Source organism: Triticum aestivum, chromosome 4D, assembly GCF_018294505.1.
Source record: "Triticum aestivum cultivar Chinese Spring chromosome 4D, IWGSC CS RefSeq v2.1, whole genome shotgun sequence".
Lineage (NCBI taxonomy): Eukaryota > Viridiplantae > Streptophyta > Magnoliopsida > Poales > Poaceae > Triticum > Triticum aestivum.
The window spans coordinates 502,124,809-502,195,358 of record NC_057805.1 but is presented as its reverse complement, the minus strand read 5'-3'; the positions used below and the strand labels follow the sequence as shown (position 1 = coordinate 502,195,358).

General features: G+C 48.1%; 4 protein-coding genes and 2 pseudogenes across 10 annotated transcripts; 4 read left to right on the top strand and 2 right to left on the bottom strand.

Moving 5' to 3' along the window:
• The first annotated feature begins 7,122 nt into the window (after window positions 1-7,122).
• LOC123100612 (xyloglucan endotransglucosylase/hydrolase protein 31-like) lies at window positions 7,123-8,186 on the top strand (annotated as a pseudogene).
• Window positions 8,187-21,741: 13,555 nt separating this feature from the next.
• On the top strand, window positions 21,742-26,136 carry LOC123099049 (protein-ribulosamine 3-kinase, chloroplastic). Of its 3 annotated transcripts, none has more exons than XM_044521168.1 (9): window positions 21,742-21,868; window positions 23,648-23,801; window positions 23,917-24,007; window positions 24,380-24,454; window positions 24,561-24,649; window positions 24,817-24,935; window positions 25,088-25,228; window positions 25,441-25,517; window positions 25,780-26,136. In XM_044521168.1, the coding sequence occupies exons 1-9, from the start codon at window positions 21,742-21,744 to the stop codon at window positions 25,924-25,926; spliced, it is 1,020 nt and encodes a 339-aa protein (XP_044377103.1). In that variant the 3' UTR covers window positions 25,927-26,136. The 3 variants fall into 3 exon arrangements, with proteins under 3 accessions (XP_044377103.1, XP_044377102.1, XP_044377101.1); XM_044521167.1 differs by lacking the exon at window positions 21,742-21,868 and adding an exon at window positions 23,030-23,311; XM_044521166.1 differs by lacking the exon at window positions 21,742-21,868 and adding an exon at window positions 23,030-23,311 and having other exon boundaries at window positions 24,380-24,493.
• On the bottom strand, window positions 26,091-28,673 carry LOC123099048 (pentatricopeptide repeat-containing protein At5g66520). 4 transcript variants are annotated; one of them, XM_044521162.1, is made up of 3 exons: window positions 26,860-28,673; window positions 26,544-26,688; window positions 26,091-26,406 (listed from the first exon to the last, which is right to left on the bottom strand). In XM_044521162.1, the coding sequence occupies exon 1, from the start codon at window positions 28,591-28,593 to the stop codon at window positions 26,875-26,877; it is 1,719 nt and encodes a 572-aa protein (XP_044377097.1). In that variant the 5' UTR covers window positions 28,594-28,673; the 3' UTR covers window positions 26,091-26,406; window positions 26,544-26,688; window positions 26,860-26,874. The 4 variants fall into 4 exon arrangements, with proteins under 4 accessions (XP_044377097.1, XP_044377099.1, XP_044377098.1 ...); XM_044521164.1 differs by having other exon boundaries at window positions 26,138-26,406; window positions 26,544-26,604; XM_044521163.1 differs by having other exon boundaries at window positions 26,153-26,357.
• A 2,130-nt stretch (window positions 28,674-30,803) lies between these two features.
• On the top strand, window positions 30,804-31,746 carry LOC123100611 (dehydration-responsive element-binding protein 1F-like). Its single transcript, XM_044522510.1, has one exon. The coding sequence runs from the start codon at window positions 31,013-31,015 to the stop codon at window positions 31,547-31,549; it is 537 nt and encodes a 178-aa protein (XP_044378445.1). The 5' UTR covers window positions 30,804-31,012; the 3' UTR covers window positions 31,550-31,746.
• Window positions 31,747-40,635: 8,889 nt separating this feature from the next.
• On the top strand, window positions 40,636-45,176 carry LOC123099047 (uncharacterized). 2 transcript variants are annotated; one of them, XM_044521159.1, is made up of 3 exons: window positions 40,636-41,523; window positions 43,365-43,545; window positions 44,241-45,176. In XM_044521159.1, exons 1-3 carry the CDS (start codon window positions 40,993-40,995, stop codon window positions 44,894-44,896), a joined length of 1,368 nt encoding a protein of 455 aa, XP_044377094.1. In that variant the 5' UTR covers window positions 40,636-40,992; the 3' UTR covers window positions 44,897-45,176. The 2 variants fall into 2 exon arrangements, with proteins under 2 accessions (XP_044377094.1, XP_044377096.1); XM_044521161.1 differs by having other exon boundaries at window positions 40,662-41,523; window positions 43,365-43,536.
• Window positions 45,177-46,225: 1,049 nt separating this feature from the next.
• LOC123100610 (probable low-specificity L-threonine aldolase 2) lies at window positions 46,226-48,811 on the bottom strand (annotated as a pseudogene).
• Between the last annotated feature and the right edge of the window lie 21,739 nt (window positions 48,812-70,550).

Below are 70,550 nucleotides of genomic sequence, written 5' to 3'. Positions count from 1 at the left end.
TGTACCCATATGATCTCAGCAGTCGCATCAGCAACAGCTTTGTACTCAGCCTCAGTACTACTGCGAGACACTGTTGCTTGCTTGCGAGCATTCCAGGCGATCAAGTTAGGACCCAGAAATACCGCATAACCCCCCGTGGATCGCCTGTCATCTGGACTACCAGCCCAATCTGCATCAGAGAAAGCCGAGAGCTCATACGACGGTGCAGACTGAAGAAGCAAACCATAGGAGGCGGTAAGACTGACATAGCGCAAAATACGCTTCACAGCTGACCAGTGAGACGTCCTGGGTGCATCCAGAAACTGACAGACACGGTTGACTGCATAGGAGATATCAGGCCTGGTAATAGTAAGGTATTGCAGACCACCAACGATACTGCGATACTCAGTAGCATCATCAGACGAGAGAGAGTCACCATCAAGAGCAGACAACCAATCAGTGGCAGACATCAAAGTGTTAACATGTTTGCATTTGAGCATTCCAGCACGACGCAACAAGTCCAAGGAGTACTTTTTCTGAGTGAGAGTCAAACCAGCAGAGGACCGTGAAACCTCAAGACCAAGGAAAAAATGAAGAGCACCTAAATCCTTGACAGCAAAATCATCACGGAGAGCAATCACAAGGCGATCAGCAGCAGCAGCAGAGGAACTGATGAGGATGATATCATCAACATAAACCAAAGATACATCGTAACCTCAGGGCGCTGGAGGAGAAACAGTGACGTATCAGCAGTGGAGGGAGTAAACCCAAGAGCCCGAAGAACAGATCCAAGGCGAGCATGCCATGCACGAGGAGCCTGTTTGAGTCCATACAGTGCCTTAACCAGACGACAGAGATGATGAGGTCGTGTCGGATCAACAAAACCAGGTGGCTGACGCATATAAACCTCCTCCTCCAGAATGCCATGTAGGAAAGCGTTCTGCACATCAAGCTGACGAAGGAACCATCCACGAGTAACCGCAAGAGACAGTAGTAATCGAATGGTAGTAGGCTTGATGACTGGACTGAAAGTGTCTTCATAATCAAGACCATACCTCTGTTTGAAGCCCTTGGCAACTAACCGTGCCTTGTAGCGTTCAATGGAGCCATCAGCATGTCGCTTGACTTTGAAAACCCACTTGGAATCAATGACATTGACACCAGACACTGGAGGAACAAGACGCCAAATATCATTCTTTTGGAGGGCCTGAAACTCTTGTTCCATTGCATCACGCCAATGAGGAATACTCAGTGCAGCCTGAAAGTGACGAGGCTCTGCAGTGGGATCGGCAGCAGTGTGAGCCATACACGCAGCAAGCCACGCAACCGTCCCATCTGTGCGCTCCTTCGGACAAAAGACACCGGACTGGCTCCGTGTGCGAGGACGAAGCGTGACAGCAGGTTCTGCTGGCACAGTCGGTGCAGCAGAGGATATGGACGGCCGGCGCCGAGTCGGGCGAGCCGGGCTCACTGGTGACCGAAACAGGGCTGGTCGGCGACCCGGGCGCCAGAGCAGACCTGGCAGGAGCAGGTAACTGGACCTCCGGACCAGTGGCAGCAGTAGCCGGCCCGGGCGAGAGGCCCGCCAGTGGCCCGGGCGAACCACGCGAGGCTGGCGCTGGGGAGGCCTGCGAGCCGGGCAAAGCTGGCGCTGGCGAGGCCGCTGGTGCTGACGAGGCCAGTGAGCCAGGCGAGGCTGGCGCTGGCGAGCCCAGCGCCCGTGAGGCAGGCGGGGGAGCCTCCACAGGCGAGACGGGGACAGGTTGGCGGGTGCCGCCTGTCATGCATGGCGCATGCACGTCCCGATCAGGAAGCTCATCGGTGACCTGTTCATCAAGTAGCTCGAGCCGGGCACCGCGTCCAATACCTGCAGCATGATTAGGAAGCAACGCAGGGGCATATGCAACATCCACAAATTGAGCAGGCGTAGGTGTGGACACGGGCACCGGTGGTGTAGAAGTGGTAAAGTTAGTCGGAAGTGCACGAAAAGGGAAAACATTTTCATCAAACACAACGTCACGAGAGATGTAGACGCGGTTGGTAGGAACATGCAAGCACTTGTACCCTTTGTGAAGAGAACTATACCCGAGAAAAACACACTTCTTAGACCGAAACTCTAGCTTGCGCTTGTTGTATGGACGTAAGTGAGGCCAACATGCACAACCGAACACTTTGAAGAATGTGTAGTCTGGAATCTCATTAAGCAGAAGTTTAAGAGGTGTTTGCATTTTCAGAAGTCTCGAGGGAAGCCTGTTTATGAGAAAACAAGTTGTGGAGCAAGCATCACTCCAGAACCGAAACGGGATGGAGGCATGAGCGAGCAAGGTTAGACCAGTTTCAACAAGGTGACGATGCTTACGCTCGGCAGTACCATTCTGCTGATGTGTATGAGGACATGACACGCGGTGCAAAATCCCAAGTTTGTTAAAATACGAGTTGAGGTTGTGGTATTTACCCCCAGTCGGATTGGACATGGATGATTTTCTGCTTAAGAAGACGCTCAACGTGTGCTTGAAACTGAATGAAGACATCGAACACATCAGACTTACGTTTAATAAGATATAACCAAGTAAAACGGCTGTAAGCATCAATGAAACTGACATAATAATTGTGACCGCTAACAGATGTCTGGGCATGACCCCATACATCAGAAAACACAAGCTCAAGAGGATGTTTCACAACACGACTAGACTCTGAAAAAGCAAGTTGATGACTCTTGCCCTGCTGACAGGCATCACAAATAGTTTCAACAGTTTTATTGAACACAACTGGTAGATCATGACGATGCAAAACATGTTGAACTATGGGAGCCGCCGGGTGACCAAGGCGCGCATGCCAGTGTGTAGGCGACACACGAACACCACTGAACACCTGAGGGGAGGACGGCATGGAAGGTGGGCGCGGCGCATCAAGTGCATACAGGCCATGGCGAAGACGACCGCTAAGTAGAACGGCCCTCGTGTCCCGATCCTTGATAAAGAAACGAAAAGGGTGAAACTCAGCAAGGACATTATTATCACGAGTAAGTTGAGGAATGGACAACAAACTACGCGTAGCAGAAGGAACACGAAGGACATTAGATAGATGCAATGTGCGAAAATTGTGTGCAAGGAGAGAGGCCTGACCAACATGGGAGATGCGCATACCTGCTCCACTGGCGGTGTGCACCTGATCATGACCACGATATGGCTCCTGAGTAGAGAGCTTACCCATCTCACCGGTGAGGTGGTTGGTAGCTCCAGTGTCCATGTACCATGTAGGATCAACGAGTAAGACGGAGTACGGCCATGATCATGACTCGTCACGGCAGCGGCGGCCTGCTTGTCGTTCCCTTTGCCATTGTTGCCGAGGCCCAGAAAATCTTGCTTGTAGCGACGATGGCAGCGAGAGGCAATGTGGCGCTCAAGGCCACACAACTGGCAGGCCTGTTGGGCACCACAAGAAGAACAACACGCCACCGGCCGGTTACCACCTGTGATGGTCGGAGCACTACCCCGCGAGGCCGGTTGTGAAGGCAGCGCCGGTCTGCCTCCTGAAGATGATGACCGTTGGGGCTTGCCACGAGTTGCGGCATTGGCGGAGGCGAAACTGGGGGAGGCTCGGCGCGCCTTAATGCGCTGCTCACGGCCAAGCAGACGTGCATAGAGCTCACGAGGTGGAAGCGGGTCATCGCGGCCATGAACATTCTCGATGAGATTGTCATAATCATCATCAAGCCCTTTAAGCACGAAGGTGGTGAACTCCTCATCCTGCAGCGACTGGCCAACTGAGGCCAACGTGTCGGCGAGACCCCGCATCTTGTTGAAGTAGTCGGTGATGTTGAGGTCACCAAGCTTCGTCTCACCCAGCTCGGTGCGTATAGAGTGAGCACGCGCCTGAGACTGAGAGGCAAAACTGGTGTGAAGCGCCGCCCACGCCTCCCGGGACATAGCGGCGAAGATGACCAGCGACGAGACGCTCGAGGTGAGCGAGGACTGGATGGCGGAGAGGATGGCCTGATCCTGAGCCACCCAGGTGTGGTACGCCGGGTGGTGAGGGGGCGGACACGGGATGGATCCATCAATGTAGCCCTCCAGATAGCGACTCCGCAGAAGAGGGAGCACCTGGGCACGCCAGGACAGGTAGTTGTCCGGCGCGAGCTTCACCGGCAGCAGATGCGAGAAGTAGAACGGCGCAGGCACCGTGGCCGAATCAGCATGGGCGTGCGGCGATGCATACAGGCCCATCGACGAGGCCGCCCCAGGATGTACTGGATACGCCGAGTAGGGTGGGTAGGATCCGGAGGAAACCGCCCGGGAGCGCCGTAGTGTGTCGCGGGGGTGCCGTAGTAGGGTGCCGCGGGGACACCGTAGTTTGCCGCAGCTGAAGCCACGTGCGGCGAGGCAGCGGCAGCTCCGTGCGGGTGCGGGGAGGACGCCAGGTAGGGTTGAGGCGGCGCGGGCGCCGAGTAGGGTTGGGGCGGCGCGGGCGCCGAGTAGGGCAGCGGCGGCGGAGCGCCGTAGTAGTGATGAGGCGGCGACGGCGCTCCATAGGGTTGGGGCGGCGCCGGCCAAGACGACGGCGGCGGTGGCCCACCATAGATCGCAGGAACGCCGCCCGCAGGAGGAGCAGCGCCAGAGGGAGCACCGATCGGAGTGGCGCCGCAGTCTCCCGATCCGATCGGGGAGCGAGGCGACGACGAGGCACCGTAGGCCATCGCGAGAGGCTGCGAGGCAAGGAACGGTGAGGCAGTGGCGAGGGCCGACACCGCAGCGGCGGCGGGAGGAATCGAGGTTGGCGCGACGGCGGCGGTGGCGGCGGCAGCGGAAGACATCGTAACCTAATCTGATACCATGTAAGACATATGATTTGGGAACTGCTCGACACCCCTAACCCGGGGTGTGGCTATCTCATTATATAGAGGTACCCAAGGGGTACAATACAATATACAGAGGCTACGTATATACAGTCTAACATGGAGCGTCTGGGGCGGCGCGGGACGACCAGATCGCAAAGAGGCATCGGGCTAACGCGGGGTCTGACAGCACGGCGGGCGAGCATCTTGGCGGCGGCGTGTTGCGGCGCCGGCGACGCGGGCGGCAGCTGCGGCTTGGGTGCGACTCCATGGCGAGGTGGTGGCTGCGTGGTCTTCAGATCGGATGGTCACGGGCGCCGCCATGTTCAGGCCGGATCCATCTGGATCTTGTGCTTGGATGTTATCAGCCGGCGCAGGTGGTGGTCTACGCCGGTGGCCTCGTCGGATCGTTGGATTCGGCGCTTGGAGATCTACGGCGGTTGTCCTTCTTGATCCTCCTTCCTGGTGGTTTGAGCCCCATGGCACTTGCATCTCTGCTGGTCTCGGTTCGTCTCGCTGTCGGATCCGGAACAGTCGGAGGTTTGGTGGTATAGGTTGGGGACCGGAGGAAACTTTGGCCGGCTGGTCTGGCCGTGCATCGGCGGCGTCCCTGGACACCGTTACCCTCCCTGGAGGCGCAGCCGAGGTCCCTCCTATCCACATCCGAATCCCTCCCGAACGAAAGTCCAAAATTCAGTCTGGATTGGGCGGCGGGGGCGCCCTGCGTGTCGTAACCTCCATGGAGGCGCCGTCTTGGGAGGCTGAGATGGTCGGGCGAGAGATGCTATGGGTGGTGGGCGCCACGTGGCTCCAGCAGCGGCGACGGTGTGAGCTCTGGGGGAAACCCTAGATCTGGGTCTACATGGATTCTACCTGGTCCGGATTCATAGTGGGATTTGGATCGACATGCTTCCGTAGGGTCGTGAAGTCGTAGGATTCTAGCAGTCGAGTCAGGATTCTAACTAGGATTCTAACTACCTTGGTTACACCTAGGGCTAAGCTAGCTTCAGTGATGCACTATGATGATTTTCTATACTTTATAAGAATGAATTGAAAGGGTTGTTGTTACTAGGCCTAGGGATATAACCCTAACTGCTCTAGGCTTGTCTTCGTCACTGTACGCTGGTAGTTCATTGTCCCCCTACTCCTCCACCGAAAGGTGAGGAGGCCGCGCTGTACTGGATGGAGCTCTAGGTTTTCTTTTTCGTTTTTGATCTTTAGTAGGGTTACGCGGCATCACTGATCTAGCAACTAAAGTTTACGTAAGCCTCCCTATCTCCCATGTGTTGGATGTGGTGGCGGCGATGGCTTGTTGGTGTAGATTCATGTCAGCCTATTTGGTAGGTGAGGTTAAGGTTTGTCGTTCGTGGTGGCGCCCATACCTTTCCTTTGCAGTTTGGTCATTGCCCTCCTCTATGTCACATACTCACATTGTTGCGGTTTCTGGTGCCACGTAAGGCCTTTGAATTTGAAGGTTTGGATAGAAAAATAACCCCTCTTCGGCTCGGAAGATCGCTTTGCTTATCGCTACTAGCTTCCACATTGGTTCTGTGGATCTTTCAGCGGCGACGGCTTCAATAGTTTTTTTCTCTAGGGTCTATCTAGGGTATATCTAGATGTGATCTAGTTATGCACATCTAAGTGACTTAATCAAACATAAAAAGGAAAAAAACATACACCCATCCGAAGCTTCGCGTAAAATCCATGACATAGGACTTAGATGTGCAATATTTAGGGCACATCTAGATGTGATTTAGCAAAATGAATATTTGCATAATATCAATGGCATAGGACTTAGATGTGCAATACTTTGGGCACATCTAGTTTTATTTATCAAAATTTTCTTATTTATTTTTCACCTTACATAAAATGTTTTTTATTTTTTCATCTGCAATGATCCATCCGGAAAGGGTGTGATTAGGTCTCAAGTGAATAGTATATGAGAAGAAAAATGAAAAAAAACCGAAAAAAATATATACGAATCTCCGTGCAAGATAAAAAGAATATAGCATCGAGATTGAGACATAACGAAGTCTCAGTCGACTGGGACTTACCAAACTGATCTAGAAATGTTAAAATGTTCTTTCATGGACAAAATTGTGATCCAGCCTTTCTTGGTTGTCATGTGTAATCAAGATAATATTTCTTACATGGTGTTCATGTTGCTCCTGCAGCAAATGGTTCTCATGTTGTTTGTTCTCACTCAGCAAGTTGGCTCATTATTGCACATACATGATTCTTCATGTTATACTCCTGCAGCTGCAGAGCTGGAGAGCACGTTGCCGGAGCGGCGCTGTCCGGCACATCAAAACCGCACCACCTCGCTCCCACTCCTCCGCGCTCTACTATCCACCACCATGGCGTCCGACTCCGAGTCCAGCGACGTCGCGCCGGACGACCAGCACGAGCACCTGCGCCCCGAGGGCACGGAGCCGCTGGCGAGCATCGCGGTGGACTACATCCCGGACGCCTGCCGCCACGCGCCGGCGTCGGGCGAGATCCACGTCACGTACGACCAACGCGGCGGGGCGCGCTGGCGGTCCCGCAGCCGCTTCCTCCCGGGCGGCGCCGTGGCAGCCGCGGTCCGCGCCCCGGCCGGGGACACTGCGGGGCTCAACTACAACCTCTACCTCTCCTCCCTAGAGGGCTCCGGCGACATGGACGAGATCGACTTCGAGTTCCTCGGCAACGACAAGCGCGCCGTGCAGACCAACTTCTTCGTCGCGGGCTGCGGCGGCAGGGAGGCGATCCACGACCTCCCCTTCGACTCCTCCGATGGCTTCCACCACTACGCCGTCGCCTGGGGCGCCGAGGCCATCGAGTGGCGCGTCGACGGGGAGGTGCTCCGGAGGGAGGAGCGGCGCGACGGGGAGCCCTGGCCGGAGAAGCCCATGTTCCTGTACGCATCCTTCTGGGACGCGAGCGGCGTCGACGAGGGGCGGTGGACCGGCACGTACCACGGCCGTGACGCGCCCTACGTCTGCAGCTACAGAGATGTCAGGGTGCCCGTTGCGCTCTCAGCGGAGGAGGAAGAGGAAGAAGAGTGACAGGATGATGCGGACGCCGGAGATGAGGCTGATGCGGACGCCGCCACCTGCGGCGCTGCGGAGGAGCATGATGTGGATGCCGGAGCTGGTGAAGATTGGATCTCGGCGTTGTTCCGTCTCTGATCGTGCCACGAGCCATGTGGAATTACTCATGGCACGGCTTGGTCACGAATGTGGTTTGGTTCAAGTGTTGCAATAAAAGATGCATGAATTATTTGCTGTGAAGGAAAAACAATGACAATACACACAGTTTATTTGAATAACTACTGTATATTTTAATGTTGCATGTGTATACATAATATAAATAGAGTGAAGCCATAACGTTATTAGAAAATATACATGGACACATACATATGGTTCACATGATATTCTTCCTGTTCATGGTACCTTCATTCCCCCCTCTTTGAATGGGATCTGCTTGTGTTGATGCTGACGCCTTTCGCTGCACATGAAAGTAGATACTCATCTTGTGCATAGTTCAAAAACGCCTTGTCGGCCTTGTCAGCAATATTGCACAATCAAGCAATTTTTTTATAAATTTAATTTCTTCATACATGCATCATCCCAAAGTGTTTTTTCGGGCTTGCCGGCCATACTCCACAATTGAGAAACATGCAATTACTTCATTTATCATAACAACATCCACGTACAATATATGAGCACTCTCATTATGTACACAAGTGTTGCATAACAACGCTATATAACATTTATAGTGCACTAGTACTATATGCGACCAAGAAGTTTTTTTTCTTCAAAAAGGCCTAAGGCCATACATTAAGTGTCACAGGACCTTACGAACACACCATTACAAAACAAAAATAGAAAAACATTCAAAATCTTTGGGGTCTTGAAGTCTTCTAGCTCCTGCATCCACTGATGGTGAGCTATGAGCATAGCTCGATGCCGCCTCTGGGCCTTTGTTCACAGAGAAAACTTTTTAAAATCGAGGAGCTTGTAAAAGCAGTGGCCAGGAAGTCATTGCTGCATATCAGGAGACGCCTGCAGCTGTGATGTGTGAAGCAAATCACCGCCTCATAGGAGAAACATCGATAGGGGCTTGTAGAAACTCCCAAGGCCACACAGATCACGAAAGCCGGTTGACTCCAGAAGGATCCCAGAAGACCTGCTGAAGACACAGCTCCACATGCCCTCCGCCATAAAAAAAAACAACGAGACAGGGATTGGATGGGGAGAAGATTATTCCTACCCTGGGGCAATGCGACCGCTTCACCGCAACAAACGAAAGACGAAGACTCTTTAAAGAAAACATGGAAAAACACCGATACCGATGTACGACATGTGTGGGTCTGATGCGAACTCGCTCATCTGACAAAGGCCTCCGATTGAGCACACATCTCCTTCGTCGTCCCACAACAACCCTCCACGCCTCTACAACACCCCCGATCTTGACCTTCAGCTTAGAGAAGGGAAAATAGTGATGCAAATTAACATTTTCTTTGTTCTGGATAAATGGCACATCGGGAGCTCCTCCTCATCGCTTATAACCCAAGTTAGGTTGCTGGCGCTCACGCACGCTATATGGGCCGCAACCCACTTGACCGCTGACCATTGAACATTGACTTTTGGAAAAATCCTCATGAAGTTGAAAAAAAATCATGGATTTGAAAAAATCTTTGTGAATTTAAAAATGTTCATGAATTTCAAAAAGATACCACGGATTTGAACACTAATCTTGAATTTGAAAATGTTCATGAAATTGGCAAAAACTCATGAATTTGAAAAAAGTTTGTGATTTTCAAAAAAATCACGAAATTCTAAGTAGAAAGTTAAAAAAGAAGCAGAAAAAGGAAAAAACATCTCTACTCTTATAAAAAACCGAGTTGGTGATGATGGTGTGCCTGCCATCTTGTAATATAGACTGTCCGATCTATATCTGACGGATAGAAAGCAAACTATGACAATTTTACAAAAGATACCCACACCTCTCTCCATATTTACAGATAAGGCCTTGCCTCGTTCATCCTTATCTCCCACAACCTCATTGCTGAGCAATTAAAAAAGGAAGTCTCTGGAACAATCTAGCATGGTGGCCGCCGCCGCCTGCCAGCGCCGTCCATCCCCATGCCTCCGCCCAGTCCGACCACCAGTCACCACCACGCCCCACTCCTCCTCACCTTATCTCTCATCTTTCATTTTTTCAATGAAATTCTCGAGATGCCATTTTTCCGATAAAATTCTCGAGATATCATTAGTTTTTACACATGGGATTACTCCTGCATGGGTCAATCACAACAGGTGTTTTGTAAAAAATGCATCTTGATGTTCCGTGCAATGCACGGACATCTTGCTAGTAAAGAAGTCAGGCCTGGGTAGCACCCGTTTCGTCACTCCTAGTCCTAGCCAGTAGTCACTAGCAACCGCGATGGCGATGAGGGCGGCAGCCAATAGGATTTAGTCGGGCGTCCGTCCGTGCTCGGAGAAGAAGGCAGGTGCTTGCAATGGCGGCAAACGTGGCGCTGCTCTATGTTGGAAATATGAGCAATTTACCAAATGATTTTATTAACAGAAATACTAGATAAAGCATGACTAATATAGCCGCGATAAAGCAAGTCATGCAATCTGACGGAGAGAAAGTAAATAGTATCTGCATATATGAACTTGAACTAAACACATATAGAACAGACACTAGATGAAGTTGCATATATGAAGTAGAACCTATCATATGTAGGGCGGAAACTAGAGCAAAGAACTGTGTCATGACATCTAACAGGCTGCGGCGGGAGGTGAAGCAACGGAGCTCATTCCCGCAACCCGCGTCGTGACGAGGCGGGCGGCGGAGGAGGAGCGCGCGTGGATGTCCCTCTTGTTCCCATGCTCATACAAGTGGGGAAAGAACCTCCCTTATAAAGAGGTCCAACTCCCTCTAAACTAGCAATGTGGGACTAAACTTTAGTAGTATCCCTTGCCTTGCACGAATGGGCTAAGTGGGCCTCTAGGATTTATTAGGAATTTCTGAGATTGTTATTGGGCTAGGCCCATAAATAGATAAAATTCCAGCACTCTAGGCCTCCTCGCCTTCCACCTCCGCCTCCTCCATCCTCCGTCCTAGCCCCTGACCTCGCCGCTCCGCCTGCCCCTGCAGAGCAGCCTCCAGGCTATCTGTCGGTAACAAGTCCTCCTCCACTTCTCTCAAAACTCAATCCTGCAAGCTTTTTTCACCTTGCTGCCGTACAAACAGTGCCGAAACTCAGTTTCGCCGCCCTCCATGCTGCGTTGATGATCTTCGGCAGCACGCCGAGGGCAAGCCATAGATAGGCCCGATGTGAAATGTTGGCAGTAGAAATTTGGATAGGATTTGAGGTGTTGTGGCAGCCATGGCCTGCAATAGCTGTGATTATGTGGGTATCAACTTCAATTTCCACGCCCAATTCATGGCGTTGCTGTGGGTGTGGATGCTATACACCAGTAGAAAACAGGGCTTTGGTCACAGGGCAGTATTCACATTAGTCCCGGTTCGTGCGGCTAAGGCAATAGTCCCGGTTCACCTGGGCCCTTTAGTCCCGGTTGGTGCCACGAACCGGGACTAAAGGGTGCGATGCCTTTAGTCCCGTTTGGTGCCACCAACCGGTACTAATGGGCTTTGAGGCATTAGTACCGGTTCATGGCACGAACCGGTACTAAAGGTCCCATTTTCAAACTCTACCCCCCCACCACCACCACCCCCCCCCCCCCCCCCCCCCCCGTGGACCGCCTTTTCAGTTTTAGAAAAAACAAAAGAAAATGATGGAAATGTCAAAAAAATAAAATAAGTTTCCCATGTGATATGTGGTCTAGTTGTTGGGAAAATTAACAAATATGAATTTCGACTTTATTTGCAAAATCTCTCTGGAATTTCTTAAAATGGGCATAACTTTTGCATACGAACTCGGATGAAAAAGTTTTTTATATGAAAAATCATCTACTCGAAAAGTTACATCTGAATTTAACGAGGGGAACCCCGTTAAACATTTTCAAAATCCTCAAAAACCTAACAGAAAAAAGTTACGGGGCTTTTAAGATCTGGAGAGGCAAAAAATGCAAAAAAATTCAAACTGTGGTCAAACTAATTATTCTAGAATATTAGTGTTACTAAATAATTATTTCAGTTTTTTTGAATTTTGGTCAAATCTAGTCAAACTGTGGTCAAACAGTGGTCAAACAATGGTCAAACTAATTATTCTAGAATATTAGTGTTACTAAATAATTATTTCAGTTTTTTTGAATTTTGGTCAAATCTGGTCAAACTGTGGTCAAACAGTGGTCAAACAATGGTTAAACTAATTATTCCAGAAATATTAGTGTTACTAAATAATTATTGTTTTTTAAAACAATAGTTTCAAACTCAAACAGTGAAATGTGTCACTTCATGCTCAAGCTAAATTCCTGAGGGTTAATAGGATTGACATCTTACTATTGTCAGGAAAACAACATGTGCAGACTTGGAAACGAGGGAGAATAGAACCCGGAAGTTAAGCGTGCTCAGCCTGGAGTAGTGAGAGGATGGGTGACCGTCCAGGAAGTTAGATGATTTGGAATGATGAGGGGTGATTAGAGATTAGAGGATAAATTGAGCAGTGATGAGGGGTGGTGATTAGAGATTAGAGGTTAAAATAATTCAGAAATTTAAAAATTAAAAAAATAAAAAAATTCGCAAAAAGAATTTTCAAAAAAAAATCATAAATTTTCAAAAAGAACCGGGACTAAAGGTGGAGCTCCACGTGGCCGCGGCCTTTAGTCCCGGTTCGTATAAGAACCGGGACTAAAGGGGGAGGCATTAGTAACGACCCTTTAGTCCCGGTTCAAAAACCGGGACTAAAGGCCCTTACCAACCGGGACAAAAGCCCCCTTTTCTACTAGTGATATCCTATATATTTTATGTGTTATTCTGAGCTTCCGACCCTGTCCCGTGTAATTGGGCAGTGGCTGCCATGAGCAATGACCTAATCAAGGAGTGGATCCTCACCGAGGGGAAGGCCATGCAGATCACAGGGACCAGCTCCATTGGGGGTACAAAGATACTATGAACTATCTTTATTTTCACACTTAGCTATATGTAAGTTGCCTGAAAATTAATTTTGGGTCAGTCGATTTGTTTGGCCATTGAGTTTTTGCTTTAAGACTCGTACTGTTCTGTGAGCTGGCTTAGGTTTTGTTTTTGGACTGACCATATATTTGAGTCAGTTAACTTTCTACTAGGCTAAAGCCCACGTACGCTGCTAAGACCTCCTCTCCTCCCTTTTGGTTTGCTTTAAAAGAAATATATTTTTATGTTTTTCTCCTTTTGTTTTTGTTATTCTTTATTAGTTGGATTTTTACTTTTTTCTTTTGTAGGTATTTTTGGGTGTCGGGTGAATGTAAATACATACATACAAATACTATACAATATGTGTGAACATTACACTATCATATGATTGTTGTTTGTATACTACAAAAGTGCAATTTTAGTGCAAGTGTGCAAGTTTTTTTCATCACATTTTCATTTTCATTATTTTAAAGAGTAATTGCAATGTCACTAATTCATTGTTCTTATAAAACTTTATTATTCAGATTTTGATTTAGTTATTATATCATTTCGGGTAATATCGATGCCATTGATTTATTCTTTCTTATGATATTTTTTATGAAAATTTCAACTTTATATGCTTACTCTTGCATATTTTTAAAAAGTGCAATTTTTTTTATATTGTGTGCATTTTTTTCATTGTTTGTTTTAGATGTTTTAGAAAATTTCTTTTTCTTAAAGGATAATGCCAATGTCATCAATTCATTCTTTCATAGAAAACCTCATTGTTTTGACTTTGTTTTAGTTTGATTTCATTTTCTTTCTTCTTAAAGGGTAATACCAAGCCATTAATTCATTCTCTTTTAGAAAACTTCATTATTTTGAGTATGTTTCAGTCTTCATTTCTTTTTGTTTTCTAAAGGGTTATACCATGGCACTAATTCATTCTTTCTTAGAAAATTTCATTATTTTGATTTAGATTTAGTTATTGTTTCAATTTATGTCTTCTTTAATAGTAATATAAATGCCACTAATTCATTCGTTCTTATCAAACAACTTTTTTCTACGAAATTTCACTATTATATGCTTATTTTTGCATATTAGAGAAAAGTGCAATTTATGTGTAAATTGTGTGCAAAATTTGACATTGTTTATTTTTTCATTTTATTTTCTTAAAGGTTTATATGAATGCCACTAATTCATTCTTTCATAGAAAACTTCATTATTTTAGTTTTTATATGTCTATATTTGCATATTACAAATAAGCGCAATTTTTGTGTAAATTGTGTGCAAATTATGTCTTCATTTGATTTAAGATTTTATATTTCTCTCTTTTGAAGGTTAATACCAAGTCACTAATTCATTCCTTCTTAGAAAACTTACTTTTTTTGTAAAAATTTCACTATTATCTTGATCCTTTGCTTTCTGTTGAGATTTACGCACAAGGATGACTCATGCGAGACCTTCTCCAGGGTCATTTGCTTTATTTTTTCTGTAGCAAGTGGTGGGACATAGCTAGTTTGTTCTGCCCACATGTAAACTGTGAAATTTCCACTATTACATGCTTATTCTTGTGTATTATAAAAATGCACAAATCCTGTGTAGATTGCGTGCAAATTTTGTCATTTTTTTTCATATTTTTTCTTTTTATAAAGGGAAATATCAATGCCATTAATTCATTCTTCCTTAGAAAAGTTCATGTTCTATTGATTTTTAAGATGACACCACCACAAGTATTAGAATTTTAGGTGACTGGCAATTTTTCTTCTTTTGGTTATTGGGCTGACAACCCACAATAATTTATACCATGGTAATAAAGAAATTTGTGATATTATAGAAATATTAATATCATAAACTCACCTAGCTTACCTTGGGCCCGCCATGTGCCGCTAGCCTCAGTGCACGAGATGAGTTGCAACCTAGCCTTGGCCAAGTCCACGTGCCGCACTTGGTCAGCTGGGAGCAAAAAAAAAATTTCAAAACGGAGGCAAAAGTTTTGCCTCATCGATTAATTAAGAAGAACAGAATTGACCAGTTAATTTACGGAAAACCAGGCGAAAACCAATACAGATAAAGCACGGACTAACTACTCACATGGTAATAAACCCCACAACCGCACATGCGACTCCCGCCAGACTCTTCGAATATACAACATCCACGAACCCCGACATTGCTACTACACCAAGAGGCCCCCAACAAGAACACCTCAACACAATGCATCAAACACCTTTCAACCCACAATGAGAACCCAATCCAAGAGGACATGCTGAGAGAGAGTAGGTCATCCATCAAGCACCCAGAGACGCCTTGCTTGTGGCGCCACTCTTTCCTTTGCCCGCCTTCTTTTGTTTACCCCTTATTGGCGTCCCCGTCAAGAGGCAAGCAATCGACCTGCCCAAACCAGGTCTAGCAACCTCCACACTAGCGAGCAAATCACAAAGTTCCTTCGCGAAGAGAGCATCTGGCTTTGGAGTAGGTGCCAACACACTTGCCTCAATGGTCATGTCAACATGCATCACCTGCTCAATGGTCGCGGATGAGGGAAGGGTAGCAACATCCAAAACTCCGCGCTCCATGACACCGAGAGGTAGACTGGCTGACGCCAGACACCCAGTGGACTTAGACGAGCAAGAGATTGCAAGGTCTAAATCACCACACTCCTCGGCATCAAGTTTCTGGCTAGACTCCCGGGGTGATGCTGGCGGTAAAGCCACAATCGAGACCTCAGGGGTGTCTACCTTCAGTTGTTCGACGGACCGAGGTAGAACCGGACCCCCACACAGGTCTCGAAGCTCAGGCATGATCTGCAGCACCGGAGTCACAACCACATCATTGCCCAATCCCCCAAAGGTTGACGACGGCGAGTTGGTTCTAGAACGAGGGGAGAAACGACCATGAAGCTCAGCTCCCCTCTCGATCTCGAAGCTGTCATCAGGCACAACTAGAGGGCGCAACACATGAGCGTTCTGCAACACAGGCGGTGCTAGCGAGAGCGCGCCCAGTGTAGCCTCAGCTCGCATAATGAAGCTCTCCATCCGCAACATCCAACCTTGCATGGAGTCAATGACATCACGCAGAGGCTGGACCGTCTCCTCAACCCGGAAGGAAGCCATACCAAGGAGCTCAGAGCGCAGCAACTCGGCCTGCCTCTCCAAGGCAGGCTGCACTGGGAAATCCGCCGAGGACACGGAGCCAACAGGAGAAGCAACGATTGATGCCCAAGAATCACGACCAAACGTCTTCGAGAGGGACGAGGCTTCTTTCTGGTGCTTGCGAGGAGCTGGAGCTTGTTGCTGCCGGACTGGGAGGCGAGGCAATGGTGACAGAGTAGGACTTCCCAAAAAGCTGAGGGGACGCCAGGCATTGCGGCACTCACGTGCCCGATGACCATTCTCAAGGCACCGAGAACACCTAAAAGGATCTCGACACTCCGCTGCGCGGTGTCCGGGAAGGAGGCATCTGTAACATCTTCCATGAAGCCAAGCAGGGACAGGATGAGGAGCCAATGTAGGGGCTAGTGACGCTGGACGTTGCACGTTGCCCCGTGACAACACCTTCTGCCAACCTCCACACGAATCCGCATCATATGCCACGCCCGGCCGAGCAGCCGGAATTGAGGATTTGGTAGCAGGCGGCGGCGTCTGCCGGGCCAGCACCTCGTCCTCCTCATCTTCTTCGTCGTCGGTAAGAGAGCTCCACAAAACAGGTTGTGCCTTGTCCAGACCCAGCACAAGCTGGGAGCAAATTTGTTTATAGAAAACAAAAGGCTGGGAGGAAATCGACTGAACCAGTTTATGGTCAGTCGACTGACTCAGTTTCAGTTTCTATTTTTAGTCAACTTATCTGTAGTCGGTCCCTTATTTTCACTACCTGGAACCTTGCCTACAACCGCCTTTTCTTCTTCACTGTATTTTGTTACTTCATGCCCCTTTATTACAGGTTGGTTCGTTACCAACCGGCGGTTCTTTTATCATCATGGAGTTTTTATTCAATTTGGTCGTTCTAGGGGTGACCACGTAACCTTGTCCTGAAACACCTTTCATTCAAAGAAAAATGTAACTTGTACCTTTTTTCGCAAGCTTTTATTTAAATCATTCATCATTAACAAACAACTTATTGTCAGTCAGCTCTAGGGAGGAAGCTAGCTGAAATGCATAAAGCTGCAAAATCTGACAAGGGATATGGTTTCTATGTGGAAAATACTATTAGAAGGTACAATTAAGCGCTTGGTATTCTAAAGCCGAGCTTATCCCTTTTATCAAGAGTACAAGAATGACTCTCAGAGAGCATCTATAAGTTGCGTGATGCATAAAACAGTACTACAAGATAATCATACCTGACGTTCATGACTGAAACTGCACTACACCATACATTGCAGAACTAGATACTTTGTTCTGATATTTGATCGGTATACATATTCCTATTCCAATTATATTCAGCTGAAGGTCGTTGGTTGCTTCTCATCTAGCAACTAATAGTTAGCATCTTAGCACAGAGATTGTGCACTATCTTTATTTTTCACTACCTGCACCTGCCTACAGCCGCCATTCTTCTTCACTGTATTTCTTACTCTGTGCCCCTTTAATGACAGGTTGGTTCGTTACCAACTGGTGGTTCTTTTATCATAATGGAGTATATTCAATTTGGTCGTTCTAGGGAAGACCAGGTAACCTTGTCCCGAAACCCCTTTCGTTCAAAGAAAAAGGTAACTTGTACCTTTTGTTGCAGGCTTTTATTTAAATCATTCATCGTTAACAAACAGCTTATTGTTAGTCAGCTCTAGGGAGAAAGCTCGCTGAAATGCATAAAGCTGCAAAATCTGACAAGGAAATACTATTGGAAGGTAAAATTAAGCGTTCGGTATTCTAAAACTGAACTTATCCCTTTTATCAAGAGGAGATGAGTGTCTCAGTGACATTTGACTTTGAAGTCCACCTCCAGTAGTGTGGCTTGCAATTCATGCTTTCTTTGAAATATTGTTCTTTTTAATCCACCAATGTTCCTGATGTAGTACTCCAAAAATTAACATCTGGACTGCTGACTGGATTGAGTTTGGCTCAAAGCATAGACTGGGATACAAGTTAAAGTTGATATCAGAACGGTTCGGAGATACAGCAATATATACGAGAAAGGTACATATATAGGAGAAAGGAGGAGAATATGGAACTTGACCTATACAGGTAGATCAACAAAAGCACGCAGTTAGTAGTCGTTGTCCATGGGGAACGCGTACGACGGGTCCTCGCCGCTGTCGGCCGCCACGAAGCCGCCTCCAGTGTAGAAGTCAGTGAAGTCGATGCCGGTTTCCGGCACAAAGACTTCGTCCTGGGTGATGTCGTAGAGCGGCCCGTCGACGGACATGCTGTTGCTGCTGCCCACCTGGCCTTCCCTGTCCAGAAGCTGCAGTCGCAGCCTCTTGACCTCCGTGCCTTTTTCCTCGCTCTCGTTGTTGCCTAGGAGAGGGCACAACACCTCTGGTGCAGGAGGTGCGCATGCCCCCGCAGGAACAACACGTGGGCGTACTCCCATCTATTCTGATCCACCTTCCGGAATCCCTGGGGAGTGGTACATATTAACTACAGTAGAGTGGTAGTGCCACAGTTAGACAAGTGGTAGCAGTTGCGGTATTACGTGCACATACGTAGGTATTGAGCTGCGGAACGAAGTTAGAGAATTTGCAGTGCTTGAAGTGCGCGGGAAGCAGCGTGCCCGAGAAGACCAAGCGGTCGGCCACGACGAAGCCGTTGCCGCCTCTTCCCCATGCGATCACGTCGTCAGTCGCCGGGTCCTCCACCATCCCGTAAGTCTTGGCCACGAACGGCATCACCCCCGCCGGACCACCACTCCCCGGGTACTCCTTGGCCATGCCACAACCGTTGCTCATCATCACGAGCACACTACAACAATATATAAAATACTTTAGCCTTTTCCTCTCTCTTTGCTAATAGTGAAGGGGGTGAGGAATGTGTGGGAGCTCAGAATATGGAATGATGAATGGGAGAATGAAGGAGTCTCGTGCCTATCATGCCTATAAATACTATAGAGGTGTTAGACGTCGCCACGTCAGACGCGAGGTACCAAGTAAAAAGTAATTGCATGCAGCTACAAGACCTTAAAAAACAAGACCAATCATAGATACACCTTGAAGCTAATTTTCAAGACCCCGATACGAATCTAATGTCAGATTTTTAAACATGGCAAATTGAATATATTTTTCACCAGATTTGGTTCAAGCGCCCCAATAGTAATAAAGGAAAGATTCACGAATTATTTGCAGTGAACAAAGACGGAATCCAATTTGGCTCCTGGGAGCACGTGCTCCTACGCGTAGAAAATGATTTTTGAAATGTCAAAAAATCCTAACAAATCTTTTATGTATTCATAGTCATGTCCATATCCTCCCTGCAAAGACTTAGACAAAAAGGTTAAACATTTTGGCCTGTGCAAAACCTAAATAAATTGAACACCAAATGTTACCCCAAAATGTCATTCCATATTATTTTTTTCACCAATGAAACACTACTGCTCTGTTTTGCATGAAAATTGTCAAGCATGCTTGCGACAGTAACACGAACATCCACAAAAAAAAACAGATTTTTTTAACATTTTACGACTTTTTTTTAGGTACTGTTCATCCGGAGCATATGCTTCCGGGAGCCAAAACGCCATCCCCCAACAAAGATCCCTTCTTTCTTGTTGGCTACTAGGAATGTGTCAAGTGAAGTTTCAGCATTCTTCGGCGAAATGAAATTTGAAGGGGATGAAGAATGCTGAGTATGGCTATTGAACGATCCAATCTGTATGGCCTAAAAATTCCATTGTGTCATTTGGTTGCAGTAATAAACAGTAAACAGTTTTTTTTAGCAACAACAGTTAAAAGTTTTTTTTCTAGTGTACAACATTAAACAATTTCTTTTTTGAGGGGGACAACAATAAACAGTTAAACACAACAGAGTGACGCATAGCTCGAAGAAGAAAGCGCTCGCGTCGCTCTCCAGGGAGCGGCTCGGGCGAAACCTACCGCGGTGCTGCCGCCGCCGCCGCCCCCCCCCCCCCCCCCCCCCCGCCGTCGTCGGGCGACGCCGCCGGGCAAAGCCTATGCGGCAGCTGGCGGTGGCGGGACTCACTCCGTCGCGCTTGGCGGCTGACCCACCCTGTACGGCGTGGTGTGTGACGCGAGGCTGGGTGCCGGGGAGGCGGTCCCCGGGCTCTCACTCGGGCGGTGGTATATAGGATGTAGTGTGGCGCCGATGCTCGGACGACGCGGGGTGGTGGGCGCGCGGGCGCGGTGGTGCCCAAGCGGCGCGGATCAGGCGCTTCTAGCTCGGAGGTGATGGGCGCTTGGGCGGCTGCGGCGCGCGTCCTCGGCTATGGGAGACTCGGCCCTTCTACCTGCGTTGCACGAGTCTGGTGGCGACCTCCCGATGACCTCGTCCTGGCGGCCCGTGTGGTGCCTCTCCGATCTGGCCACGCGGCACCGGCGGCCGATGTCGGGGATGCAGCGGGATTCGGATCTGGCGTCCCGATCCAGCGAGATGGAGTGGGGTGGCGGCCCCTCCTCCCTACGCGGGCTGGTTGTAGATTGGCGGTGCGGCAGGTGCTGCCTCTCCTTCGTGCGGTGCTTGTGGACGGGCGCCAATTCTGGCTCGTTGGCGTGTCGGCGATGACATGGATGGCTCTGACGTGGTGGTGGCGCTGCCACGACGCCGACAGCGTGCGGGCTAGCAGAGGTGCTTTGCGTGGTGTTGGGCGATGCTCCAGGCGAAAGCTTGTCCGGTTTTTGTCGGCCGACGGCGTCGGCGTTCGTGAACATTGTTTCACCTCCTTGGAGGCACCGCCGTGGAGTCCATCCCCTGCACACCCTTGGATCCGGTTCTTCGGGTGAAAGCCTAAGGCCCGGTCAGGTTGGGCGATGGCGTCGGCATCGTCGCTTCCCTTTTTGGGGCGTCATCTTGAAGAGCTTTGGATCCCGTTCGTGTACTCCATGGGCTGGACACTCGCGGCATTGCGGTCGGCAGGTGTCTGTCCGGCGATGTGGTAGTTCTGTGCGGCTTCTTGTGTGGCAACGATGGCGGCTTCGGGTGGAGTTGGTTTGCAGATGGGTCTTGTAGTGGATCAATCTCTTCTGGCGTGTTCGAGGGGTCGTCGTGCCTCACTTTATCTTTGTAAAGTCGGAGCTGCTGAGGAGGGGCCCTTGCGGTGACGATGACATGAGACGGTGGTCGGTTCTGGCGCTGGCTTGCCGCAAGCCCAACGCTTTTCTTCTGCAATGCTCGTCGACAAAGTCGGAGCTGCCTGGTCGCCGACGTGTGCGGTTGACTGTTTGGCATCGGCCGACGCAGGCCTCTGCGCTTGTTTGTGGTGAGAGCTACATTGATGGACGTCGATGGTGGAGTCAGAGTCGCACTCGCGGAGGAGTGATGACGATGACACTGGGATGCAACCTCGACGACGCTTTTCTCCTCAATAGAGTGTGTGTGTTCTTGTCTGGGTTGTCAGGTCTCCCTGTGTGCCTATCTTTTGCGGGCATGATGTGATGATTTTCGCCCGGTTTTTCGTAAATTAACCAGGCAACTCTCTTCGACCTTTTTTTAATGTATCGGGTCCTAAGGACCGCGTTTCAAAAAAATAGCTCGGAGAAGGGAAAATAGCACATCAGGCCTCGAATCTGAGAAAAGCCCATAGTTCTCGGGGAAATGTGACTCATCCGCTTGTCGACACCAGGCCCATCAGGCCCTGGGCAGCACCCGTTTCGTCACTCCTAGCCCCTCAAAAAAACTCCTAGTCCTAGCCAGTAACCACGACGTTGGCGACGGCGGGCGGCAGCCAATAGGATTCCGTCGGGCGTCCGTCCGAGCTCGGACAAGAAGGCGAGTGCGATGGCAGCAAACGTGGCGCTGCTCTCCGCCTCTTCGCCCTCCACCTCCGCCTCCTCCATCCTCCGTCGCCGCCCCCTGCCTTGCAGCTCCGCCTTCCCCCGTCGAGCAGCCTCCAGGCTATCCGTCGGTAACAAGTCCTCCACCGCAATCTCTCAAAACACAATCCAACATTTTTTCACCTCGCCGCCGTACGATCTGCACAGAAGCTTAGTTTTGTCGTGCTCCTGGCTGTGCTGATGGTCTTCGGCAGCTCGGCGAGGGCAGGCCATGGCGCTCGGCGTGGACGATCGGTGCAACAAGCCATGTGGAAAGAGGTGATCTTTCTCACCAGGTTTGGTTCAAGTGCTGCATTAGTAATAAAAGAAAGATTCATGAATTATTTGTAGTGAACAAAGACGGAAATCCAATTTGGCTCCTGGGAGCACGTGCTCCTACACGTGGAAAATGGTTTTTGAAATGTCCAAAAATCCCTAACAAATGTTTGATGTATTCATAGTCACATCCAAATGCTCCCTGCAAAGTTTTAGGCAAAAAGGTTAAACATTTTGGCCTGTGCAAAAAATAAATATATTGATCACCAAATGTTACTCCAGAATGTCATTCCAAAATCGTTTTTTCACCGACGAAATACTGCTCCATTTTGCATGGGAATTGTCAAGCATGCTTGCGACACTAACACGAATATCAAAAAATCCGAAGAAAAAAATTAAGACATTTTACGACTTTTTTTAGGTACTATTCATCCGGGAGCAAATGCTTCCGGGAGCCAAAATGCCATCCCCAAACAAAGATGTTTTCTTTCTTGTTGGCTACTAGGAATGTGCCAAGTGAAGTTTCAGCATTCTTCGGCGAAATGAAATTTGAAGGAGATGAAGAATGTTGAGTATGGCTATTGAACGATCCAATCTGCATGGCCTAATAATTCCACTGTGTAATTCGGCTGCTTCTCCAAGGTGAAAATTAGGACATGTTAGCTCTAGTCAGCTGACAGAGCCAACAGATAAACTCATGATCTGTTGAACACAAAACAACAGTAAAAAGTTTTTTTTTTTAGAATCAGCAACAGTAAACAGTAAACAATTTTTTTTAGCAACAACAGTTAAAAGTTTTTTTAGTGTGAAACAGTAAACAGTTATTTTTTTTAGCACTCAACAGTAAACAGTTAAACACCACAGAGTGACGCATAGCTCAAAGAAGGGAAAATAGCACATCAGACCTCGAATCTGAGAAAAGCCCATACTTCTCGGGGAAATGTGACCCATCCGCTTGTCGACACCAGGCCCATCAGGCCCTGGGCAGCACCCGTTTCGTCACTCCTTGTCCTAGCCGCCACGGACCCCTCAACAACAAAAAAACCAGTAGCCACGGCGATGGCGACGGCGGGCGGCAGCCAATAGCATTTCGCCGGGCGTCCGTCCGTGCTCGGAGAAGAAGGCGAGCGCGATGGCAGCAAACGTGGCGCTGCTCTCCGCCTCTTCGCCCTCCACCTCCGCCTCCTCCATCCTCCGTCGCCACCCCCCGCCTCGCCGCTCCGCCTGCCCCCGGAGAGCAGCCTCCAGGCTATCCGTCGGCAAGTCCTCCTCCACTCCTCCTCAAAACTCAATCCTAAATTCTTCTTCTTCCACTCCGCTGCACGACCTGTGCTGAAGCTTAATTTGGCCGTGCTCCTGGCTGTGTTGACATGGCGAGGGCAAACCCGATATGAAATGTTGTCCGTAGAATTCGGATAGGGTTTGAGGTGATGTGGCAGCCATGGCCTGCAATACTTGTGATTATGGCCTTATGGGGGCACCGGCTTCAATTTCCACGCCCAATTCATGGCATTGCCATGGCCGAGGCTGTGGATGCTACTATATGTTTTATGTGTCATTCTGAATCTCTGATCCTGTCTCGTGGAATTGGGCAGTGGCTGCGATGAGCGACGACCCGATCAAGGAGTGGATCCTCACCGAGGGGAAGGCCACCCAGATCACAGGGACCAGCTCCATTGGGGGTGGCTGCATCAACGCCGCCCAGCGCTACGACACCGATGCTGGCTCCTTTTTTGTGAAGACCAACAGGTGTGCTAATACAAATTTATGTTCGAAACTAACTCACCAGTCAACATGTCATGGACTAGTTCAAGTAGTCATGTTGGTGGCAACAATGGAATGGAAACATATTCTTGTATGCCAGGCGCATCGGTCCAGCCATGTTTGAAGGGGAGGCTCTGGGCTTGAAGGCAATGTATGACACCAAGTCAATCCGTGTTCCTTTGCCATACAAGGTGAGTGTGTAGTGACTAATGACTCAGATGCAAGAACATGTATAAGTGGCGTGATGCATAAAACAGTACAAGAAAATCATAACTAATGTTCATGACTGAAACTGCACTACACCATACATCCCAGAACTCGACACTTATACTGATATTTGATTGGTATACATATTCTTGTTTCAGTTATATTCATCTGAAGGTCGTTGGTTGTTTCTTATCTAGCAACTAATAGTATTTTCTTGTTGCGGGAATCTAGAACTAATAGTTAGCATCTTAGCACAGAGATACTGTGAACTATCTTTATTTTCACTACCTGGCACCTGCCTACAACCGCATTTTCTTCTTCACTGTATTTCTTACTCTGTACCCCTTTTATTTCAGGTTGGCTCGTTACCAACTGGTGGTTCTTTTATCATCATGGAGTTTATTCAGTTTGGTCGTTCTAGGGGTGACCAGGTAACCTTGTCCCGAAACCCCTTTCGTTCAAAGAAAAAGGTAACTTGTACCTTTTGATGCAAGGTTATATTTAAATTATTCATGTTAACAAACAGCTTATTTTCAGTCAGCTCTAGGGAGAAAGCTTGCTGAAATGCATAAATCTGCAAAATCTGACAAGGGCTATGGCTTCTATGTTGAAAATACTATTGGAAGGTAAATTAAGCACTCGGTATTCTGAAACTGAACTTATCCCTTTTATCACGAGTAGATGGAAGTCTCAGTGACATTTGACTTTGAAGTCCACCTCCAGTCGTGTGGCTTGCAACTCATGTTTGCTTTGAAATACTGTTCTTTTTAATCCACCAATTTTCCTGATGTAGCACTCCGCAAATTAACACTTGGACTGCTGACTGGATTGAGTTTTACTCGAAGCATAGACTGGGATACCAGTTGAAGTTGATATCGCAGCGGTTCGGAGATTCAGCCATATATGAAAAGGGTACATAGGAGAAAGGAGGAGAATCTGGAACTTGACCATTATGTTCCCATTTCTTCTGATGGACACATTATTAACTGAGTGCTAGTCATTTTTCTCTTGATCGCAAGTTTGTAATAGTTCATAACTTTTTCATATAAGTTCCTCTTGTGCAGGTCAGCGATTGATTGAGAAAATGCATCTATTGTTTGACGGTGCTGTTATTGAGCCATGCCTGCTTCATGGAGATTTATGGAGTGGAAATATAAGCGCTGATGCTAATGGAGATCCTGTAATACTGGATCCAGCATGCTACTGTATGTAAAAATCACTATTTTGTTGCCCTAATTTCCAGAATCACAATCATTATATATGCAATATGTTGATTCATTTTTATAAGGAAAGTGTCGATCAAGGCAAACACTAAGTGGTTATTAATTTGTTTGGAATCACTGAATTTCTTGCACAGTTTTGTTAGAACTCATAGATAATCGCTGAAGAAATGTCACTGATTGTTCTTTAACTGCAGATGGACATAATGAAGCAGAGTTTGGGATGTCATGGTGTGCTGGATTCAGAGGGGATTTCTACAGCTCCTATTTCGAGGTATCCGATGCTCATTTTGTTCCACTACATGTTTAGTGATAAAATGAGATAGTACAATTTGTGTATCACTACCATAAAACGAAGTCCCTCACCTCCGGCTGTACTTGTTGAGTTCATCTGTATATTTTCCAATACATCCCGCTGAGTGCTTGACCGCTTGTCTTTCTCTCTTCCTATTTAAGTTACATCTTGTGCCGGATGGGCCTCTCAATTTACTGTCCTGATGGAAAAGTTAAATGTAACATACGGAACTGTTATTCAGGTGATGCCGAAGCAGCCAGGCTTTGAGAAGAGGAGGGACCTGTATCTCCTATACCACTACCTGAATCACTACAACCTTTTCGGCTCTGGGTACCGCTCCTCAGCTATGTCCATAATCGACGACTACCTGCGGATGCTGAAGGCGTAGCCTCGTCTTCTCTGAGAACAAGGATTTTCCAACCTCTGCTTCTCAGTGAATTCTGCTAACAAAGCAATGCATGTATAAATGGCATGTTCTATGTGTACCCCTTGATATGTTGTGGATCACAGTGAAATCTTTACATTCTGTTGTAAAATCATTATCAACTAAAACTTCCTTATATGGTTACATCTGTAAATACATATCAGTAATAATCCATCTCACTGTGTTTCTGGCGCACAAATGGGTATGACACAAAAATAGTGCATCCCTCCCTCCCCTTTCATCTTTCCTGTGGTGGACTGCAGACGCGGCCATTCCATAGATTCAGCTCCACGGATTCCATAGTTTCAGCTCCGCGGAGGTAGAGTGTTCAGGGCAGCTCCACACGCTTCGACCGTGGAGTTGGGAGCTGGAGCCTTCCCCAACAGGCCCTCAGACTGTAATGAGGACAGAAGTGAAATATGCATACTCTTGTGAAGGAATCTTCTGTTACAGCAGCAAACAAGGAAGAGAATCATGTTTTTTGTGAAAAAACTCATCCACATCAGAGCTTCTTTTCTCTTGAACTCCAGAACCAAGTAAAGAGAAGGGGTATATGATGAGAGGAAGAGTTGAAGACTTACGTTAGGTGAACAGCTTGCGCCAGTGGGATCATAATCTTAGCCAGTATCTTGGTCAATTAGTCTGCAGTGACGTATAAATCATGTGAACAAGCAAGTACTGCATGGCCAGCTGAGACACTTTTCTTGAAGTACATGATCATGCCATCTGCATTTCATTCGTGAAAACAGTCTTAATTCAACCAAGGGATCTTATGATCATGAATAGGACGAAGGTTGCTTCTATGTTTATATAGTTCTATCCACTGGTTGAATGAAAGTAGTGATTCCTAATACAAAAAGGCAATGAATTGATTGCATATTTCCTAGAGAAACTTACCATTCAGATTTTGTCCTACCAATAGTCCAAGCAGGAACAGGAACCGTTCTTGAAGTGGTGGAATCGGTTTCGATCCCTGACAACTATGACCCGATCGTAGACCTCTGAGACTATCTTCATGACAGAGTGACAATCCTCGCAGATTCTCAGGTTCTTCACTATACGGATGACATCCCCTCTTGTCGTGCTTATGAGTCCCAAGGCAAGCGCGAGTTTCTCGCTGTGCTGCGAGATGCAAACTTCTTTGTCCTCCTCATCAACGTCAAAGGTGACTTCTTTAGTTAAAGGCTTGTAGCCCTTGAGGCTTAAGGTCTTGCAAATCTCATCAAGCATTGCATATATTCGATCAGACTGAGGATGTGAACGGTCCCCGGACAAGAACTCGTAAACCACACCATTCAGCTCAACAATGCTGGATCCTGGAGGCTTGTATATCTTGTGTTCTTTCATCGAGCTCCTTACCCCTTGTACAAGGTCCCATTTCCCAGCAGCAGCATAGACATTAGATAAGAACACGCATGCCCCAGCATGATGAGGATCCAACTTGAGTATCTCCATGGCAGCCATCTCCCCCATGTCGACATTCTTGTGAACCCTACAGGCGACCAAGAGAGCACCCCATAGGACAACATCAGCCTGGAACGGGACAACCTTAATGAGAGCCAATGCCTCCTCCAGCTGCCCTGCTCGACCGAGGAGATCGACGACACAGCCGTAATGCTCTATGGTGGGCTGTACATGATATTTGACAGGCATACAGTCCAGGAACCTCTTGCCCTCATCCACCATGCCAGCATGGGCGCATGCGCTCAGCACGGCGGTCATGGTGATGGAATCTGGGTCCACCCCTGTGTTCTTCATCTCAGCGAACAAGGCCAGCGCGTCCCTGGGGAGCCCGTTGATGGCCAGCCCGGCGATCATGACACTCCACGTCCGGACATCCTTGTCGAGCGTCTCGCGGAACACGGACCACGCGCTCTCCACATCTCCGCACCTCATGTACATGTTGAGCAGAGCGGTGCCGAGATTCCTGGTGGTGCTCCGGCGGGTCCTTGCATAGGAAGCATGCGCCCAGCGGCCGGTGTCGAGCGCGCCGAGATGCGCGCAGGCGGAGACGAGGGCGAGCAGGGTGACCTCGTCGGCAGCGGGCATCTGGCGCGAGAGGCGTAGCACGTGGGCGTAGAAGCCCTGGGAGAGGTGGGCGTGGAGGAGCGAGTTCCAGAGAGGCAGGTCCCTTTGGCCGGGGGGACTTGCGTCGAACACCTGGCGTGCGGCACGCAGGTCCCCGGCGGCCGCGTAAAAGGAGAGGAGTGACGCGCCGATGAAGCGGTCGCGGGAGTCGAGACCACGGCGGAAGAGGGAGGCGTGGACGGCGGTGCCCGCTGCGGCTGCTGCGGTGGGTGAACCGGCGGGGAGGAGGCGGGCGCAGGCGGCGAGAAGCGGCGGATAGGTGTAGTTGTTGGGGTTGGAGAGGGGGCAGAGAAGCATGGAGCGGTAGAGAGCGACGGCGAGGTGGGGGCGGGGGCCGTGCGCGAGGGAGCGGATGGTGGTGTTGTAGGAGAAGGTGGAAGGGTGGGCTCGGAGGAGGGAGAGCGCGTAGGGGAGGGAGGAGTTGGCGGCCGACGCGGCGAGCGGGGCGGCGGCTGAGGGGTCGGCGTCGAGCGCGCCGGAGCGGAGGAGGCGGGCGTGGAGAGCCCTGTTCGGGAGTGTGCCTGCGGTGGTCGGCGGCGGCATCGGCGGCGGAGGTGGACCTCCGGGGACGGCTGATGCAATGATGTGGGTACCGCTCCATCAGCTGCTTGCGGATGCTGCAGGCGTAGCCATGTCTACTGTCAGAACACAGCCTGAATTCCCTTTTTTTAACACGGCCTGATTTCTGAAAACGAAGCAATGCACGTTTACCCTCCGTCCCAAAATAAGTAACTTAACCTTAGTATAATTTTATACTAAATTGAGACACTTATTTTGGGATGGAGGGAATGCTTTTATATGTTTTATGTGATATTGTTGTAAATATTCTTTGCAACTTTCCTACAACATTGTATATCAATTGAAAGGTCGAGCTGCCCCGTGTCATCTTTGGTGACTCCGGTAGCGCAAGGTGACCAGAACGGCCACCAGCTCCCTCCTCCCCTCCCCTCCCCTCGGCGCCACCAGAGGGCACCGTTGACAAAAGCCGCCCAGCAGCGGTGGGGCAATGCTTGTTTCGGGCAAGGAGATGAGTCACGTTGTTTCTGTCTCCGACTAGGTCCTAACAAGCCCTGCCCCATACGGGGATGACGCTTGCCTCAAGCTCGGGCGTTGTCTAATCTCTAGGAGGTCAAAAATCCCCCCTCCTCTTCATCCGCACCAACGAACCCTCTTCCTCACCTCTAGAGGCGACGCCGCGGCCGGTCCAACATCCTTGGCTTGATCTCAGGGATGCCTTGTGTTCTGGCCACCCCTCAACTCGAGAAGAGTATCGATTGGATCAAGAATCAAATCTCTATTCCTATCTTTTATCCAACTTGAATGATTAAAGGTAAAGTCATGACATGGAATATTCCCGAAAGAAAAGCAAAACAGTGATTCTCGAAAGCTTAGATGAAGGGAGAGCCCCAATGAAAGCAGATAAAGAAATCTCTTCTTTTCTGGATCCCATCTCCTCTCAATTTACTGTCAGCGGAAGCAAAAAATCAAAGATTGATTTGCGTGATTGGACAAACAATAGTGGTTAGGAAATGAACCGAACCCGACAGAAAAGAAATCTTGAACTGAACAAAGCGCGGTAGTCGAAGAATAGGTTTCTCTCGGGCGAAATTAATTGAAACATACTCCCTCCGTCCCGAATTACTTGTCAGCGACAAGTAAATACATCATTTTCGCGACAAGTAATTCGGACGAATTACTTGTCGCGGAAATGATGTATTACGTCTAGATACATTCATTTCCGCGACGAGTAATTCGGGATAGAGTGAGCACTTTTTATTTCAGTTGCCTCGGGAATAGCAACCGAGCATAAAAACAGTATGTGTATCTCTCTCCCCCTTCATCCCTTTCATCTTCCCTTTTGTCCCTCCTCCAAGAAAAGGCGGCTAGGGTTTTCTGCCTCCCGTCGGCGGCGCCACCGATCTTCCACGTCTCCTGTGGCCTTAGGACGATGGGTGCGCGGTGGATCCCGGCCCTTGTCGGAGGGAGGGCTCCGTTTTCAGGTGCTTCCTCAAGTTTTGCTAGGGTTCGTGTCCTGCTCAAGAAGACGAGACGGCGGCGGCTTCTTGAAGATGGAATAAGGTTCTCCTCGTCTAGCCCCCGTCCCAATGGTGTGTCTACCATCGCCGGAGGGCGTGTGGAGATGTGTCTCCGGCGGATCTCGTGAGATTTCGTCGGTGGTTGTTTTTGGTGGATCCGCTCGGATCCGGTCTTTATTCGTCTTTGTTCATGTGTCTTCAGGTTGGATCCCTCCGATCTAAAATTCTCTTCATCGGCGGCGGTTGCTATTCTAGGGTGTTGGTCATGTGGGACCTTAGCACGACGACTTCCCGACTGTCTACTATAACAAGCTGTGCCCGGCTCCGGTGAGGGAGGGGCGATGACGACGGCGCGCCTTCGGCTCGCTTCAGTGCTTGTAGTCGTCACTAGGTGGTTAATGAATCTGGATGTAATTTTTATTATTTCTGGTGTTCGTTGTACTGTCATGATTAAAGATGAATACATCGACAGTTTCCGTAAAAAAAAAATCCCTTTCATCTTCCCTGTGGTGGATTATGGTCATGCATGATACTGTCGTCGGTCGGGGATCCGGTAGAACGAGTCAACCTGACAGTGATCCTCTGACCCAGTAAACTATCCCCAGTCAACCGGAGTGACACTGACAGATCAACACGTGTGCTCACCGGCTATTCTCAACAGACCTGTAAAGGCGACGCACTAATGACATTCTTAACAACCTAGGACGGCCCCGACGTGGCGGCTCGCCATTCGACCACCCGCCAAGAAAGATCATCTGAACTTTTGGCTCTCTCGTGCTCCCCAGCTAAGCTAATCCCTAGCCAAGGAAGCAACCCGGAGAGACGCGTCCCAGAAATTCTTTCCAGTTTCTCACCGCCATTGGCACCGGCCTCCCCTGTGCTTTTAAACCCTCGCCGTGATCCCAGTAGCATCATGACAAGTGCGGATGGAGGAGGAGCGGGAGGAGGCGGGCGTGGCGCTGACGGGGAGGCGGGCGCGGGCGGACACGAGGCACCCGGTGTACCGGGGCATCCGGTTCAGGGGCGGCAAGTGGGTGTCGGAGATCCGGGAGCCGGGCAAGGCCAGCAGGATCTGGCTGGGCACGTACCGGACGCCCGAGATGGCCGCCGCCGCCTACGACGTCGCCGCATTGGCGCTGCGGGGCGCCCGGGCCGCCGGCCCCGCGCTCAACTTCCCCGGCGAGGCGCTGTCGCGGCCCGCGCCGGCGTCGTGCGCGCCTGACGACATACGGGCGGCCGCGGCCGCGGCCGCGGCGATGGTTGTCGATGCCGGCGGCCCCGGGTCCGGGAGCTGCGGCGCGGGTGAACAGGGCCGCGTCGTGGACGAGGACGACGTCTTCGAGATGCCGCGGCTGCTGGCGAGCATGGCGGAGGGGCTGATGATGAGCCCGCCGAGGCTGGGCGCGGCGACGGCGGTGGACGACGACCACGATGGCGGCATGAGCCTGTGGGAACACTCTTGAGATTCTCTTCTCCTGTGTAGCTGGTGTGTTGCACTTGCACTAGTACGAAACTTGAACGGGCAGACATACACACGAGTGCAGAGCTGTGCGAACTTTGCGGTTCCCCTTATGGATACGTGGCATGTTGATCTCGTCATATTGGTCATTCGTCCAGTCCAAGATAAAATGTTTTTTTTCGAAAGTACGCCTTGGCGTACCATAGCTTTATAGAAGGCTGAATTTGAGTTACAAGAAACTACACTCGCTGCGGACAACGAGCATAGCACAACACCACACCCAAACACAACACCGCATGGCAAGCTACAACACAAAGGGCTTATCCTAATCGAAACTCAACACCGCGTCTCAACCGACGTCGGACATCTCCGAAGAACACCAACTTCCGCAAAGCTTCACTTGTCGACGCACCATCCACTCTTATCGCCTAAGAGGAAGTGGCAAGTGGGTGGTAGGACTCGATCCGATCTGAGAAAGACGCCGTCTTGGACACACCGACAACGGGCGTACATAGCGCCGCAAAGGATCAAGGAGGACAGCGGCAAACACCGGAGGAGAGCGACGAGGAGCCGGCCATGTCTCCAAACACAATGCTCCCAGCAGAGGAACGTCGTCGAAGACGCCGCCATTGTGCCGATCCAACCGAATCGAGGCTTTCGCCCGGAGACAACCACAACTCCGGGCGAGTGAGGGAGGTGACGAGCACGCCACGACGACGCCTCCAAGGAGGGGAATGGCATCCGCGGGTGCCATCGCCGCCGGCCCGACGGAAGCCGTGCAAGATTTTCATCCGCGCGTCACACCTCACTACACCATCTAGAATTGGGCAACACCGTCCCAGAAGCTTCACACCGCCGCCACCGCAGCACTTAGCCAACGTAGCCGCCAAGCCGAGGGCCATCGACCGGACGCACAAAAAGAAGAACACCAGCCACGCCATCAACGCCCCGCCTGGACAGGAACCCCAGCCTCACCGCACCTCCGGCAAGTCCAGGCCGCCCGCAACAGCCATCACCCACTCCAAGGAACAGCCTTGCGACGACTGGACCCGCATCTCGACAAAGCCATGCTGCACCATCGGAGGAGCATCCCTGCTCATCACGCCGAACAGAAGTGGTCGGCCGCTCGCTGCTCGCCAAGACTCCATCTTGGCCGAGCCTCACGGCGCCAACTCCACCCAACTGGCCGCGGACTCGCGCTTTTGCCACCGAACGGCGCCGCAACCGGCCAACCGCACCTTTGCCTCGCTGCCGACTCCTACCAGGCCCGCCGCACCGCCATGTCTCCTGCTGAGCTCCGGCCACCACCCCCATCTCCGGCCAGCGCAGATCTGACCGGGCCGAACCCGCCATGAAGCGAACGCCGCGCTGCCACCAGCACGCGCGCTCCACCGCGACACACCTGCACCGGCCAGCAGCAGCGCCGCCACACACCATCGCCTGCCAGCGCGTCCTACCCGACGCTCCGGCCACCGAGGTCCGCCGTTGACTGAAGAAGAGCCCCCCGCGGCCTTGCTCCAGGGAGGCGAGGGAAGATCCCGCCGCCGCCGGCACCACGCGGGCTTTGCCCGGCGGCGGGAGGGGAGGAGATGGGATCTGGGGGAGGCGGCTAGGGTTCTTGCGCCCGGGCCGCCCGCGGGGGGACGACACGGGGCCAGGGGGAGGAGAGAGTCTATGATGTAATTGTCCAAGATAAAATGTCATCAGTGAGAAATACACAAACTAACAAGGGAACCGTTCCCTAGAAAACAAAATATTCAAATCACGATATAATACAAAGTTCTTAACCCGAACAACCACACCCTAACACACGCATAAACAACCAGAATAACAAAGAGCACCCTAAAACAACCAGCAAAACATGAAGACCTCCGGAGCTCTGTGTCATCATCCCTAAACCTTGCGAGGAGACCCCTTGCAACACATTAATCTGCATCCAGACCCAAGCAGGTCCTCATCTTCAACCACAACAAAATCATCGCCATGCTGCTCCCCCATTTCTTCGCTCTGACGCCAAAAAGACAAGGACACACATGTGCATCCAACACGCCTGCACTAGCCTTCGCCATCTGTGGCTTTGAGTACCGCTATATGTGCCCCTTCCAAATGGAAGAGAACTAGTATCCGGTTCCGGCGCCGCGGCCGGGCCAACCGCCCGGGTAAAGCAGGACATCCCTCCAACAACAACACAAAGAAGGATGAAGAAACACAACAGAAAATCATACTGACGAGGAAGAAGAATCTTCGTCTCCACCCAACCACCACCCATCTGAGGACCAAACTGGCCAGTGCCGGTCGACCTCCAAACACCATAGCCCGCGACCTCAACGAGATCCGGGGATCCCCCACTCCACTGGTTCCTAGATGAAGGCTAGAGCCCCGTCTGACCGCGAACGGAGCCCGTAGAAACTTATTCAGTCGTGCCGCCGCCGTGACGGCCTCGGTAGCGACTATCTCAACCCTAACCCTACTGAGAACACACCGGACGCACAGATCTGAGGTTCCCCCTCCCTCCCACCGCCGGAGTGGTGGCGAAGGGAGGGAGAACCAACGACGGCGCCGACGACGCACAAAGGGATCCGCTGTTCTTGAGATCGCCTCGCTAACCACCCCCGAACTGGTTGGTTTGTTAACTTTTCGCCATCTCTCTAGATTACAACCTTGTCCAAACATGAAAAGATCACAGCCTGCTCACTAATACATTACTCCCTCCGATCCAAATTAATTGGCGTTTCTTTAGTACAACTTTAGGGAGTACGTGCTTTTGTTTGGGTTGGGCCGGTTTCAGTTCCGTCAAATCCGATGTGGTGCTTCACATTACCCCAAAGCAGCCCATATCAACTGTTATGGAATAACGCAACTCATCTTGCTCCCTCTTTATTCTACGATCATCCCGATCCTTTTCTCCACCACAAACCTCAAGGGGCAGCACCCGATATCCTTTCGCCGTCGTGGCGCCGACGATCTTTCTTTTCCGCCACAAGCAGGCGCTGCTCTGTTTTTTTCTTCGTTGCAAGCCATTCTCAAGAGATAACTCAACAATCAAATGGGAAACAAGTTACTATCCCTATGTACTCTACAAAATGTTTTACCACTAGAACAAAATCAAAGTGATTGATAGAACAACAAACTATAAAAATAAATTCAAACAGTTCAAGAATGATCCCGTGAATGGTTTTACAGAAAGTTATAAATAGGAAAGTGAACATCAATACAATGACATGAAAAAACAATTTTTCTCATTAGGCATTACCAGCCGATAATGACCCCTGGTTATTGTGCGAGCCAAAAGGGGTGAAGTGGTATGCTAGTCCAATCTTCACTACAAAAAACACCTCCCTTGCTAGTTACCCAAAATTTCAGAGAAATCATACCAACGAGATGGAAACGATGGCGGTAGCGACAACAACAAAGTAATCAAAATTTGTGAAGCTACGCACGTGCAGGTCTGAAGACCAGCTAGTGTAGCGGAGAAGACCATCGCATTTCTATCCTAAAGTGGTCTCGTAAAGTTCCAAGTTCCTGAAAGAGTTGGCCAGTTCTGCGAGCAAAAGCAATGTCATCAATTCGGACAGAGCCGGTCGATTGAGGTTTACACTATACTATTCACTCCGTCTTCAAACACTACTCGTGCTCAAAGAAACTCACATGAAATGTTTCGAGGCAGTTAGCCCATTTACGATGTGTGGTTATCTATCCGATGTTGGGCTTGTTAACGTCCCTGTCACAACCCCACGTGATGTTGTACATACCTCTATATGTACCTCTGATCTTACACTATTTATGTTCTTGGTTGTACTTTGAATAGTAAAAAAAAGTATGTATCAAGAGGATGGAGCTATCATTGAGATTCTTCATGGAATAATACAACAACAACATTGTGGGGGTTCCATGTGTATCTAAATGAGGTTGAGAAGCAAAATGCTCCCTGGTTCACATTCCAAGATGAAAAAGATTCGCATGTTGAAGAAAATGACAAGAAAGAATAACTTTAGATAACTGGTTGATCTGTAGGACTCCCCGGGCATTGCTCCAACAGGCCTTGGGAAGGACATGGCTACCACCCCCCCCCCCCCCCCCCGGCGCGTCGGCTAGTGGTAATGTGATGGGTTGGCTGGTGCTACAAGTTAACCGGATAAAAATAATATAAAAGTGCTCATCCTGCGTTAAAAAATGTTCATAAAATGTAAAACTTGCTCGTTTGCTTTTGAATGGTTGTATCATTAAATAAATATTCACACGTTTTCAAATGCCATTTTTGAAAAATATTGATGTAAATCTAGAAAAATGTTCGGGTGATTTGTAAAAACAATGTTCATACCATTCAAAAAAAATTTGTTCATGTGTTTAAAAATATGTTTAATACTAATATTTTAATAATGTTCAGGAAATGTAGAAAATCGTTCGCACACATTTAGAAAAAGGTTCGTTATAAAAATTCTTGGTGTCATTTAGAAAAAAAAAGTCTATTACTTATCAAATGTTTGCACATTTTTAAATTATTTGAAATGTGGGTTTCAAGATGTTCATTGTGTATTAAAAAATGTTTAATGTGCATTTTACAAGTGTTCAACATGTATTCAGATAAATGTTCAACACGTATCTAATTAATGTTCAACTTATATACCTAAAATTCTCAACATGTAATTTCAAAAAATCCACATGTATTTGAAAAAATACAAAAAAAGTAGAAGTAAAAAATCAGAATAGAGCCAGTGATCAAACTGGCAGGAAGAAACCAGCAGGTGCGTTGGACCCTCGGCCCATCCATTGACATGCCAAACCTCCTGTACTGCACCTATACTCTGCTCTGTTCACTTCACCGCGTTGGACCCTCGGCGGAGCAGCTGGCACTGGCCGAGAGTCAGATCACGTAGTACGACGGAGCAGCTGGCATCGGCACGCGACGGGCGCGTGATGCGCGCGCGCACGATCACGTACGAACGAACCAGCGAGCGTGCCGCGCTCCCAGATCCGGCGCGGCAAGTAGGCTCGCTGTAACAAACAGCCCGGCTGGCCCTGGCATCAAGATGAAGGCGGCGCAGTTAACCACCCTGCCTCCCGCGGCGTGGCTGTACGGGCACCCCCGGTGACCCGGCAGGCAGCAGTTTGCACCTCTTTATGCCCCATCTCATCTCTCGTGTCGCCACGCCGGCCGCCGCGTGTAGTGTAGATCCAGCCAGCGCGCCACGCCCATGTGTGCCACAGTGCCAGTACGCTACGTACGCATAATCAACCGGTGAACGAGTAGTTGACCTGGGAACTAAGCTTGATTACTCAACTCATTCCCACATCTGACAGGGATGATCAAACAGGCAAGGGGCATCTGACTCGACGATTAAATGGCACAGCTGGAGCCAGCTTCATCAAACTTCCACTGTGCTGCTCTAGTGCAGGCACCAGTACTGCTATTCATCAGTATAGTATTTGTGTCAACACAAGTACTACTTACTTGCAGTACGTATCTATTACTCCATGATCATGAGACTACCGGTGTAATCCCCTGCCATACAGGTGTGCAATCCGTACGTGCAGTCGTGTATAGTACGTATATTTTACGCGTCTCGAACCCCTGGAAGAAATCGAATCTCACGGCGACAGATCTAGCTCGACGGCGGAGACATCGCCGAAGCTATAATCAAGGTACTCGCTGTACTTACTGCAATGGCAACGCCTCCGTCCGGTCGATTTTACTCACGGAGGGAGACAAGCTGGCGTGCTTGCAGCGACCGTGCTTTCACTGCCTCACACGTACGTACCACCAAAGTTAAAAGCCAGAGAAACTATACCGCGTACGTACGTACGTACGTACACAACCGAGTAAAGTGCATGAGCTGTCAAATTCCCGAGGTGTACATTGCAACGTGGTGTGCTTGACTATCGTGGCAAGCATGGGAGGCGAATGATAAGTATATTTCGTGGGTCGTCGTCGATAAAAGGTGACCACGTACGTACTAGTACGTGCTACAGCTCGAGGGAGAAAACAGCAAACACGCATGATTGCCAAATACGTACCACTAATTGTACGCAGCGGCATGGCCGCCTAGCCATGGGATCTCTAGAGTAGCATGTGCTCGTCATCGTCAGCGAATTAGTTAAGGTCACATTTATACCTTGGAATATTAAAGATAATGATGGGAGTGATTTAATCCGTGGATGGGGACTCAGACTTTATGGGCATGCGTAGGTATATAGGACTGGTAGTACGATGGGAAATTATCAGTGATCGTCGATGCACACAATCATACCCCCCTTTTCTAAAAAGCAATTTGCCGGAGAGGTAGTACAAACAGTGATGCAGAGGCCGGCATACTCTCCTTTTCCAAAAAGAAAAAACAAAAAAACTGTATAGCGTGGTCTGGACTTATGACTTGTTAAAGTAGTAGATGAAGATATATTAGGAATTTCAACAAAGTTGCATGCGTTGGTGAATGATCAATTTTTGTATTGCACCGGAGTATTCTAGTAATGGGGACCCAGCCTCTTTCTGTTCACCTAAACACGATTTATACTACTCCTAGATAAAATGTCAGCAAACGTTTGGGTGCAGAGTGAGGTGGCGAACTGCTGCAATGTCTGAATTTGTGGGAGTACATTAGTCTAACACATCCTGGTCTTGGTTTAGAAAAGATTTTTTTTCCATTTTCACAACTGATCCGCAGGTAAAACCTACTCCATATACTGGAGTAATATATACTCCCTCTGTTCCTAAATATAAGCCTTTTTAGAGTTTTAATATAGACCACACACAAAGCAAAATGAGTGACTCTATACTCTAAAATGCCTCTATATACATTCGTATGTAGTTCATATTGAAATATCTAAAACAGCTTATTTATATTTAGAAACGGAGGGAGAGTACGTATCAAATATTTGTTGCGTGCATTCATAAAGACAAATATGTGTGTGTGTGTGTGAGTATCAATATTTGTACTGTGTTAGAAAAAAAGTTTGTTTGCCTAACCTTGACTGCGTACAACTGTCGTAGCCCACGGTTCAGTATTGATCATTGGTTGCAGATATCAGTATTAAAGCATTCTCAACGCCGACTCTCAAACCGCCCGTATACGTCCGGATTGCATTGCCTGACCGCGGAAGCCATCCCAATGTGGTCCTGTATGGGTTTGCGGCGCGGTCCGGACATGTTTCCCCCGAAAATTAGAGACAAAGTGGGAGGGGGTTTTGCGGGAGTCCGACAGCAGCCACATAGACTCCGACATACCCGGCCCACCCAATCACCCCTCCCGGTCCCATTTCTTTCCACTACGCCCCTTCTTCCCCTTGTTTTCGCATCCGCACCCTCCACCTCCGTCACCACCGTTGTACATCTCCGGCCGCCACAGAAGCATTGCCGGACGTCCGCAACTATCATTGACGCGCCCGCTCGCCTTTACAACGGCGTTGTCCACCCTGAAGCCGTTTGTACCCAGGTACACTCCGCCCCTGTCGACGACCTCCATGATGGACACCACGCGCCGGCAGGTGTTCAGTCAAATGCCATTGGGTTTATTTCCAAACGTTATGTTGTTTTTTAGAGTTGAAGGATGGGGAGCTACTCGACCATGAAGGATGAATTGTTCTGCGATGCGGGGTTGGCCGTATTCGTAGAGAGCAGAGGGGGGACCTTCTGGTAGCATGTGCATGAATCTTTCATGCACAAAAGCACATTGCACCCTACGACATGTACATCATTCAAGAACGCAATGTGAGGTCGTTATCGTGTCGCTGGTACAATATCCAGACCAGCGTCACCAAGTTTTGTCAAGTGGTTCGTCAGCTGGAGGCAAGGTGGTCATTGCATGCAGCAGAGGATGAGATCGTAAGTTTTGCTTCTTCTTGCTCAACTTGTTTAAATCATTCATCCACTCAATGTTGGTCTGCACATTATGTAGCCCGCACGCGCTGCCGTGATGTATCACATGACACAGGACGGCCATTACGTACACACACTGTTGATGAAGCTGAAGGGGGAGTATGTGTGGGATGACATGATCCGTTGATGAAAAACTTGTTGCACATGTGGTTAATCTAGTCGAATTAGAGATATTGTTGTACCAGACTTAAGTTGGTTGATATGTATGAATGATTTGTTCTATTTTCTATCCAAACTTTGATGAATATCGACCGGTTAGCATGAATTTCGTTTGGTTAGTTCAAATACGAGTTGAAATGTATGCTGGCAACGTTGGATTCCTCCTGCATCCGTGTCCGCGGACTGCCCCCCCCCTCCGCAGACGGATGTGGGAGGAAATTTACGGGCTGCCGTTGAAGATGCCCTAAATCGACAAAGGATCTGGCTAGGTCTCAGTCAATTGAGATTTCACAAAGTCTCAGTCAAGTGACATAACATGTAAGACAGGAAATAGAAAAAACTGAAGAATTCTTTTGCAAATATCTCGATGTAAAATCTCACAAATATAGCATCGACTGAGATCTAAGTCTCAGTCGATTGAGATGTAGCAAGACTGGTCGACAAAACATGTCCTTATAATTCATACAGCCCGACTATAGATTTTCTAATTATACAATTATTATTTCCATGTAGGAGTAAATTTGAATAGACATCTACTCCCTCCGTCCGGAAATACTTGTCATCAAAATGGATAAAAGGGGATGTATCTAGACGTATTTTATTTCTGGATACATCTTTTTTGTTCATTTTGATGACAAATATTTTGGGACGGAAAGAGTACTACGTCTGTAGTATTTCAGTCATGTAATGAAGAAGCTAATGTGTTTGTTTACTCTTAGAAGCTAATAAAAATGCAAAAAATTTGCACGGATCGCAGTATCTGATCATCGACATTGGACAGGGGCTTAAAATATCTTATCGACTGAAACATATATATAGAAAAGAAAAGAGCACACGATTAGTGCCTCGCTCGACCGGACCGGATCCAATTACTCTTCATATTTTGCACCACATGACGCGCATTCACATTTTCTATAGATACGAGATTATCATGCCTTCTTAGTTATACATTTATACTACAAAAGTGTGGCTTCGTATCCACTCCGGTTCATCACAACTAATACTCGTGAGCTTAATTAAGTGGCTGGTTGATATATACATAATCGCGTAGTATCGCAGTGGTGCTGACTGCTGACTGACCGGCCGGTGACCACGGGAAAAGATCCAGCGGGCTTCGTTTAAACGCCGGCCCACCGCGTGCACCCATCCAACTGCTTCTTCTACTTAAGCGGAGCCACCCCACAGCTGCCACACCGGCAGCCACCTCGCCCATCTCTCCTCTCCCTCCCTCCCCATCACTCCTCCACCTCAGGCTAGCTTTCAACCCCGCAAAACCTCGCCGGCCCGGCACAGTCGAGCCTGCACTGCACGCGCGCAGCCCGCGCATGCATTTCCCGCCGACGCGCGCCGCAGCTCGCCGGCACCAAGCTCGACCGTAGCACGCGCGCACGCAGCATACTCGGCACTCGGCACCGATGGGGGCGGCGGCGCCGCTGACGCTGCGGGACTTCCTGGAGATGGCGTGCGAGTCCAGCTGCAGCGACGGCTTCCGCTCCTACCCGCGCCGCCTGCTCCCCTGCCCCGTCTCCCACTCCGACGACGCCACGCAGGAGAAGCTTAAGGCGGAGACGGCGCCCGTGCGCCTCCTCATCGAGGCCGACCTGCGGCGGAGCCCGTCCCGGACGCTCTCCTCCATCCTCTTCCCCCGGAGCCCCCGGTCGCTGGCCGCCATCTCGCGCCTCTCCAGGACCCTCTCGCGGCGGCTCGTCTTCTGGAGGCGCCACCCCGGCGACGACGACGGCAGCGAGCGGGACTCTCTCGGCCTCCCGTCGCCCGTCGTCAGCAGCTGCTCCGCGTCCGAGCACGCCGAGTCGGACGCGGAGGCGCCTGGCCCGCCGCCCGTCGACGCGGCGGAGGAGAAGCCCGCCTCGAAGCCTTCGCCGTCGTCCAGCTCGGGCAGCGTCGACGCGGACGACGGCCACGCCGCCGCCGGAGCCAAGCACAAGGTGAGCCCTCCGGCTTTGATGTCCCGTCCATTGCTCCGCCTGCATGTTTGACTAGTTGCCGCTCGCTCGCTCGCCCTGGCTTTGGTGGTGCCCGCGCGTTGAATGCCGCTCAATCATCGCGCGATTTGTTTGGTTGGTTGGCGCGTCGTAAATACAGTCGAGTTTGGTGATCGATCGCTATGCATGGGCAACGCCACTGCATAGTGCATACATGCATGGGCACATCAACAAAAATTCGAAAAATCTCCACATCACAAGGGAAAACCAAACTTCTACTATATCGAATTTCTGTTGTTTAGTGTTACGGACGTACGAAATTTAATCACTCTTAGAATTTCCAAGCGATTTTCTGAAACGCTGGGAAAACAATGCATGGGCAGCTGCCACGAGTAGATGTCGTAGGGAAACTCAAGTATAAGGTCGTGATGGGCTCTGTGTGTGTTATTGGTGAGCCCAAAATATTCTCTCTTGATTTCGATGTGATGGAGACGATTAGTGTAAGATTGTACCCGTACCCCCTGCCCGCGCGCGTGCGTCCTTGTCAACTCGAGTCATCGCCCACGGACCGACACTCTGCTGACGCCGTTAAGCCGTTAACAGCTTCGAACTCACTGACAAGTGGGCCCAGGAGGACTAGTAGTATATGCCACCCCCGGAAAGGTGCTTTGCGACGTGCCTCGCCTCAGAAATGGGGATGCCTTTTGCCCTTTTTTACCGTGGCATGCAGCTGGGTGCTTCAGTCTAGACACCAAAAGCTCTTTAATTCTAGGGGAAGTAGACAAGTTTTTTTTTTTTTTTTGAGGGATGGGAAGTAGACAAGTTATTACTGCACCCACTCATCAAGTGATGTATGTACGGGCACGTTATGAGTGGAGTGAGTGAAGAGGGAGCAGTATGTGATGTGCTAGCTAGCTGTGTGTGCTTGTATGCTCCTGCTGTCTGCACGGTGCGACCGGTTCAAGTGAGGTCGAGTGGGCTCACGAATTAACAGCAGCCAGCTTCTGCCATTGCCCATTGCTGCTGAGTGCTGCTATGCAGACGATACATGTTGGACGATAGTTCAAATCAAACCATCCATGCAAAAAACTAGATGCAACACAGCCACTCGATTAAACATATCGTGCGTGAATCGTTCAGCAGTATCGTTTGTGAAGTAGTTTCGTTGCTGATTCAAGACGGCATCTACTACTCCAGTAGCAAGGCTAATTAAGCAATGCCACCCGCTTCACCGCTCGTGGAACTCATAAATTTTGGCAGATGAAGCGTACTTTTCCGTAGTACTGTACTAGTAGTAGCGTCTTGCTCAGGTATCGCCCACGGTGGCACCGCCACATCACGCACGAGTACGTCCTGCTGGCCAGCTGCCCCGAAAACGCCACGCCACGTTCTCTCCTCCACAGGCCACAGCCACCACCGCGGTGACCACCGGAATTGATGGCCCGACGATCCACCGAGGTTAGGTTGTCAGCAGCAAAGAGGACAAGTATCTATCTATCTGACATTTGCAACGCGACGCTCCTCGATCTTTCGGTTCCATCCCTGTCATGTGGAGCACGTTTCCCGTCAGAAAATACTGTATGTAGATCCAGGAGCCGATCCCAAATGGGTCGGGTTGGTTTTCGATTGACAGTGTGGCCCTTTGTGTTTGGCATGTCCTTTTTGCTTGCTCTACTTCCCTGTGTTATATACTCCCCCTGTTCATTTTTATAAGACTGTTTTAGACAGCTCAAATTGAATTGTTTTGGATGTTGTCTTAAACGGTCTTACAAAAGTGAAGAGAGGGAGTAAGTGGTTAAAATGATCGCGATGGTAAATTAACCTATTCTGTGTGTGCGTTGCAGGAGCAGCAAGCCGATGGTGGCGATGCCGTGGGGTCGACGGAGGAGGAGAAGCAGCAGCTGAGCCCCGTCTCCGTCATGGACTTCCCCTTCCATGACGACGACGAAACGAGCGACGCCGGCACCTGCTCGCCTGCTACCTCCTTCCAGCACTGCCTCCCCGACGATCCCGAACGTACGTTACGTAAGCCTTCTCTTCTCCCAGATTACTACGACTACATGACGAGCATCTAACTAAAATGAAAGTAGTATGAGTTGGTTAAGTTTCCCTGCAATTTATAACGCTGAAAAAGGGAAAAGAAATGGTTAATTCATCGGTGCCGTACGTGGTCGATCAATGTTGGATAGCGTGCCACGCCGGAGTCGGCACCGTGATCTTCACGCCCCTTGCTCGGACACGACACTATGGGCATTAAAGCCGCCTCAGCTGAATCTTCAACCTCCAGATCCACACACGGTCCAGACTCCAGAGCTCCATCGAAACCGTTCAGCAGTCGCCGTTGCCCATTGGACTGGACCACAGGCAGCCGCGTTGTGAAACGGGAACGGGAAGAGCTCTCCCCGTTCGGCGTGCCGGCTAGAGACCTCCCATGAATTGACCCTTGCCGCCATGCATGCTACGATGAGCAGCGGAGTCTAGGCCGCCGCATGTGATCGTGACGCCTGTCGAGTCGTGTCGATCAGATCGAGTATACACATACTCAACGCATCGTATGCAGTAAATTAGTTTTTCGTAACCTGGAGAGTCGTAGAACGAGCAGCACTAGGTCAACCATCAAGAGCGAGCACTGTAATTTTCATGGATCTAGTAGTGTTATTAACAATTCACAGCCGTACGTTGATTTAATTAACCTCGTCGATGCATGGGACTGACTGCAGGGTCGAACAAGGCGCAGGCGCAGGAACTGCTGCTGCTGCACAAGATCCGACGGCTCGACGGCCTGGCGCAGGCTGTGGGCCCCGTGGATCTCGAGGCGCAGTTCGGCACCGAATCTGATCGCCAGTCTGCGGAATCTGACGACACGCACACCCAGACGAGCAACTGCAGCAGCACCAGCGCCGACCACGGCGTGGCGGCGACGTGGTCACCACGGTGCCGGAGCGCCGATCGTGATGCAGAGCGCGAGCCTGACGTGCCCCGGCGCCTCCTCGCGCGACTCCTCAAAGACGACGACGACGACGGCACGGCAGTTACTTCGGGTGCCACGGAACGGCTGCTCCTGGACTTCTTCGCGGAGGGGCTCGACCGGCGCCGTGCGTCGGAGGCAGGGCCGGTGGTCTCCCCGGTGAGGCCGTCGGACGACGAGTCGGCGCTGGTGCGTGCGGCACAGGATTGGGTGCAAGGTGCCGGCACGCGGTGGGGCGCGGAGGACGTGCTGTTCGCCGGGGAGGCGGCGCTGGCGGACATGGACCGGGGTCGGCGGTGGGTGCGCGCCGGCGAGGAGGAGCGGGAGGTCGGCGCCGCGTTGGAGGGGCTGGTGATGGACGAGCTGGTGGCCGAGCTTGTGAGCGACTTGGCACTGGCACGCCGTTGACGTACTATGTAAAAAATGTGCACGTCGTGCGTGTACCCGTGTGCCGCTGGTTTGGTCTGGTAGGAAGGGTTGACGCGTTGAGTCTTGAGTGCACGTTAACTCGAGTGTTAAAACATGACGTGGTTTCACATGCATGGTGGGGTGGTGCGAGCAAATTGATACTCCATATCGAGTACTCCCTCCCTCCGTTTCAACTCAAACCATGCCCCTTATTTTGGAACGGACGGAGTACTTCGTGCCTTGTTGAGGCGAATTGACACCACACATCGTTATGACATCACCTAAATCGGAATTTCTCCTTGGCAAGTTATAGAACATATATGATTTAATAATCAGATTAAACTTTGTAAACTTTAACTAAGTTTATAAAAAAATGATATACCGCCTACTCGGCATTGTAATATCTTTATCACCAAGACTCTCTTGGCGGACATGCCTTAATATTATTGCACATTTTGCAACTTAATATTCGGACACTTTAGCTATTTGTAAGTTGCTTGAATTTTAAATTTGGGTATGTTGATTTTTTTGGCCGTTGATTTTTTGCTTTATGATTCGTGATGTGTTTGTTTCTTCTGCTTGTGCTGCTTGTTGCGCTGGGCTTGTTTGTTTCGATTGACCCCATATTTGGGTCAGTCGTTTACCACTGGGCCGAATCCCGTTAAGAGCTCGATCCAGTCTTCATCTTTCTCCCTTTGTTTGTTTCTTTTGCTTCATTTTTTATTTTTGTTTTCTGTTTCTATGTGTTTTTCTTTTTCCCTTTCCTTTATTAGTTCTTTTTGTTTTTTTGTGGGTTGTTGGCCCTCCCCTCTAGCCCTTTGATTTTTTCTGTTTTTTTTCTTCATGGTCAGTTTGTTTTTCTTTTGTGGATTTTTTTGATGTTGGGTCAGTGTAAATGTATGGGCACAAATACTATAAACTACACAGAAAGATTGCACTATTATATAATTATTCTTTGCATACCACAAAATGTGCAATTTTAGTGCAAAGTGGTGTGCAAGTTTTTTTTTCTTTTTAAAGGGTAATAGCAATGTCACTAATTCATTTTTCCTATAAAACTTCATTTTTTTTAGTTACAGGAGTGGTGGATTGCGATGTCGGATCTCCACATGCCACAGCGCAAAGCAATGGCATCTATCACCATGCTCGTCTCTTGGACCATTTGGAATAAAAGGATGCGAGGGTCTTTCGGGTTCCGGCACAAGTCTATCCCACCCTTCATCATTTTTGACATGATCAAGAGCGAAACAAAGCTTAGGAAAGTTGCAGGAGCCAAACATTTGGGTAAAATTATGACGGCAGAGTAGCGGCTTTGAAACAATGGGCACAATGTAATATCACTATAACTTCTTAATTAATGGGGATGAGGCAAAGCTTTTGCCTCCGCTTCGAAAATAAACAATACTGGCGGAGATGATAAAGCATGGCAACAGGCATAACGAATGGTGCAAGCAATTATTTTCAGTAGACATCGTTAGTATCCCTAGTTGCAAGCTGCGAGCTGAAGAAGAACATAATCACACGCACATCGCATGCATAAGAAGGCAATAGATTATTCTTGGAAGTTGTTACTACTACCAAAGCTGGCCACGATCACAAACAAGCTGGATACTAGCGCCCTTATGAATTCGTGCTGGCGCCGTTCGTCAGATGCATCGCCTGTCAGACTGTCAGTATTTCCTCCACGGCTTCCTGAAAAGAGAGCAACATATCAGTGCTATCCACAGTTCCACACACAACCTAGAGCGTCGTTGATACAAGGTCACACAAGAATCTAAGATTTTCGTACCTCGATACATGCCAAAGTATACTGGACGTCACCATCTGAAATTTGGTAGTGTACCGCAAGTCTGACACTGCAAATTGAAGGAGTTCAAAATGGAGGCCTAGAAAAAGTTATACATGCATCATATATACTCGTGTGAAATAAAGCAGCGCGCCGCTTTTAAACACAGCCTGCCTATATATCAAGTTGCAGTTAGAGACCAACACAGGCATAAGGATATGCTTATGTTGAGCTTGACAATATATATAGTACTGATAGAAAGCAGTTGAGCCAACTGAAGTGAACCTCTTGGAGCCTATTGGCGTCGCAAGCACATTGCGTTGTTCCAGGACTTGACACAGTTTGGCAGGTGATATTCGTGCATCCGCCATATCAAAGAACACCTAGGGAAATACAGTGGAATGTGGATGCATGAAATTTAATCAGTCAGGAAACATCAATCAAACTCTCTGATAGGTGGACTAGCAGGAGGACTAACCAAATTGGTCTCCACTGAAGCTAAATCAACTGTAAACTGTTCAATTTTCTTCAGTCCATCTGAACAATTGGACAAGAAAAACAGATTCAGGACTGAACAATGGAATACCGATATAGATAGGATGGAAATGATTAATATGAAACCTGCTAAGACTTTAGCCTTCCTATGATCATCCGCAAGCTTGCCTACGGTGTCGCGGATGCAACTTCAGCAGCAGCACAAAGTATTCCTACCTGCCTTATTCCACCACCTAGTGTCTTCCTAAGAATTGTAGCCTGAAAATAGTTTTTATTTTGCAGATTATTATTACATGTTCTCTTAAGCAGGCAGCTAAAACATACTACTAGCAGAAATAATGTCCATCATCACCTTGTGTATGAAGGCCTTGGAACCAACAATAACTGATCCAACAGGAGCACCTATCCCTTTCGCTAGGCCTACCTGCACTTCCACGTTTAACAAAGAAATACAGTCACACATCCTATACCAGCGTGGCCCATTGTATATAATCTGCCATTGTAGAAGTGCCAAGCAAATCGATACGTACGTACCGAAACCGAATCAGCTGCTCTCACAAGTCTATCAACAGGAACCCCAAGCGCCTGACAGATTAAGACAGCAGTGATGATCTAAAATCTCAGGAGAAGATCGACACGCATACTTGGTACTTCCTCTATAAACTAATATAAGAGCGTTTAGATTACTAAAGTAGTGATCTAAGCACTCTTATATTAGTTTACAGAGGGAGTACTTAGTGCGGTGATAATGTTAATTCATCCCATATATGGTACTACCTCTGTTTCTAAATATAAGACGTCTTGACAGTTTAGATTGAACTGCCAAAATGTCTTATATTTAGGAACAGAGGGTGTAATCCCTAGTACTTACTGCGGAAGCGTTGAAAATACGAGCTCCGTCGATATGAAGCTTCAGGCCATGGGTTTTGGCAACTTCACCAACCTTATCAGTGTATTCTACAGACAGACACTTCCCTCCGCAACTGCAGCAGCAACAAGAACAAAAATACTACTGTATCAATCAGGTAACATAGCACAGTTACTACTACTTATTACTCGTACCACTGCGGCACTAGCCTCCTGAATGGTGACGAACATTAGTTATCGGACAGAGCAAACTCACTTTCCCTGTGTGTTCTCCAAGCAGATGAGCCTGGTGGTGGGATAGTACAACGACCCATCCCGACTCCTGATGGCGGCAACGATCTTGTCGATGTCCATGGTGCCGTCGGGGTTGTTGGCGACGATCCTAGGGTGGACGCTGCCGAGGGTGGAGATGCCGCCGTGCTCGTAGACGTGGATGTGGGAGTTGTCGCCGAGGATGGCCTCGCTGCCCCTGGTGTCGCAGTGCACGAGGACGGATATGAGGTTGGCCATGGTGCCGGACGGCACGAACAGCGCGGCCTCCTTGCCCATGATCCGGGCCATCTCCGCCTCGAAGCGGCGCGCGGTGGGGTCTGAGCCCAGGATGTCGTCCTCCACGTCCGCCGCGGCCATGGCGGCGCGCATGGCCTCCGAGGGCTTGGTCACCGTGTCGGAGCGGAGGTCCACCACCTTGGTCGCCATTCCTTCTGCGCAGCGCCGACACGCCGGTCAGACCGAGAGTGGAGAGCCGTGGCTTCACTGGAGAGGACGAGCGGCTAGACGTTAGAGGAAGAGGAGAGGGAAAGCTGGACGAGGCGACGTAATAATAACCTTACCTAGAAAGGGTTGGGCCGTTGCTTTCTACGTATAATACTGCTATCTTATCTAGTGATATGAATGAAGCAACAATATACGTACAATCATCTCCATCGGTCAACTCAGTTTGCACCAATTAGAACACGCCAAGGGCCAAGGGTACCAAGTGGCAGGATATATATTCAGTTATTCAGAATACAAGTTGGTTCCCTGCCTCTCTTATTTGTAGCGCAAAGGCAGTGTATATACGTTTGATGATTCGCTGGTGCTGAGTAGCTTCACTGCTGTCACAGAGAGATTTTTTAGGGTCTGTCAGAGAGAGTGTTTTTTTAGTGGTGTCTGTCATAGAGAGCTGGACGACCTGTCTTTTCATAACACGAGTAGGGACACGAAGATCAGGAATGAGTCAATTACACCATTGATGCTTAAACTTGGCGTGAAAGAAAAATCACTTTAGTACCGAAACTTGTGGTATACATTGAACGGGTGTCAAAACTTGGCTCAGGTGTGCATATACGGTGCAAATCCCGATCGTAAACGACTGGAGCGCTGACATGGCACTATCTATATTCTGCCGACGTGGCAGTGAGTGGGTCCCACATGTCAGCTAGCAGTACATATTATTAATAGCTGCCTATGTGGCATCGGCGGGGTCCCACCTGTCAACCAGAGGAAGTAAAAATGCTGTCGCCTCATGGTTCGAACGTGTGAGTGCGACCTCAACGTTAAAAGTCTGTTGATAGCCACCCGACCGAATGAATTTTAATGTGCTATTTGTATACACCGAGGTGACGGGCGGCGCTTGGCACGGTGGTGACAGAGAGCACAACAGGGAGATAGGGGAGGTCAGGCAGATCCTTTGCTCGTTTTGGGCATGCAGGTAAGGTCAGGGGAGGCCAGGGCAGATTGGAATGATGCAATGGCCGACAATGGGGGCGACCAGATTGGGCTCATGTAGGGAGGGTGCTTGGTGACGGGCGGCTCATTGTGGAAGGTGCAGGTGGCCTAAGGATGTGGGCGCGGTGCCGAGGGATGCGACGGGGAAGATGGCGGCTTGCCGGAGGATCAGATCGGGCCACGGCAGATGGTAGCCAGATGGGAGGAAGATGATGCCGATGGCGTCAATCCTATGCGTCTCTCATCGATTCGTCTCGCAGGAGGAAGGAGAGAAGGAAGGCGAGGATATCTGGTAAGCTTTTGGAGCTTCGGACAGCCGTCGGCGTTGCTGCTGAAGTCACGGGCGGGAGGTAGAAGACGACCTCGCCTCTATAAGAGAAGAGAGGGGGTGGATTATTTTTTCTTTTTTTCCTTATGGGCCCACATGTAATAGGGAGATAGTGAGGTCTGTTTTTTTCTGAGTGGGTCCCGTATGTAAGTCACATAGCCTGTTTGCCAGTAGTCAGGGGCAGTTTGGTCCAAAGTAACAGTTAAACGCCTTTGACTGGATGGAATCTTGACGAAAGGGCATTCAGACGACCTCGAAGGAAAAAGTAAGGACAAAACTGAGCAAGCTCGAAAAGTAAGAGCAAAACCCGTGGGTAGGAACTAATTGAGGGCAACAATGCAATTGTCCCGAATAAATTTCAGCTGACTTTTGCCGTGACAATGTGTCACCAGGAAGTGTCATGGAGCCACACAAATCATGTCTCCGCAGGACTTGCAGAATTTGGGTTTATACCCTTTTCATGCGGATTTGATTGGCGCGTGCTAGTGTGTGCCGCTTTTGTTGGTATGACCTTTGATGGTTTTAGAGTGCTTCTCTGGTACTTTCGGGAAGATTTTATGGTTCGACGACATGTATTTTATCCTTCAACACTCACGACTTCCACTTTTTTTGGATGGACGACTCATGAGGCTTTTGAAAACATTAAAAAGTAGTCAAATTCGTGCAGGATACGGGTAGTGGTGACACTACTCTAGTCTAATTACAACGTCTTTATTGAAGCCTTGGCTATATATCATATTGCAAAAAACATCCAGGCTGCGCTTGAAAGCCCTGGTTTGTTTCACAACTAAAAAATAATAATTAAAGATACAATTGTAATTTACTCGTCATCAAAAACAATCTGTAAAATATAGGTGTAATGATACCGATGAGCTGAGGTCTAGTATCACTAGTAGAAAACAGGGCTTTGGTTGAGGCCTGGCCAGCCCATTAGTCCCGGTTCAGTCATGAACCGGGACCAATGGTTGCATACGTCCCGGTTCGTGAGCCCAGGGGGCCGGCCGGGCCTCATGGGGCATCTGTCCCGGTTCGTCTGGACCCATTTGTCCTAGTTTCAGGCACGAACCGGGACCAATGGTCCTCGCTCGTAGCCCGCTCCTGGTCCACAGCCATTGGTCCCAGTTCGTGCCTTGAACCGGGACAGAAGGGGTGCCTTTAGTCCCGGTTCCAGCCACGATCCAGGACCAATTAGGTGCCTATATAGACCCCATCGCCGGCGAGCAGAGCACTCCACACTGCTCTGTTTTTCTGGCCGGCGAGGGGAGAGCTTTGTGGTGCTCTAGCTCACCTCCTATGCACATGAGGTGTTCGATGAAATGCCCGAGCCACACTAGTTAAGCTTTCTCCTCTCGAAGCTCGACCTCCAAACTCCATTTTCCTCAAGATTTGTCTAGGTTTACCGGTCCGTCACGTCCCGTCCCCGTCTTCATCGCCGTCGATCGCCCGCGCCAATCTCATCGCCGGCACCACCGTGGTGAGCCTCTTGTTCTTATCTTCTTTCTGAAAGAAAAAATTCTTACTTGTATGATTAGATAGATACTTGTCTAGTTTTTCTTACTTTTATTATTGCTTGTTATTATATAGTGCGATGGTTTTGGTATCCCCCCGTCGGCCCTCATCCTTTCTATGATTCAGATGTGGCATATACTATCTTTTATAACTATTTGGTTCATTTATTGTTTATGACAATTATGCCGACCAACGTGACATAGATTTTATTTATCTAGGAGGTATGTGAACCGGAAATTCCAACCGACCCTATTGTCGAGAGGTTAAATTTAGTTGAAGAAGAAAACAATTACTTGAAGGAAAAAATAAAAATAAATGAGGAGGAGAAGATGATATTGGAGTTGCATGTTGCGGATATCGTCGATGATCACAAGATCAAGATGGACGCAATGCGTTTGAAGATTAGAAAGATTAAAAAATATGCCATTCATAACGAGGCTTGGTATCATTATGCCGTTGGATCAATCGTTATCTTGGTTGCGATTATGATCGCATTTGTTGTTGCATTGAAATGTTTTACATAGTTTCAATGTATGGTTTAATTAGATGCTCTGGAGAGCTATATGTTGTTCAATGAGAAATATGTATGTACTTTGGTTTTAATGTGATGATGAACTTCTATTAATTTGGTCACTTATCTATTCATGATGTTCTGTAATGGTTTTTGACATACTTAGTTATATATAATGCACGCAGATGAACCGGCAATGGATGTACGGTGACAGACACACCTCCGAGTACATTAAGGGCGTGCATAATTTCCTCGAAGTGGCTGAGGCAAACAAGCAGAATGGTTTTATGTGCCGTCCATGCCCTAGCTGTGGGAATACGAAGTCTTACTCTGACTCGAAAACCCTTCACACCCACCTGCTTTATAAGGGTTTCATGCCACACTATAATGTTTGGACCAAGCATGAAGAAATAAGGGTTATGATGGAAGACAACGAAGAAGAAGAGGACGATGACAACTATGTGCCCCCTAAATACGGTGATGCTGCAACAGGGGAAGCTGAAGATCAAGAGGAAACAAACGATGTGCTCGATGATGATCTCCGCCGGGTCATTGTTGATGGAAGGAGATAGTGCGAAAGTGAAAAGGAGAAGCTGAAGTTCGATCACATGTTAGAGGATCACAAAAAAGGGTTGTACCCCAATTGCGAAGATGGCAACACAAAGCTCGGTACCGTACTGGAATTGCTGCAGTGGAAGGCAGAGAATGCTGTGGCTGGCAAAGGATTTGAGAAGTTACTGAAAATATTGAAGAAGAAGCTTCCAAAGGATAACGAATTGCCCGACAGTACGTACGCAACAAAAAAGGTCGTATGCCCTCTAGGATTGGAGGTGCAGAAGATACATGCATGCCCTAATGACTGCATCCTCTACCGCGGTGCGTACGAGGATTTGAACACATGCCCGGTATGCGATGCATTGCGGTATAAGATCAGACGAGATGACCCTGGTGATGTTGACGGCGAGCCCCCCAGGAAGAGGGTTCCTGCGAAGGTGATGTGGTATGCTCCTATAATACCACGGTTGAAACGACTGTTCAGAAACAAAGAGCATGCCAAGTTGATGAGATGGCACAGTGAGGACCGTAAGAAAGTCGGGAAGTTGAGAGCACCCGCTGATGGGTCGCAGTGGAGAAAAATCGAGAGAAAGTACCGGGCTGAGTTTGCAGGTGACCCAAGGAACGTATGGTTTGGTTTAAGCGCGGATGACATTAATCCTTTCGGGGAGCAGAGCAACAATCACAGCACCTGGCTCGTGACTCTATGTATGTATAACCTTCCTCCTTGGATGTGCATGAAGCGGAAGTTCATTATGATGCCAGTTCTCATCCAAGGCCCTAAGCAACCCGACAACGACATTGATGTGTACCTAAGGCCATTAGTTGAAGAAATTTTACAGCCGTGGAATGGAAACGGTGTACGTGTGTGGGATGAGCACAAATAGGAGGAATTTAACCTGCATGCGTTGCTGTTTGTAACCATCAATGATCGGCCTGCTCTCAGTAACCTTTCAGGACAGACAAATAAGGTATACCACGCGTGCACGCACTGTTTAGCTGAAACCGAAAGTATATACCTAGACAAATGCAGGAAGAATGTGTACCTGGGGCATCGTCGATTTCTTCCGACCAACCATCAATGTCAAAAGAAAGGCAAGCATTTCAAAGGCGAGGCAGATCACCGGAAGAAGCCCGCCATGCATACCGGTGATCACGTACTTGCTATGGTCAATAATTTACACGTAATCTTTGGAAAGGGTCCCGCGGACTATCTGTTCCGAATGACGCTGAGGGACGCGCACCCATGTGGAAGAAGAAATCTATATTTTGGGACCTACCATACTGGAAAGACCTAGAGGTCCGCTCTTCAATCGACGTGATGCACGTGACGAAGAACCTTTGCATGAACCTGCTAGGCTTCTTGGGCGTGTATGGGAAGACAAAAGATACACCGGAGGCACTGGAGGACCTGCAACGTTTGCACGAAAAAGACGTCATGCCTCCAAAGCAGTATGAAGGTCCTGCCAGCTACGCTCTTACCAAAGAAGAGAAGGAAATCTTCTTTGAATGCCTGCTCAGTATGAAGGCCCCGTCTGGCTTCTCGTCGAATATAAAGGGAATAATAAATATGGCCGAGAAAATGTTTCATAACCTAAAGTCTCATGACTGCCACGTGATTATGACGCAACTGCTTTCGGTTGCATCGAGGGGGCTTCTACCGGAAAACGTTTGATTAGCCATTGTGAAGCTATGTGCATTCCTCAATGCAATCTCTCAGAAGGTGATCGATCCAGAAATCCTACCAAGGCTAAGGAGTGATGTGGCGCAATGTCTTGTCAGTTTCGAGCTGGTGTTCCCACCATCCTTCTTCAATATCATGATGCACGTCCTAGTTCATCTAGTCAACGAGATTGTCATTCTGGGCCCCGTATTTCTACACAATATGTTCCCCTTTGATAGGTTCATGGGAGTCCTAAAGAAATATGTCCGTAACCGTGCTAGGCCAGAAGGAAGCATCTCCATGGCCCATCAAACAGAGGATGTCACTGGGTTTTGTGTTGACTTCATTCCTGGCCTTAAGAAGATTGGTCTCCCTCAATCGCGGTATGAGGGGAGACTGACTGGAAAAGGCACGCTTGGAGGGGACTCAATAATATGTAGGGACGGGCATTCTTGGTCTCAAGCACACTACACAGTTCTACAGAACTCTACCTTGGTGACCCCGTATGTCGATGAGCACAAGAACAGTCTGCGCTCCAAATACCCGGAGCAGTGTGACAATTGGATTACATGTGAACACATCAGGACTTTCGGCGGTTGGTTGGAAACACGTCTCAGAGGTGACAACACTGTTTCTGATGAGCTGTACTCGTTGTCCAGGGGACCATCTTCGACTGTATTGACTTACAAAGGATACGAGATAAATGGGAATTCATTTTACACGATCGCCCAAGATCAAAAGAGCACCCACCAAAACAGCGGTGTCTGCTTTGGTGCAGCAACCAATGGGGGAAAGGAAACATATTATGGTTACATAGTGGACATATGGGAACTTGACTACAGACATGGTTTTAAGGTCCCTTTGTTTAAGTGCAAATGGGTCAATCTGTCAGGAGGCGGGGTACAGGTAGACCCACAGTACGGAATGACAACAGTGGATCTGAACAATCTTGGGTACACAGACGAACAGTTCGTCCTAGCCAATGATGTGGCACATGTTTTCTATGTGAAGGACATGTCTACCAAACCGAGAAAAAGAAAAGATAAGGAAGCGAATACATCATACGATGAGCCAAAGCGCCACATAGTTCTTTCAGGAAAAAGAGACATCGTGGGATTGGAGGGCAAGACAGACATGTCTGAAGATTATGAAAAGTTTCATGAAATTCCTCCCTTCAAAGTCAAGGCTGACCCAAGCACCCTGTTAAGCGATGAAGAATATCCATGGTTACGACGCAATAAGCAAAGGACACAAGCGAAGAAAAATTGAAGACTTTCTCTCCACAACTATTATGATGATGCCTTTGATCTAGAATATCACTGCAGTTACATGTGAAGAAATGAAATGCCTATTGTAACAGACGAGTTTCCGTATGAAACCCTGATACCTCGAAACAGATTGCCGTTTTGTACACGAAGTGCATCCAGTTTTTGCCGTAACCCTCTCTACTTTTTAGCACATGCTATGTGGGTGAAATGATGATACCATGCCAACTTTCAACCTTTTCAGAGTTCATTTGAAATGCTTTTCAATTCAGGATCTTATAGCTCAAAAAAAATCAGTAAATGCATGAAAAATAACAAATGAAGTCAGAAAGGGTTGAAAATTGATGATGTGGCTTTGAATGGTGCGTTTTGAACACAGAAAAAGTCTGGAGTTCAAATAAGTTCAAAAAAATGAAATCCCTTTGTAACAGATGAGTTTTCATCTGAAACCCTGATACTTCGAAAGAGATTGTCCGTTTTGTACACGAAGTGCATCCAGTTTTTGCCGTAACCCTCTCAACTTTTTAGCACATGCTAAGTGGGTGAAATGATGATACCATGCCAACCTTTTCAGAGTTCATTTTGTAGTGCTTTTCAACTTCACGGTCATTTAGCTCTCTAAACAAATCAGTAAATGAATGAAAAATAACAAATGAAGCCAGAAAGGGTTGAAAGTTGATGACGTGGCTTTGAATGGTGCATTCTGAACGCAAAAAAGTCTGGAGTTGTAATAAGTTATTAAAAATAAATGAGAGGCGCAATGCTCACCTGCATGTTGCTTAGCTTCAGGCCTTGAGAAACTACACATAGCTCCGTGCAGTCTACACCATTTCAAGGCCTGAAGCTAAGCAACGTGTAGGTGAGCATTGCGCCTCTCCTTCATCGTCTCTGCACTCAGGGCTTATAAACTGCTGCGAGTGCCTCTCGCTTGGCGAGGTGGGACTAAAAACAGCTGCAGAAAGAATCAACTAAAAAACTCTATTACCGGTTCATGTCACGAACCGGTACTAAAGGTGCTCGTGGGGCCCCAGCCTTAGAACCGGTACTAAATGAAAATCCTTTGTAACAGCCTTAGAATCGGTACTAAAGTAACCAACTAAAAAGCTTTTATAGACCTCTAGTATTATTGAAACTAAAATTATATAGAATTTATGCAACTAAAATTATCAAAGTATTTTCTGTTCAAAACATTAAAAGCAAAAAGAATTTTCATAAAATAAATAAAAAAAGCAAAAAAATAAAATAAAATAAATAAGTATAAAAAAAATAAACTTTAATAAATAAGTAGAAACAAAATAAAATAAAATAAACTTTAATAAAATAAATAAGTAGAAACAAAATAAAATAAATAAAATAAATAAGTAGAAACAAAATAAAATAAAATAAAATAAACTTTAATAAAATAATATAAATAAACTTTAATAAAATATATAAAAATAGCAACAGCAAGTATTTTGTTGTAAGTAGAAACAAAATAAAAAAATAAAGCAAAAAAGAAAACAAAAAAAAGTAAAAAACTGCCACCTACTGGGCCACCACGGCCTGAATACGACTAGAAACCCAACTAGTTGGGCCAGGATTCAGGCCCGCAGAAGGCCCAGCAGGCCCACATGCATAGCAGTGTCGGATTAGGCCCATAGGCCTGCAGTTTAGAGGAGTTCGAGAGGAAAGAGGCAGCAGAGCTTATAAACAGGTGCGGGGCGCTATCAACTAGCGAAGTGGGACTAAACTCCCACCACCACGCTGTCGTGCAAGGCCATTGGTCCCGGTTGGTGGCACGAACCGGGACCAATGCCACCCTTTGGTCCCGGTTCGTGGCACCAACCGGGACCAATGCCCCCCCTTTAGTCCTGGTTAGTGCCACCAACCGGGACCAAAGGCCTCTGTTTGGGCTGCTGAAAAGAGGCCTTTGGTCCCGGTTGGTGGCACCAACCGGGACTAAAGGGGGGCATTGGTCCCGGTTGGAGCCATGAACCGGGACCAATGCTCTGGCTATATTAGCCAACACTTGTGAAAATTTTCATTCAGTTCTTCCACACTGCCCCGACGCCGCCGCCAGGCTGCCCCGATCCACCGCCCGACGCCGTCCACCGCCCCGACGCAGCCCGACGCCGCCCGACCCCGTCTCCGCGCGCCGTCACCGCCCCGACGCCGTCGCCGCCCCGCGCCGCCCGACGCCGTTGCCGCCCCGCGCCACCCCTGCCCCGACGCCGTCGCCGCGCCGCCCCGCGCTATAGTCCGGCGGCCTTTCTTTGATGTTTTTTTGTTCATATGATGTTTTTTTGTTCATATGATCATATGATGTTTTTTTGTGCATATGATGTTTTTATTTCATATGATGTTTTTTTTTCATATATGTATTATTTTTTTATTTAGGTTGTTAGTAGATATCGATTTTTGGTTAGTGCATTTTAGGTTAGTGTAGAGGAAAAAGTAAAATATAAGGAAAAGGAAGAAAAGAGGAAGAAGGAAGAAGGAAGAAGAAAAAGAAGGAGAGGAAAAAGGAAAATAAGAAGAGGAAGAAGGAGAAGAAGAGGAGAGGTAGAAGAGGAGAAATAAATAAGAAGAGGAAGAAGAAGAAAAAAAGGGGAGAAGACGAAAGGAATAGAGGAGAAGATCGAAGAAAAAAAAGAAGAAAAAAAAGAGGAGAAGAAGAAAAAATAGAACATTTTTTCTTCGATCTTCTCCTCTATTCCTTTCTTCTTATCCGCTTTTTTTCTTCTTTTTTCCTCTTCTTATTTTTTATCGGGTATGTCGTTATCGATATACCCCCTCCCCGATAACTTCGACATGAGGGGGGGGGGTCGATATACCCCCTCCCCGATAACTTCGACATGAGGGGGGGAGGGGTCGCCGAGGGTTCGAGGGGCGAGGGTCGGGAACTAGCTAGGGTAGAGGGTCGAGGGTCGAGGGTCGAGGGTTCGAGGGTCGTCGAGGGGCCGAGGGTTCAAGGGTCGAGGGTCGTCAAGGGGTCGAGGGTCGAGGATCGCCGAGGGGTCGAGAGGTTGCCTAGTGTCAAAGTATTGAAGAAATCCATGCCTTCATCATTTGCTGGAAGTTACCGAGGCATGTTGGTACGAAGTTCTGCAAAGTTGTTCGAGAACGGAGTCCCGGATAGGATAATCCGCCTTTTGGTACGAATTTCAGCAAAGGCCTTCCAAATAGCGATATACGGAAGGCTCTTGCTGAACTTTGTACCAAAAAGCGAATTATCCTATCAGGGACTCCGTTCCAGAACAACTTTGAAGAGCTTCGTACCATCATGCGCCTGTTACTTTCGCCTAATGATAAAGACATGGTTTTGTTGAATCCTTTGACACTAGACAAACGTGACATGAGGGGGTCGAGGGTCGGGAACTAGGGTAGAGGGTCATGGATCGCCGAGCGGTCGAGGGTCGAGGGTCAAGGATCACCGAGGGGTCGACAGGTTGCCTAGTGTCAAAGTATTGAAGAAATCCATGGCTTCATCATTAGCCGGAAGTAACCGGGGCATGATGGTACGAAGTTCTCCAAAGTTATTTTGGAAGGGAGTCCCAGATAGGATAATTCGTCTTTTGGTACGAATTTCAGCAAAGGCCTTCCAAATAGCGATATTCGGAAGGCTGTTGCTGAACTTTGTACCAAAAAGCGAATTATCCTATCTGGGACTCCGTTCCAAAATAACTTTGGAGAGCTTCGTACCATCATGCGTCTGTTACTTTCGCCTAATGATGAAGACATGGTTTTGTTGAATCCTTTGACACTATACAAACGTGACATGAGGGGGTCGAGGGTCGGGAACTAGGGTAGAGGGTCGTGGATCGCCGAGTGGTCGAGGATCGCCGAGGGGTCGAGAGGTTGCCTTGTGTCAAAGTATTGAAGAAATCCATGGCTTCATCATTAGCGGGAAGTAACCAGGGCATGATGGTACGAAGCTCTCCAAAGTTATTCTGGAACGGCGTCCCGGATAGGATACTTCGTCTTTTTGTATGAATTTCAGCAAAGTCCTTCCAAATAGCGATATTTGGAAGGCCTTTGCTGAAATTCGTACAACAAGACGAATTATCCTATTCGGGGCTCCGTCCCAGAACAACTTTGGAGAACTTCGTACCATCATGCGCCTATTACTTTCGCCTAATGATGAAGACATGGTTTTGTTGAATCCTTTGACACTAGACAAACGTGAGAGAGGCGGTCCGGCCCAAATCCTAGAAGCGCTGCCGAGGCCACCCAAATTTACCAAGTTAAAAGAGCGTTGTCGAGGCCACCCCGAACCTTGAAGCATTGCCGAGGCCACCCCAAACCCTAGAGAAGCGTCGAGGCCACTAATATGATTCCTTGTTGTGATTATCTAGCTAGGTCTACGTTTGCCACTAATATATCCATCTGTCATGTTTGTATAATAATTGCCATGTTGTAATATTTGAGAAACTATGGAGCACGGCCGAGACGAGGGAAGCAGAACAGGTGTTGGGGGACATAATCGCAACCGGAGCTGATGTCTTGTCGTATCTCAATGTCACTGATGGTCTGGAAGGACAGGGTGCAGAAGCAGGCTATGATGATCGAACAATGGAGGAGGAAGGACATGATTATGATGGCTCCGGTGACCGAACGCCGGTGCAAGGACACCATGATGACAGCTCCGGTGACCGAACGGAGTCCGGCTAGGTATATATATTAATAAGCCTGTGCTGACTATAGCTAATTGATTCATTAATTGTTTTGGTATGTACACATATTAACTCTCTTCTTTCTTCTTTTCTGGCCCTCCGGATTGAGCCAAACTTCGGTAACGAGACGAGGCCCGAAGAAAAAGCCGCGCTCGGATGAAAGGTTCACGATCATAGAAATCGCGCGCGATGGCCAACCGATTGCACCCATCCGGACCAAGGAAGCATTTTCTGCTCAGTGCGGGGTTCTTGTTAGGGACATGATCCCGATCAGCATCCACCAATGGTATAAGCCTAAGAAGGAAGACCCTGAGGTGTCTTATGTCAACGATAGGCAGAAAGATGATCTTTGGACCGCGCTGAAGGCAAATTTCACCCTACCGCCAGAGGAGGATCCAGAGAAGCTAGTTAAAGAGCCATTGATCAAGGCTCATGCTCTTAAGAAGATGGCTGATCTATTCAGGAGGTGGAAGAATGAGCTGAAATCAACGTTTGTCGACAATGACAAGACTCCAGAATTCACCGGCCGATTTGAGAAGATCAGAGATCACTGGGACGCATTTGTCGCCCACAAGACATCACAGAAGAGTAAGAAGATGTCAGCGACAAACAAGAAAAATGCTGCAAAGAAGGAGCATCACCATCGCACGAGGTCAGGTGGCTACCTCAGAGCCCGGCCGTTGTGGGATAAGGCTGAGAATGACCTGCTTGATAAGGGGGTCAAACCAGAGACATTGCACTGGCCAGACCGTTCAAGGACTTGATTCTTCGGGGCTGGGGGATCGTTGGACCCTGAAACAGGGAAGTGCGTTTGGACGAACGAGCAACTGAGAATACCTGTCACGAGGCTTCAGGAGTATATCGCCGCAGCGCAGGAAGGGACGTTCGTTCCCGACAGATAGAGCGACGAGCTCACACAGGCCCTCGGGAATCCTGAGCACCCTGGACGGACACGAGGCACGCCAGGCTCCGTTTCATGCAAGGCTGGGTTTCCCGACGCAGGTACAAAGGCCGGGAGAGGAAGAGGAAAGTGGAGCTGACCCAACTGCAGGCGCTGCACACAAGGGTACAAGCGCTAGAGGAACGAGAAGCCGTTCACATCAAGCAACCTGCCGAAGCTACCCCGACATCTCAGCGGAGAAGCAGTGTGGCTTCCACCGAGCTGCTTGAGGAGCTTGTCTTCACGGCTCCTGCTAGCTACCCCGTGGATGCTATCACGGAGTCTCAACATTGCCACCTTATGACGCAATGGCAGAAATTCAAAGTCAAGGCGGCTGTTGGCTCTGTTGCACCTCCTGAACCCGGCGCAACTTTTCACTGCCGGCCGATTCCAGAAGGATATGCTAGGGTGATGGTGGATGAAATAACGGAGGGATTTGAGGAGCTCAAGCTTGACCACCCTACTGGTGAAGGGGAGACTCGGCTAGGTTCTGCTCTGAAGACTCCATGCCTATGGCGGAAGGAGTTCATCAACCTTCCAAACTGGACCCCTCCGCCTCCTCCTCCGGCGAGTCAGGGCACTCCGCCTCCTCCTCCGGCGAGTGATCAGGGCACTCCGCCTCCTTCTCCGGCGCGTGGTGGCACTCCGCCTCCTTCTTAGCCTATGCCGGCGCCTCCGAGCAGCCCGCCTCCTCCTCCTCCTCGTCAGCAAGGGCGGAAGAGACCTGCGCCGCTCCGGCTGCTCCGGCGCGTCATAGTCCTCCGCCTCATAAGCAAGGAAAGAAGACAGCCGCTCCATCTGCTCCGGCGTGTAGCAGTACAGCCAGAGCTCGGAGGCAATACAGATTCGGTCCATCCCTCAAGCCTGTAGAGAAGTTACCATACGAGATGACTGATACGCCTCCAACGTATCTATAATTTTTGATTGTTCCATGCTATTATATTATCTGTTTTGGATGTTTAATAGGCTTTATTATACACTTTTATATTACTTTTGGGACTAACCTGTTAACCGAAGGCGAAGTGCAAATTGCTGTTTTTTTTGCCTATTTCAGTGTTTCGCAGAAAAGGAATATCAAACGGAGTCCAAACGGAATGAAACCTTCGGGAGAGTTATTTTTGGAACAAACGTGATCCACGAGACTTGGAGTGGACGTCAAGAAAGAAGCGAGGAGGCCACGAGGCAGGGCGGCGCGCCTGCCCCCCTCGGCGCGCCCCCACCCTCGTGGCCCCCTCGCAGCTCCACCGACCTACTTCTTCCTCCTATATATATCCATATACCCCAAAAACATCCAGGAGCACCACGAAACCCTATTTTCACCGCCGCAACCTTCTGTACCCATGAGATCCCATCTTGGGGCCTTTTCCGGCGCTGCGCCGGAGGGGGAATCGATCATGGAGGGCTTCTACATCAACACCATAGCCTCTCCGATGATGTGTGAGTAGTTTACCACAGAACTTCGGGTCCATAGTTATTAGCTAGATGGCTTCTTCTCTCTCTTTGGATCTCAATACAAAGTTCTCCTCGATTTTCTTGGAGATCAATTCGATGTAATTCTTTTTACGGTGTGTTTGTTGAGATCCGATGAATTGTGGGTTTATGATCAAGATTATTATGAACAATATTTGAATCTCCTCTGAATTCTTTTATGCATGATTTGTTATCTTTGCAAGTCTCTTCGAATTATCAGTTTGGTTTGGTCTACTAGATTGATCTTTCTTGCAACGGGAGAAGTGCTTAGCTTTGGGTTCAATCTTGCGTTGCTCGATCCCAGTGACAGAAAGGGAAACGACACGTATTGTATTGTTGCCATCGAGGAAAAAAAGATGGGGTTTATATCATATTGCTTGAGTTTATCCCTCTAGATCATGTCATCTTGCTTAATGCGTTACTCTGTTCTTACGAACTTAATACTCTAGATGCATGCTGGATAGTGGTCGATGTGTGGAGTAATAGTAGTAGATGCAGAATCGTTTTGGTCTACTTGTCGCGGACGTGATGCCTATATACATGATCATGCCTAGATATTCTCATAACTCTGCACTTTTCTATCAATTGCTCGACAGTAATGTTGGGGAACGTAGTAATTTCAAAAAAATTCCTACGCACATGCAAGATCATGGTGATGCATAGCAACGAGAGGGGAGAGTGTTGTCCACGTACCCTCGTAGACCGGAAGCGGAAGCGTTAACACAACGCGGTTGATGTAGTCGTACGTCTTCACGATTCGACCGATCAAGTACCGAACGCACGGCACCTCCGAGTTCAGCACACGTTCAGCTCGATGACGTCCCTCGAACTCCGATCCAGCCGAGTGTTGAGGGAGAGTTTTGTCAGCACGACGGCGTGGTGACGATGATGATGTTCCACCGACGCAGGGCTTCGCCTAAGCTCCGCAACGGTATTCTCGAGGTGTAATATGGTGGAGGGGGGCACCGCACACGGCTAAGAGATCTCAAGGATCAATTGTTGTGTCTCTGGGGTGCCCCCCTGCCCCCGTATATAAAGGAGCAAGGGGGAGGCAGCCGGCCAAGGGGAGAGGCGCGCCATAGGGGGGAGTCCTACTCCCACCGGGAGTAGGACTCCTCCTTTCCTTGTGGGAGTAGGAGAAGGGAAGGGGGAAGGAGAAAGAAGGAAGGGTGCGCCCCCCTTCCCTAGTCCAATTCGGACCAGACCATGGGGAGGGGTGCGGCCACCTTTTGAGGCCTTTCTCTCCTTTCCCGTATGGCCCATTAAGGCCCAATACGAATTCCCGTAACTCTCCGGTACTCTGAAAAATACCCGAATCACTCGGAACCTTTCCGAAGTCCGAATATAGTCGTCCAATATATCGATTTTTACGTCTCGACCATTTCGAGACTCCTCGTCATATCTCCGATCTCATCCGGGACTCCGAACTCCTTCGGTACATCAAAACTCAATAAAACTGTCATCGTAACGTTAAGCGTGCGGACCCTACGGGTTCGAGAACTATGTAGACATGACCGAGACACGTCTCCGGTCAATAACCAATAGCGGGACCTGGATGCCCATATTGGCTCCCACATATTCTACGAAGATCTTTATCGGTCAGACCGCATAACAACATACGTTGTTCCCTTTGTCACCGGTATGTTACTTGCCCGAGATTTGATCGTCGGTATCTCGATACCTAGTTCAATCTCGTTACCGGCAAGTCTCTTTACTCGTTCCGTAACACATCATCTCGCAACTAACTCATTAGTCACAATGCTTGCAAGGCTTATAGTATGTGCATTACCGAGTGGGCCCAGAGATACCTCTTCGACAATTGGAGTGACAAATCCTAATCTCGAAATATGCCAACCCAACAAGTACCTTTGGAGACACCCGTAGAGCACCTTTATAATCACCCATTTACGTTGTGACGTTTGGTAGCACACAAAGTGTTCCTCCGGTAAACGGGAGTTGCATAATCTCATAGTCATAGGAACATGTATAAGTCATGAAGAAAGCAATAGCAATATACTAAACGATCGGGTGCTAAGCTAACGGAATGGGTCAAGTCAATCACGTCATTCTCCTAATGAGGTGATCCCGTTAATCAAATGACAACTCATGTCTATGGCTAGGAAACATAACCATCTTTGATTAACGAGCTAGTCAAGTAGAGGCATACTAGTGACACTCTGTTTGTCTATGTATTCACACATGTATTATGTTTCCGGTTAATACAATTCTAGCATGAATAATAAACATTTATCATGATATAAGGAAATAAATAATAACTTTATTATTGCCTCTAGGGCATATTTCCTTCAAGTAATTTGTTCACCCACCGTAATACTTATGCTATTTTGAGAGAAGCCAGTAGTGAAACCTATGGCCCCCGGGTCTATTCTCCATCATATAAGTTTCCAATCTATTTTACTTTGCAATCTTTACTTTCAATCTTTATCATAAAAAATACCAAAAATATTTATCTTATTATCTCTATTAGATCTCACTTTTGCAAGTGGCCGTGAAGGGATTGACAACCCCTTTATCGCGTTGGGCAAGGTTCTTATTTGTTTGTGTCGGTACGAGGTGACTTGCGTGTAGTCTCCTACTGGGTTGATACCTTGGTTCTCAAAAACTGAGGGAAATACTTACGCTACTTTGCTGCATCGCCCTTTCCTCTTCAAGGGAAAAACCAACGCAGTGCTGAAGAGGTAGCAAGAAGGATTTCTGGCGCTGTTGTCGGGGAGTCTACTCACAAGTCAAGACATACCAAGTACCCATCACAAAATCTTATCCCTCGCATTACATTATTTGCCATTTGCCTCTCGTTTTCCTCTCCCCCACTTCACCTTTGTCATTTTATTCGCTTTCTTTTTCGTTTGCGTTTTTCTCGCCAGGTCTATTGTATGCTTGTGTTACCATGTGCCTTCTATTTGCTTGCATCTTTGCTTGTTAAAAATCTATTGATATGGATCCACTTAAAGTGTTCTACTTGGATCATCTTCGATCCTTATGCGCTCGTGCTGAAACCCCAACTAGCCTAGTTGATGGGAAATCTTTAGATGAGCATGCTCATTTTGTGCATCACCGTTTGTCTGAAAAAGGGAAGCTCTTATGGTATCAAATAAATAGTTTGCTATGCTATGCTTGGAATCTTTGTGAAATTTATGATTTTACTTGTTGCTCTAAGAACCCTAAAAAACACCTTCCCTACCTCTGTGAGTTTAATGATAATGAAATCTTATCTTCTTATGGAAAGGGTGTTTATAGTTACTATGATATCGAACAAATTGAAGAATTTGCCGTTTTTAAGGGTGCTCATGAAGTTGCTTCTTTGATTGAAAAGTATGATGTTACTCTCTACAAATCTGAAAATTCCGACATACTTAAATATTGCTACGAAAACTATGCTCATAATGCCTATGTTAAGGAATTTATTGAGAGAATGACCGTTGCTTTGGAAGAAAATAATGATATGCATGAATCTATATATGATTATGATTCCGGTGATTTGATTGAAATATCCCTTGATGAATATGATGCTTGCTATTCTTGTGGCCATGATGCCAATATTTATGAAGACGAATTTGCTATAGTTCCTTATGTTAAACATGAGATCGTTGCTATTGCACCCATACTTGATAGTTCCTTCGATGAAAAGCATGATTGCAATAATCTTACATAAATTCTCTTGATGTCAATTGTGCTAATAATATGCAAAACCCTAAGCTTGGGGATGCTAGTTTTTCTATGTCTACTACTTGTTGCAATGATCATGATTGGGGTGATTCTTCTTATGATCTTGAAAATTTATTTAATCCCCATGATGAATATGAGATTGATAATAATGTTTGCAATAATATTGAAAGTGGGTTTGGAAGAGTGTCAACTTTAGATCCCACATATTTGGATAATGTTCAATTTTATGAAGTTTTTGATAAAAGTGGGTTTGGAGAGGTCATGGCTTTAGTTAATGTTAATCCCACTATTTCGGAACAGTGTCAACTTTGCATGCATGTGGATCATGTTGAGAATATGTTATGTGATAGCTATATTGTTGAATTTGAGTATGATCCCACATGTAATCATTATGAGAGAGGAAAATATGGTTGTAGAAATTTTCATGTTACTAAATTACCTCTCGTCATGTTGAGATTGCTATCATCTCTTTCTTCTTCCTTGCATATGCTAATTTTTGCTTGCTATGATAATTTGTTTGCTTATAAAATGCCTATGCATAGGAAGTATGTTAGACTTAGATGTGTTTATCACGTGTTTTATGATGCTCTCTTTGTGCTTCAATTCTTGTCTTTCATGTGAGCATCATTAAAATTATCAATGCCTAGCTAAAAAGGCTTTAAAGAAAAGCGCTTGTTGGGAGACAACCCAATATTTTTACTTGCTGTTATTCAATAAATATTTGATCTAGCCTCTGGTTAGATGTGGTTTTATGTTTTAATTAGTGTTTGTGCCAAGTAAAACGTATAGGATCTTCTTGGATGATAGTTATTTGATCTTGCTGAAAAAATCAGAAACTTTCTGCTCACGAAAACAATTGTTAAAAATCACCAGAATGTGACAAAATACTGATTCCAATTGCAGTAGATCAATAAACAAATTATCTAGGTCTTCCTCTTTTGGTAGAATTTTTGAGTTAAATAAAGTTTGCGTTAGATACAGATTACTACAGACTGTTCTGTTTTTGACAGATTCTGTTTTTCGTGTGTTGTTTGCTTATTTTGATGAATCTATGGCTAGTATCGGAGGTTATGAACCATAGAGGAGTTGGAATACAGTAGGTTTAACACCAATATAAATAAATAATGAGTTCATTACAGTACCTTAAAGTGGTGGTTTGTTTTCTTTCGCTAACGGAGCTCATGAGATTTTCCGTTGAGTTTTGTGTTGTGAAGTTTTCAAGTTTTGGGTAAAGATTCGATGGATTATGGAATAAGGAGTGGCAAGAGCCTAAGCTTGAGGATGCCCAAGGCACCCCAAGGTAAAAATCAAGGACAACCAAAAGCCTAAGCTTGGGGATGCCCCAGAAGGCATCCCCTCTTTTGTCTTCGTCCATCGGTAACTTTACTTGATGCTATATTTTTATTCACCACATGATATGTGTTTTGCTTGGAGCGTCTTGTATGATTTGAGTCTTTGCTTTTTAGTTTACCACAATCATCCTAGCTGTACACACCTTTTGGGAGAAACACACATGAATCGGAATTTATTAGAATACTCTTTGTGCTTCACTTATATCTTTTGAGCTAGATAATTTTGCTGTAGTGCTTCACTTATATCTTTTTAGAGCACGGTGGTGGTTCTATTTTATAGAAATTATTGATCTCTCATGCTTCACTTATATTATTTTGAGAGTCCTTTATAACAGCATGGTAATTTGCTTTGGCTATAAAATTAGTCCTAATATGATAGGCATCCAAGATGAGTATAATAAAAACTTTCATAAAGAGTGCATTGAATACTATGAGAAGTTTGATACTTGATGATTGTTTTTGTTGGAAATATGCCCTAGAGGCAATAATAAATTGGTTATTATTATATTTCCTTGTTCATGATAATCGTTTATTATCCATGCTAGAATTGTATTGATAGGAAACTCAGATACATGTGTGGATACATAGACAACACCATGTCCCTAGTAAGCCTCTAGTTGACTAGCTCGTTGATCAATAGATGGTTACGGTTTCCTGACCATGGACATTGGATGTCGTTGATAACGGGATCACATCATTAGGAGAATGATGTGATGGACAAGACCCAATCCTAAGCCTAGCACAAGATCGTGTAGTTCGTTTGCTCAGAGCTTTTCTAATGTCAAGTATCATTTCCTTAGACCATGAGATTGTGCAACTCCCGGATACCGTAGGAATGCTTTGGGTGTACCAAACGTCACAACGTAACTGGGTGGCTATAAAGGTGCACTACAGGTATCTCCGAAAGTGTCTGTTGGGTTGGCACGAATCGAGACTGGGATTTGTCACCTCGTGTAAACGGAGAGGTATCTTTGGGCCCACTCGGTAGGACATCATCATAATGTGCACAATGTGACCAAGGAGTTGATCACGGGATGATGTGAGTTACGGAACGAGTAAAGAGACTTGCCGGTAACGAGATTGAACAAGGTATCGGGATACCGACGATCGAATCTCGGGCAAGTAACATACCGGTAGACAAAGGGAATTGCATACGGGATTGATTGAATCCCCGACATCGTGGTTCATCCGATGAGATCATCGTGGAACATGTGGGAGCCAACATGGGTATCCAGATCCCGCTGTTGGTTATTGACCGGAGAACGTCTCGGTCATGTCTGCATGGTTCCCGAACCCGTAGGGTCTACAGACTTAAGGTTCGATGACGCTAGGGTTATAGGGAATAGATATACGTGATTACCGAATGTTGTTTGGAGTCCCGGATGAGATCCCGGACGTCATGAGGAGTTCCGGAATGGTCCGGAGGTAAAGATTTATATATGGGAAGTCCTGTTTTGGTCACCGGAAATTTTTTGGGTGATATCGGTAATGTACCGGGACCACCGGGAGGGTCCCGGGGGTCCACCAAGTGGGGCCACTAGCCCCAGAAGGCTGCATGGGCCAAGTGTGGGAGGGGACCAGCCCCAGGTGGGCTGGTGCGCCCCCCCAAGGCGCAGGGAGAGTGGGAGGGGGCAAACCCTAGGTCCAGATGGGCCTTAAGGCCCACCCTAGTGGCGCCCCCCTCTCTCCTCCCCTTGGCCGCCCCCCTAGATGGGATCTAGGGCTGGCCGCCACCCCTTGGGGTGGGAACCCTAGAGGGGGCGCAGCCCCCTCCCCCCCTATATATAGTTGAGGTCTAGGGGCTGCCCAACACACGAGAACCTCTCCCTCTTGGCGCAGCCCTACCCCTCTTCCTCCTCCTCTCCCGCGGTGCTTGGCGAAGCCCTGCGGGATTGCCACGCTCCTCCATCACCACCACGCCGTCGTGCTGCTGCTGGATGGAGTCTTCCCCAACCTCTCCCTCTCTCCTTGCTGGATCAAGGCGTGGGAGACGTCACCGGGCTGCACGTGTGTTGAACGCGGAGGCACCGTTCTTCGGTGCTTAGATCGGAATCAACCGCGATCTGAATCGCTACGAGTACGACTCCTTCATCCGCGTTCTTGCAACGCTTCCGCATCGCGATCTACAATGGTATGTAGATGCACTCCCCTTCCCCTCGTTGCTAGATTACTCCATAGATTGATCTTGGTGATGCGTAGAAAATTTTGAATTTCTGCTCCGTTCCCCAACAGTGGCATCATGAGCTAGGTCTATGCGTAGTTTCTATGCACGAGTAGAACACAAAGTAGTTGTGGGCGTCGATGTTGTCAATTTACTTGCCGTTACTAGTCTTATCTTGATTCGGCGGCATCATGGGATGAAGCGGCCCGGACCGACCTTACACGTACACTTACGTGAGACAGGTTCCACCGACTGACATGCACTAGTTGCATAAGGTGGCTAGCGGGTGTCTGTCTCTCCCACTTTAGTCGGATCGGATTCGATGAAAAGGGTCCTTATGAAGGGTAAATAGAAATTGGCATATCACGTTGTGGCTTTTGCGTAGGTAAGAAACGTTCTTGCTAGAAACCCATAGCAGCCACGTAAAACATGCAACAACAATTAGAGGACGTCTAACTTGTTTTTGCAGGGTATGCTATGTGATGTGATATGGCCAAAAGGATGTGATGAATGACATATGTGATGTATGAGATTGATCATGTTCTTGTAATAGGAATCACGACTTGCATGTCGATGAGTATGACAACCGGCAGGAGCCATAGGAGTTGTCTTAATTTATTGTATGACCTGCGTGTCAATGAAAACGCCATGTAATTACTTTACTTTATTGCTAACTGTTAGCCATAGTACTAGAAGTAATAGT

What these genes read in the sequence shown, in the direction of transcription:
- LOC123099049 (XM_044521166.1), top strand. Translation starts at nt 23,185, where the DNA reads ATGGCAGCAAACGTGGCGCTGCTCTCCGCCTCTTCGCCCTCCACCTCC. An exon ending in TTTTTTGTGAAGACCAACAG is followed by an intron (nt 23,802 to 23,916) that starts GTGTGCTAATAC and finishes CTTGTATGCCAG; the next exon opens with GCGCATCGGTCCAGCCATGT. An exon ending in TTCAGCCATATATGAAAAGG is followed by an intron (nt 24,936 to 25,087) that starts GTACATAGGAGA and finishes CCTCTTGTGCAG; the next exon opens with GTCAGCGATTGATTGAGAAA.
- LOC123099048 (XM_044521162.1), bottom strand. Translation starts at nt 28,593, where the DNA reads ATGCCGCCGCCGACCACCGCAGGCACACTCCCGAACAGGGCTCTCCAC.
- LOC123100611 (XM_044522510.1), top strand. Translation starts at nt 31,013, where the DNA reads ATGGAGGAGGAGCGGGAGGAGGCGGGCGTGGCGCTGACGGGGAGGCGG.
- LOC123099047 (XM_044521159.1), top strand. Translation starts at nt 40,993, where the DNA reads ATGGGGGCGGCGGCGCCGCTGACGCTGCGGGACTTCCTGGAGATGGCG. An exon ending in CCGCCGGAGCCAAGCACAAG is followed by an intron (nt 41,524 to 43,364) that starts GTGAGCCCTCCG and finishes TGTGCGTTGCAG; the next exon opens with GAGCAGCAAGCCGATGGTGG. An exon ending in CGATCCCGAACGTACGTTAC is followed by an intron (nt 43,546 to 44,240) that starts GTAAGCCTTCTC and finishes GACTGACTGCAG; the next exon opens with GGTCGAACAAGGCGCAGGCG.